Source organism: Sorex araneus, chromosome 5 (assembly GCF_027595985.1).
Source record: "Sorex araneus isolate mSorAra2 chromosome 5, mSorAra2.pri, whole genome shotgun sequence".
NCBI lineage: Eukaryota > Metazoa > Chordata > Mammalia > Eulipotyphla > Soricidae > Sorex > Sorex araneus.
In genome coordinates, this window is record NC_073306.1 from 152,893,377 (window position 1) to 152,956,101 (window position 62,725).

Consider the following 62,725-nt stretch of genomic DNA (forward strand, 5'->3'; position numbering starts at 1 on the left):
TCATTTTCTAGTGGCTGGAGGACATTGTAATAATCTAAGCTATTGCTTCTGCTGGTGATGGTGGTGGTGGTGGTGGTGGGGTGTGTGTGTGTGTGTGTGTGTGTGGTCCTCTGTGAACTGGGCTTTTGAGTTGCTGCTAGGTTTAGAAAGCATCTACTTTATTTTTTTTTTTTTTTGAACCTGACTTTCCACTTCGGTGAATAAAGTAAACAAGAGTCATACAGGGGAGGCAAGGCAGGAGCAGAGCGAGCAGGGAGAGAAAGGGGAGAGGGGCAGCAGCGGTCTCCAGCGCTGGAGGTTACTTATCGATCTTGGTTTGAGTCAGAGCGAGCAGAGGCCCCCGGAGGGGAAGGAAAATGAGCCAGATTCCACGAGCTGGTTTCCCAGCACCGGTTCCTCGCCTGCAGCCAACGCCTGCCCCCTTGTGGCGTTCCCCAAACTGTTTGTATTTTCACAATGGCCAGAGAACTGGGAAAGCTCAGCTTGAGACAGTACTTAAGCTTTCAGAGGCTTCCTGTTGACTGCAAGATAAAACATTCCCAGACAAAGACCCTTCCTGACCGGGCCTCCTGAGAACCAGGAGAACTTTGCATTCCCCACCAACACCCTGTGGTCTTCCATAGTCCCCTAGTAACGGCGTTGGTGAGAATCACTTTGAGGGGCTCAGAGAACAGTAAGCAAGAGGGCGTTTGCCTTGTACACAGCCGACCAGGGTTTGACTCCCCAGTGCTCCATATGGCCCCCCGAGCACCGCCAGGAATAATTCCTGAGTGCAGGGCCAGGAGTAACCACTTAGCACCTCTGGGTGTGAACAAAAAGACAAAAAAAAAAATCAATTTGAGGGTTAGTGAGACAGACGTGGACCCCCTGGGCTCGATCCCCAGGACCCGTATGCCTGCCAGAAGTAACCCCTGAGCTCAGAGCCGGGAGGAAGCCCTGAGCCCTGCCAAGGTGTGGCTCCAAGAGGAAAAATAAAGAAACCAATTCTGAGAATCCAGCGAGAATTTAAAACCCTGTTTCCCCTAGTCCCTAGTTACGTGACTGGAAGTTTCCCGACATCTCTACGCGTGTTCTTCTAGACCAGGATAAGCACGTTAGCCCCAGCCCTGGGGCGGTCACGAGGTCAGAGGAGTAAGCCATGGAAGGGTTAGGGTAAGGAGTAAGCCATGGAAGGAGTCCTCCAAGGGAATTACCCCCAGTTTCATTCAGCTGCTATTTGTGAACATTTCCAAGTCATCTTCGAAGCTCTCCCTTTCACCAGCACCTGACTTGAACCCTGATTCAGAATCTGGTGTTTCGTGGGGCTCTCGACATCAGAGTCTGGGGAGGGAAAGGCAGACGTGAAAGGGGCTTAGGACACGGCAGCGGGGCCTCACCGCTTCCTGGCTCACCCCAGAAGAGAAGCAAAGCAATCGCTGAAACTCGGGCACGGGGGCCTAGGCCTGACTTCACTGCTCACGGCTAATGTCTGCAGAGACACCAAACCTATGGAACTCCCAGTTACACTGGTTTCCAAGCTGAGAACTCTGGGGTCTTCTAGGGGTGGGGGTGGGCAGCCACGCTCAGATCCCACAGAAGCCGCAATGGGAACAACTAATCTCGGGAGATGCCAAGCTGGTACACAGCAGGTGTACGCCCAGCTGATGCAACTCCCGGGCACGCCGGTCTTGGGGGACCTGGGGGGGAGAGGGACAGCCTGAGAGTCACTCCAGTTCTACAGATCCGGCAGCTCCTGGGGAATGAGGCGCCTCCAAACTCAGCATCACGACAGCCCCAGAGGAGCACAGCAAATCAGACGGGACACTGGCATGGAAGGCCAGGAAGCTCAGTAAACAAAAACAACAGCAGCAAAACCCACAGAAGGTTCAACTAGCAGCAAACAGCTCAGCAAACCCTCAGACAATGACTTTAATAACCCCTGGGTGAGGCAGAACAATTTCACAAATTTTCTTTTATTGAAGTGTTTTTCAGTAATTAAGTCCATTGGCCACTTAGTTGTAATGAGCAATATAAAATAAATTATTTTATCATTGCATTGGGCTGGAGCAATAGCACAGCGGGTAGGGCGTTCACCTTGCATGCGGCCTATCCAGGTTTGATTCCTCCATCCCTCTCAGAGAGCCCGGCAAGTTACCGAGAGTATCTCGCCCGCACGGCAGAGCCTGGCAAGATCCCCGTGGCATATTCTATATGCCAAAAACAATCACAACAAGTCTCACAATGGAGACGTTACTGGTGCCCACTCAAGCAAATCGATGAGCAACGGGATGACAGTGACAGTGAAGGAAAAGGGACTGTGTGTCCACTCTCTGTGAATACCCACAAATGGAAACTTGCTGGGCCCCACGTTCCCACGTTGAGAATCAGACCGTTTGCCCAGGGCCCATCCAGAGCCCGGCCAGCGATGGGCAGAGCGCTCACCCCCACCCCCAGCCCTGACTGAGCAGGATAGGAGAGCGAGCCACACGGCCTGGGAAGAGGCCGAGCACCCCGCTTCCCGTTGGCCCTTCAAGCACAGACACAGGAAAGGAGGCGAGAGCCTGTGTTTTCCCACAGGGAAGATGGGGCCAACCTGGAGAGGGAAGTGGCTGCAAAGGAGAAACCAAGTGTGCGGTTGCTGGCCTGGGACTGTGTTCAGAAGACACCAGCAGGGCCCCGAGAGATGGCACGGCAGGGAGGGCACTGGCCTTGCACGAGGCAGACCAGGGCTCAACCCAGCATCCCATATGGTCCCCTGAGTGATTCCTGACGTCCCTGGAATGATTCCTGATTGCAGAGCACTGCCAGGTATGGTGAAAGAAAGGGAGAGAGGGAGGAAAGGAAGGAGATAGGAAGGAAAGAAGGAAGGAGGAAGGAAGGAGGACGGAAGGAGGGGGGAAGGAAGGAAGGAAGGAAGGAAGGAAGGAAGGAAGGAAGGAAGGAAGGAAGGAAGGAAGGAAGGAAGGAAGGAAGGAAGGAAGGAAGGAAGGGAGGGAGGGAGGGAGGGAGGGAGGGAGGAAGGGAGGGAGGGAGGGAGGGAGGGAGGAAGGGAGGGAGGGAGGGAAGGGGAGAGGGAGGAAGGGAGGGAGGGAAGGGGAGAGGGAGGAAGGGAGGGAGAGAAGGGGAGAGGGAGGAAGGGAGGGAGGGAAGGGGAGGGAGGGAGGGAGGAAGGAAAAGAAGAGCCAAACCTCTGAGCCAAACCAGAATCTTCATGGTGGAAACTTATCGGTCTCCTGTGCGATGGCTTCTGCGGCCCCAGGCAACCCCTCAGGGCGACCTATCCGAGGAATGCAGCCCCCTTGACCTCCGCTGATCTCTCGTGGGAGACCCTGAGCCAGAACTCCCACTCAGACACTCCCAAATTCCTGAGCCTGTAAGCTGTTGTTTCAACCATGCAGCTGAGGGGCAGGGGGTGGTGACTTTATACACTGCAATGACAATTAATAATGGCTCGACCCCACCACCTGCTGAGTCAGAAATGGCTCTTCCCCACCTGTGATATGCGCCCTAAGTGAAGCTTCTGATGAATGATAGAGACAGAGGAGTAAGAGTTCTGGAGAGTTTGGTACTCTCCTGGTTGTGAATCTAGTGATGATTATGCCAGCCACTGTCTCCATTTTCTGGGGGTTGTTTTTATTCTAATAGAGTTGGCATTTAACACTGTGCAAAATGCAGTGTATATATATATATATGTGTGTGTGTGTGTGTGTGTGTGTGTGTGTGTGTGTGTGTATGTATAGCAATGTGAGCCAATATACATATTCACGCCAGTATATATATATAGCAATGTGAGTCCACCTACCAGACCACGTAAGATTCGTTTGCTTTTTGTGCTGAGAACATTTAAGATCTATTCTCCTCGGGACATTAGAAATGCATGAAACAGCATAGTTGACCATAATCATTATGCTGTGCATTGCATCCCCAGAAGTCACTCTAGTTCCAAATTGTTTCGTTCTAACCCGCGGGTCGGTGTTGTAAAGGAGCCGGGAAGTGGCTTCTACTTCCAACAGACCCTGGAAACAGCGCTGGTAACAGCTTGCTGCCAAGCAACTCCGCCGCGCTTCCAGGCGGGCTGACAGCGCCACCACGCGGACGTCTTTTAAATATCTGCATTTTTCTTCTTTCCTACACTCGGGCGTTTACCAACTACTGACACACCTGAGCTGCAGACCCTCCCAAAAGTCAATGCGAGTCTGCCTTGGATAATCAGACAGCAAAACTGTGAGGACGGAAAAATGAATTCTGGGCAATGCAGCTTGCACACTATTTTTTTTAAAAAAAAGCAATATTGGAATGATAGAACAATGGGCAGGGAGTGTTCCTTGCACATGGCCAGCCCAGGTTCAACCCCTGGCACTGCATACAGTCCCCTGAGCACACAGCCAGGAGTAAGCCCTGAGCACTGCTGGGTGTGGCCCACAAACAAAAGAGAAATATTGGAAAAGCACTTTCACAATGTTGTCTTCTTCCTTAGAAAATAAAATCAGGGCTGGAGCAATAGTACAGCAGACAGGGTGTTTGCCCTGCATGCGGCCAACCTGGGTTCGATTCCCAGCATCACATATGGTCCTCTGAGCACCGCCAGGGGTGATTCCTGAGTGCAGAGCCAGGAGTAACCCTGGTGCATTGCCAGGTGTGAACCCCCCCCCTCAAAAAAGAAAAGAAAATCAGTTCATTTAAGAAAGAAAGAAAGAAAGAAAGAAAGAAAGAAAGAAAGAAAGAAAGAAAGAAAGAAGAGAGAGAGAGAGAGAGAGAGAGAAAGAAAGAAAGAAAGAAAGAAAGAAAGAAAGAAAGAAAGAAAGAAAGAAAGAAAGAAAGAAAGAAAGAAAGAAAGAAAGAGAGAGAGAAAGAGAGAAAGAAAGAAGGAAGAAAAGAAATAAGGAGAGAGAAAGAGAGAAAGAAAGAAAGAAAGAAAGAAAGAAAGAAAGAAAGAAAGAAAGAAAGAAAGAAAGAAAGAAAGAAAGAAAGAGGAAAGAAAGAAAGAAAGAAAGGAAGGAAGAAAGAAGGAAGGAAGGAAGGAAGGAAGGAAGGAAGGAAGGAAGGAAGGAAGGAAGGAAGGAAGGAAGGAAGGAAGGAAGGAAGGAAGGAAGGAAGGAAGAAAAGAAAAAGCATGCTGGGTCAGAGCAATAGAACAGTGGGTGGGACATTTGCCTTGCACGTGGTCAGCACAGGTTCCTGCAGATTCTCATACTGTCCCCCAGTCCAGCCAAGTGCAATTCCTGAGCATATATACCCAGGAGAAAGCCCTGAGCACTGCCAGATGTGGCCCAAAAAAGCAAAAATTATTTAATTTAATTAAAGCATTCTGCTGAATATTTTAAACCAAAAACTAATAATTTATCTCCACAACAGTTGTATTTTACAGCTGTTTAAATAAACAAATAACACAAATGGACCAAAGATCCAGCTGACGTCTCACCCAAGAAGCTGGGTGAGATGGAGCAGATCCAAGCTCCGTCTCGAGCTAATGCAAATCATAAACCGGGAGTTCCGCTCTGGGCAGAACAAGTGTTTGGGGTGATACATTCACTCCAGCACCAAACCAAGAGTTATTGCCAAGACCAGACCAAAAAACATACTCAAAGTTCCTGGCACCCAGTAGCTATAAACCATAGCTGGGATTGGGGCTTGGGTTTCTTGTTGATTTTTGTTTTGTTTCGTTCCCGTTTCTCTCCCAACGGTATGGCTGTCTACATAACGCTCTTACTCACCATGTCACACCCAAAGCATAGCACAAACCTGTAGTTTGGTTCGTTAAGTGTGTCATCTCGGTGTATGGGCTTTTTTGGTTGTTTTTTTGCTTTTGGGGGGTCACAATGCACAGGGGTTACTCCTGGCTCTGCACTCAGGAACTACCCCTGGCAGTGCTCAGGGGACCATATGGGATGCTGGGAATTGAACCCGGGTTGGCCGCGTACAAGGCAAGCGCCCTACCTGCTATGCCATTGCTCCAGCCCCTCGGTGTATGTTTTTAACCTATCTGTGCCCCGACATATTTGACCCCGAGATGCTCAGTGATATCTCGGTCCCGGTCCCTGGCTTTACTATTGAAGTCAGCTGGTCTTGGAAAGCACCTTGTTGGCCTGAAGAAGAGTGAGAATGTCAAGGTCGTGCTTACCCAGGGGCAGATCTTGTTAAAATCCCCAGCAGCACGTCTGATCCACCAAGAACCACCAGGGGGCGCGCCGAGCACAGAGTCAGGAACAGCCTCATGAGCATCGCAGCATATAGTGCAAAAAAACCAAGGAACAAAGCAAGCCCAGGGTGGATGGGGAGATAGCTGAAGGACCCCTGGAACCCGGGCCCGCGCAACATCTCACACCCTCTACACCGCTGATGTACCAGGAGTAACACACCACATCAGATGGGTGTAAAGGCAACCAATCTCGTTTAAAAATATATTAGCAGGAAAATATATATATATATATATATATATATATATATATATATGTATATATTATCAGGGCGAGAGAGATAGGATCACGGGGAAGGCGTTTGCCTTGCACGCAGCCAGCCCGGGTTCCATCCCTGGCATCTCAGATGGTCCCCCAAGCACCGCCAGGAGTGATTTCTGAGTTCAGAGCCAGGAGGAAACCCCTGAGCATCATCAGGTGTGATAAAAATCAAATTAATAAAACTATATTAGCACGCAAGTTTCAACCTGTAACCACATGCTATAATCTCTTATACAAGGTCTTAATGGCGCCAGGGTGAGATACAACAATATTCACGCACTTTCTTCTAAGGAAACTTTTTTTGGATAATTTTTAGCGAATTACACATAACACTAGCACTGTAGCACTGTCGTCCTGTTGTTCATCGATTTGCTCGAGTGTGCACCAGTAACGTCTCCACTGTGAGACTTGTTACTGCTTTTGGCATATTGAATACACCACGGGTAGCTTGCCAGATTCTGCCATGTGGGCGAGATACTCTCGGTAGCTTGCCAGTCTCTCCAAGAGGGACGAAGGAATCGAACCCGGGTCGGCCGCATGCAAGGCAAACGCCCTACCTGCTGTGCTATCTATCCCTCCAGCCCCTTCCTAAGGTTTTCAGGGTTTTTCCTCCCGTTTTGAACCAACTCCGGCGATGCTCAGAAGCGACCCCCAGCTCTGTACTCAGAATTCGCTCCTGGTGGTGCTCGGGGCCCAGGAAGTGAGGTTTTCCCAGCACCACCTGTTAAAAAGGCTTTCCTTGCTCCACTACGTATTTCTTGCTCCCTAGTCAAAGACTAAATGATTATATATTTGAGGTTATTTTAGGATATTCAACTACTCCGTTGGTCTGGGAGTCTGTCTTTATGCCAATCCCATGCTGTTTTAATTACTACTGCTTTGTAATAGTTTGAAGTTGGGGAAGATAATGCCTCCCATCTTCTTTTTCCCAAGGATTGCTTTAGCTACTCATGGGGCTTTATTGTTTCACAAGAATTTCAGGAGTGCTTGATCAACTTCTTTGAAAAACATCGTGGGTATTCTTATAGGGACCATATTGAAGCTTTTTAAAAAAATTTTTATTAGAGAATCACTGTGATGTAGTTACAAACTTATGAACTTTTGTGTTTGCATTTCACTCATACAGTGATCGTTTACCCATCCCTCCACCAGTGCCCACTCACCTCCACCAATGATCCCAGCATCCCTCTCACCACCCCCACCCCATCCCCCACCACCCCACCCTGCCTCTGTGGCAGGGCATTCCCTTTTGTTCTCTCTCCTTTTGGGTGTAGTTTGCAATAGAGGTACTGAGTGGCCACCATGTTCGGTCTATAGTCTACTTTCAGCTCGCATCTTCCAACCCGAGTGGGTCCTCCCAACATCCCCTACTTGGGGGACCGTACTGAATCTTTATAATACTCTGGGGAGTGTTGCCATTTTGACATTGTTGATTCTCCCAATCCATAAGCAGGGGATGTGTCTCCATTTCCTCATGTCCTCTTTCATTTCTTGAAGTAACGTTTCATAGTTTTCTTTGTATAGGTTCTTTCCCTCCCTAGTTAAGCTGATTGGGCACTTATCTCAAGGATTTTTATGCAAAATGAAATTTAGCTGGTAACCCCTCCTGCCACTAGGGACAATCTCTAGTCTTGGATCTTTGTCTCAAGCCACTTCCTGTCCCAGACATGTACGTAAGTGGCTGTTGACTGCACACTTGGCATGAACAATGGCTTCTTCAATGAGTGGCTGGAGAGGACAGTCCCCCCTTCTGGCCTGCCTCTGATATTCTTACCCTCCCAGGCTGGGCAGGGAAGGAGACACTAGATCATCGATTCTGAGGTCTGGCTCGTAAGTGGGAGGACAGCGAGCAGCTCTCCTGGAATTAACGGTGTTCTCAGTAAGTCGCCTGACCTCAGAGTGAGGATTAATGCCACCGGCCTCAGAGATGAGCTGGCAGGTGCATGAGCTGTAACTCTGACTGCTAGCAGCCATGCCGCATTACTCAGCTGTTCCTGCAGCTCTAACACAACAGCCCTGAGGCTGGAGCAAGAGTCCAGTGAGTAGGACACTTACTTGCCTTACACGTGACTCACTGGGTTGATCCCTGGCTCAGCCTACCAGGGCAGAGCTGGAAGTAAGCCCTGCACAGCGCTGGGTGTAGCCCCCAGAACAAAATTTTTATTTATTTATTTATTTATTTTTGCTTTTTGGGTCACACTCAGCGATGCTCAGGGGTTACTCCTGGCTTTGCACTCAGGAATTGCTCCTGGCAGTGCTTGGGGGACCATATGGGATGCTGGGAATCGAACCCAGGTCGGCCGCGTGCAAGGCAAACGCCCTACCCGCTGTGCTATCGCTCCGGCCCCCAAAACAAATTTTTTTAAAAACCTGCTTTCTCACAGCTCTGGAGGCTGGGCCGTGCAAGATCAGGGTGCAGGCACAGCTGTCTCTTCTAAATGTCACTCTATTTTTCACTTTGAAAGAATTCTAGGGGCCGATAGTACAGTGGGTAGGGGTTTGCCTTGCACGCAACCGGCCCTGGTTGAATCCCCGGCATCCCATATGGTTCCACCCAAGCCCACCAGAACACAGAACAAGAATAAAACTCTGAGCACCACTGGTGGGAGTCCCCTGCCCCCCCATAAGTTTATTCTAGGGTTGGGGTGTGGCAGCATCCGGGACTCAGAAAGGGGGGAGGCAAGGAGACGCCGCCGTAAGGGAAGTACATTTATTGGATGAAAAAGACTTGGCAACGGCACAGTGAGAGACGCCAGAGCCCAGGGCACGAGCTCACACCACCCAGGGGGACTTAAGGCAGCTCAGTCGGGGCCACAGAAACTAGTCTAAGACAAACATTCCAAACCACGTGTCCCGATGCCAGGTCAGGGGGACGCCACCCCGGAGGCTGGCACGGGCACATGTGCGTTATTCCACACGGACACACGAGACGCAGGACGAGCAGAGAGGTCTGGCACCACAGACAGGACAATGGGAGGCCCAGATGCGCCCACATGAGCCACTGACGACTCTTCCCTCGGGGCCATCGCTGGGCACGGGGCTTAGAAGTATGCGGGGGTCAGCTCCGTCTTCCCCTCCGTGGTGACCACCTGGATTAGGCTTCCCGAACTGGGTCGGTTTTTCTCTGTGATCCAGTCATGGAAGGTTCTAGAATGAAGAAGAGACGCTTATCATTTTGAAAGCAAAATGTGGGACACGTGTTTACCGATAGCCCGACCTCTGGCTTGGGGGCGGAGGGGCTGGGGGGCGGTGCGCAGCTGTGAGGTGGGACCATCACACAGGTGCCGGGGACTCGGGGTCCTTCTAGTCTCTGCGCCACAGGATTTGCCAAGAATGTTTCATTCCTGTATTCTCTGCATTGCCGGCGTCCTTCATAACCGTGGCCTGACTTCAAGTGCTCACAAAAGGTTTAATTTGTTTATTCACTGAGCGAGAGCCTTGCACAGCACACTTTATACTTTGCTCTTACTGCCCCAGAAATTTAAGAGAAGGGGAGGAAACTTCCCCCCAGGGATACACTTACAGAGCACCAAGGCCTCTCAAGCAACAGAAAGACGATACAAAGAAACAGAATTACAACAAAATATGGGAAGTGCAGAAGCAAGGGTCCCCCTGACCTGTAGAGACACCCCCCCAGAACACCCCAGTGAATGGGGTGAATTCACCAGGTGTCCCAGGTGGCTCCTAACCCTAAAAACACAACATCTGTGTTCGAGGACACCCAATGCTTTCCCCTGGGATTCTGGACCTGCAGTTGGAAAAGGCTCAGGGTTTCTGGCTAGTCCCTTCGTGCCCCTGGTTCCAGAACCTTCCAGACCAGGGTCGAGTGTCAAACAAGCCAAGAAAAGTGCTCTACACCCAAAGCACTCAGACAATTTCCTACATACACCCATAATAGTATGCGGGGGATGTATGTAATACAGATCCGTAATATGTATTCTTTTTTTTTTTTTTTTGGCTTTTTGGGTCACACCCAGTAATGCACCTGGGTTACCTCCTGGCTTTGCACTCAGGAATTACTCCTGCAGTGCTCAGGGGACCATATGGGATGCTGGAAATCGAACCAGGGTCGGCGGCATGCAAGGTAAACGCCCTATCCGCTGTGCTATTGCTCCAGCATCCCAGAACTGTAATATGTAATGTGAGATGTAAGGTGCCACATGAAATAGGTGAGCACCATTCACAACAGCCAGAATCTGGAAATAACCCATGTGCCCAAGAACAGATGACTGGTTAAAGAAACTATGGCACATCTACACAATGGAATATTACTCGGCTGTTAGGGAAAACGAAGTGATGAAATTCACTTATAAATGGATGGACATGGAGAGTATCATGCTGAGTGAAATTAGTCAGAAGAAGAGGGACAGACATAGAAGGACTGCACTCATTTGTGGGACATCAAAAATAAAACAACCCATAATGAGACCAACACCCCAGGACATTAGAAACAAGTGTCAGGGGGAATTGGCCCATGTTGGGAGCCTGCCTCAAGGGCTGGGGGAGAAGGCAGTTGGGACAGAGAAGGGACCGCTATGACAAACAGCTGGGAATGATCACTCTGGATAGGAACCGCGTGCTGAAAGGAGCAAAGGAACAACCATGATGTCCTCTCCATACCTGGACTGCAGACCACAGTGCCAGAGGGAGAAGGCAGGGGAGAGGCGGGGAGAATAGATGTTTGAAAACAGCAGGGCGGGGCCAAGGCACACATTCGCATGAGTCGAATCACACTTGGTTTAGAAGATCAGGGCGGGAAGTATGGTTCATGGGGTCCTTAACACCTGGAAAGCCCCCTTGGTAGGGGTCCTGCCACGGCTGCTAAGTCCTCCACCGCTCCCAGTGAAGATGGCTTCAGAGACCTCTACACCTCCCCCTGCTGTCCCCTCTGACCCGGGACCGTTCCTACCGCTGAGAGCAGCGTGAACAGACAAATGCCTGTAGCTGTTCGCCGTGCTCTGATGCTGGGCGGTGTGAGGCAGTAAACAAGCAGGAGACGGAGACGGGGCGACCATGCTCTCCTCTCTCGTCCTCTTAACCCCGAGGCACCCCTACTTCAGACGCGTTCCCCAGGGACTGGTCCCCGGCACGCCCCCCCCCAGGCTGTGGCCGGCCCCAGTGCAGACCTGCCAGCCCCCTCGAGCCACCCGGAACCCAGGTCCCGAGGCCAAAGTCTCCCTCAGCGCCGCGCAGAGACGCCGGCAGGGCTCAAAGGGTCCGGCTTCTTGCACAACTTCAGCGCTTTCTCTTGCAGAGCCAGCGTGACGGCTAGCGCTTGGCATGAGCAGAAGCGGTGCCCGCTTAGAACACGGGTGACCGCCTGGCTCCTGGGTCAGGTCCTGGCTCTGCCGGGTGACCCTGGACAAGTCGCCCAGACCCGCCCCCCCCTCTCCTGTTCTCAAGCCTTTGATTTTGTGATGACCGCACTTTTCTCGGACTTTCCATGAGAAAAAAATACGCAGCTTCATTCTACAGGGAAGTGCCAGGTTGAAAGCTTGTTCCACACACAATCCCAGGCCTTCCCGCCAAACACGAGCTGTGACCTCCCAGAAGCACCTGCAAACCCGGACACAGCCCGGGGGCCGGAGAGACAGACAGCAGCGGCTGTCTCAGGCATTTGCCCTGCGCACGGCCAAGCCGGGTTCGATCCCTGGCACCCCAATGGTGCCCTGAGCTTGGCCAGGAGTGACCTCTGGGTGCACAGCCAGGAGGAGCCCTAAACACCATCAAGCTTGGCCACGAAACAGAAACCTAAACTTGTGTTAAGAGGCCAGCACTGAGGGGCGAGGTCGCCATCTGCTGGGGTGGGCAGGGACTGCATCGTATTCATCGCGTCCCACACTGGGGCTGGGTGTGTGCTTCCCCTGCAGATCTGGGGACCTGAAGCACAAATTCAAACCAGCGGATAGCTGAAGTTCTCCTTGATCAGGCCCCGGTACCGCCCGCCCCTGCCTGCCGCGTGGCTGTTCCTCATTAAAGAGAGATGAAAACATTAGCAGGGGCTGAGACTGATTCAGAGCTGTAGACCTGGGGCACTGCACCAGCTGCCCGGCACCACGGACTGTATCACTCCGCACGGTGACACGCAACGCTGAGGCTGAGGGTAGAGATGTGCTTAGGGGAGGGGTGCCGGGAAGGGGCTGATCCCCGACACCTTCTCTGCCATGCACGCCTGCTGGCTAACATTGGTTTGTCCTCTCTTCCCCCATCACAAGGAGCTCAGGTTACTGGGTCACACCCATCACAGTGCTCCGGAGGCACTCCCGTTCCTGTGTGTAACTTCTCTGTGCTCTGCTTCCCCTATCTGTTAGTCACCTATATCCCCAAATCGGGCCCTGTGACTTATAAGGTCCGATCCTTCTAAGGACTCTGGATTTTGTATTTTTAAGTAAAATATCACTTTTCTCTTTCCTTTATGTCCTTTGCATACTTTAGAGCAATGTCCTTTTTGCACAGACACAGGAAGACAGCTAATGCTATGCTTTCATAATTTGGGAGTTAAGGGACTCCATTTATTTTTACATTTTATTTTATATTTTATATTTACTCCTGGAGTAAATGTCATAGTTACTCAACTTAAGCCTCAGTTACTCAGACACCCCAAAAGGAGGGTCCTGGCAAGGGACTCGGTGGACCCAGGGCAAGCCATAAGCTACCCTGGACTTGAAAAGGGACAGGCCAAGCGCCATAAAACAAAAAGAAGTAAGTGGATAAGGACCGTGCTGGGGTGAGGAGCGACCAAGCTGGCCTGACGACTCTAGTCTGGGATATACAGCGAGATGGCCCACATATGAAACCTTTAAGTTTAATGTATCTCTTACTGTGTCCACACAAAATGCCTAGATATAGAGCAAGTAAATTTAAGATGACTGTTTAAATGGATTCTGGCTAAGGAAAGGGGAAAGTAATACACCTTAAATGGAATTCGGCCCCTGGGCAGACCTCCGATGGGATAAGATTGTCCTAGAAGTCTCCCCTGAAGGAAGGGCTTGGCATCTGTGACTGTCAACCACACCTCCGGGTAATTGCTACCCGCAACCCTCCCGAGTCCCAGCTGAGCATCTCTGTATCTAACGCTGTGCGACGGGAATAAAGGGCGACTGAGGACCAACCAGCCTGGCAGCCCGGGTCCCTGCCACCGTGGGTGGGAGACGCCCCTGGCCACCGAATGCATGAGCCGCATGCCCACACTCTGCACTACACATGCCCACCTCACACCTCCTGTGACACTCATTCAGCCCAGGGATCAAGGCTGGTCCTTAAGCGTGTGGGGGGAGGGGGAGCGGGTGGAGCTAAGGGGGGCAGGAAGCAGCTGTTGCCCGATACTCACTCCACTAGGAACTCCAAGGGGGTCCAGGAGCTGAAGTCAGCCTCAGGCATGGACTTCCGGTTCATCGGGGTGTCCAGGGTAACCCTGCGGGGTGGAAACAGCAGCTGGTCAGGCGGGGACAATGGCACAAGCAAAGCCCCCAAGGGTGACCCACTTCCATGGTTCTGGAGGTACAGAGACCCCAGAGAGCCCGCCTGCAGCTCACCCAGCATCTGACAGAACAAAGAGTCACCTTTGTCTTCTCAAATGGTCCTTTGGGGATGGGGGGGTTAGGTGAGGACTGAGCCTGTGCCCTGACCACTGCTAACAACCCCCCGACAGTGAGCTGGGAGGAGCCCCAGAAAACCAGCAGGTATGGCCAAAAGAAAGAAAGAAAAACCAAAAGCCTCGGGCTGGAGCGAGCTCAGCAGGCGGGTTGTGCCTTACTCGCAGCTGACCCCCGTCTGGTCCCCAGCACCACACAGGGTCCCCCGGGGTATATCCCAGACTCACAATCTGAGCATGGCCCAAGAAAAGAAAAAAGAGAGAGAAATTCCTTCTCACCCCTCAAAAATAATTAAAACTTACCACCCAGGCCCCAAAGCACCGCCCCCCCCCCCCCCCGCCACCCTAAGGACAACTGTGATGGAGTGAGTGGTGCCCGCTGCATTTAACTCCCTTAGGACGGAGCAGTCGGTGCCCAGGAGCGTTCAAGGGTGATAATAACATTCCTTTAAACATAGGAGGAAGCCGCCCCCGCCTCTGGTCTGAGGCTGTTTCCCAGAATTCTGGAATATCCAGGGCACGACTCTAGACGGCTGTGAAACCAGGGGCAGTGGCGGGAGGAAGGGAGGGACGGCCCTGGACGAGGACTCCGCCCCGAGTGGCTGCTCCTGAGGCTGCCCCAGGGCCCCCTGTCTCCCCACAGCCCCCCGTGCCCGCCCACGGCTGAGACACATCACCTACTCTCAGGAGGCTTCGTGGGGCGGGCTGGGGTAGGTACCCTTCGTGCACTCGGCTGGGCGGGCCCCATCCTGGAAACCCTACCTGGTGCCAAGCCCCGCCAGGTGTGCCCACCCTCAAAATCTAAGGGGGCAGTTGGGGGGGGGGTGGAGGGAGGGAAAGAAAGTGATGAAGGGGAGGCGGAAGCGGAGGCCAGGACAGCTGGCACCGGTCTGGATGGGGGGTGGGGGGAGTTAAAGGCAGCTGGCACCGGTCTGGGTCCCTCGGGGCGCCACTCACGGGAGCAAGGCGATGGCAGCCGAGCCCGCGGGCATGCCGCTGTTCTTCCCCGCCAGGCTCTGGCAGAGCTGGTGCACCGCGCCCTTGGCCATGCCGTAGCCGATCATCCCTGGCGGAGGCAAAGAACACGGGTCAGCAGGTGCGCCCCACAGGGCACGCCCAGGGGGCAGGAGCGGAGGCGGGGGTCCCGTAGCCGGGCTGGCCAGGGCGTAGGGGCTGGAAGGCCAGGCGGAGCCATGTCCTGAGCGATGCCCGGGACGGTGGGTGCGGAGCCCGCCCCATGCCTGGTCCCCGGCCCTCAAGGAGTGACCCGGAGCACAGAGGCAGAAGGAAGCCCTGACAGGAGACCCCTGAGCGTCACCCAAACAAAAGTAAATAAATTTAAAGATACACACACATAATTTTGCTTCACAAAACAAACCCCACAACCAGCCTATTCTCGGCTGGCAGGTAGCGCAGTGGGCAAGGTGCTTGCTCTGCACGCAGCACACCCCTGGTCTCCAGACCCCGACACAGCTGCGGTGGCCCAAGCACACCTACTCTTGCCTGACCTTCCCACTGTCTCGGAGAGCCACTCCCCCTACCACCACCAGGCTTGCAGGAAGGAGGGGCCCCCTCTCCCTGCCCGCCCCCCAGGGCAGCACCCACAGAGCCTGGAAAGGCTCCTCCCAAAAGCCTGGCCTGCAGCCACAGAAATGAAGAGCCTGCCCTCCGCCAGCACCTGCCCCCACCCCTGCCCCACCCCTGCCCCCACCCCAGCCCCCAGGCCAGCCCCCACCCCAGTTACACTTTAAACCTGGGAAGGGCCGGGCAGGGCGGGGGCAGGGAGGGGCAGGTCCAGCCCCAGGTGCTCAGCCGCTCCAGCTGCAACCTTGGGTTGCAAAAGGGGTCAATGTCCCCGCGGTGCTGAGAAGAGGATGTCCTCATCACAGGGGGGCAGGCCAGGGCCATCAAAGAAACAAGGAAACAAACAGGTGGCTGAGGGGGGGGGTGAATTTTACTCCATCCAAACAGAGCAGGAATCTGAGGAAGCTGAAACCCAGCCACCTATCTGGGCTCTAGAACTCTCCCTTACAGATCACTAGATCACTGGATCACTGTCATCCCGTTGCTCATTGATTTGTAGATAGGAGAAGAAAAACAATTCCTGGAAAGCCGTGGGGGAGATCACTGACAAAGCCCACCCTGGAAATAAAAGGGGCAGCAGCAGGGGTCCCCGGATTTTACCAAGTGGGAAAAAAATGTTCATTTGGAACAAACTTTCTCAGTTGTGAGGCGTAAATAAGCCTGTCTGTGATACACTTTCACTTCACACACAATAGATTTTTCTGGGATCTAAACCCAAAGTTAAAAGATCACAACCAGAGCCACAGCACAGCCAGGAGGCATTTGCCTCGCAAGCAGCCAACCCGGTTCCATCCCCAGGACCCCCTATATCCCCCCAGCACCACCGGGATAATTCCTGAGTGCAGAGCCAGGAGTGACCTTTGAGCATCTGAGCATCGCCAGGTGTGGCCCCAAAGCAAAATAAATAAAATAAACACCACATGCCTTGGGTTTAGGAGCCTCAAACTCAAGGTTTCAGGCGGAAAGTAAGAGCAGAAGCAGGAGGAGCTGCACACAGCCTGCAGCAGGGCAGGAGCAGTTCCACCTCACTGTGGACCCCAGGCCACTCTCAGGCTGCTGGTCTCCACTGTGAAAGGGAGCGCTAACCCCTCTCACAGGTGGCAACACTGAGACTGAGAGGTTCCTAATTTGCAAAGCATCAAGCAGCAGGAATGGGGCAAAGTCACAGCTGAAAAGCATCTATCTGCTTCTGTCCTAGCGGGGCCACCCGGGTCTGTGACCCAGCTCCCTCCCCGGGCGGCACTAGGACCCGCCAACCTCTCGCCCAAGAGATGGCCCCAGAGATGCAGAGAATCCTCCCACGGGAAAGGCCCTTCCCAGCTGGACGTGTGGTCTTACCGGGGGTCCCGTCCAGGGCCGCCTTGGCCCCCGCCAAGGTCAGGAGGCCTCCGTCCTTGAGGTGCTTGGTGGCCAGGTGGCTGGAGATGGTGGACGTCCAGATGCTCTGCTTCCACATCATGTCGCAGTTCTTAAAGAGAGCTGGCGGGGCGGCAGAGGGAACAGGGGGTAAGGCTGGATTTAGTGTCCGTCCGTCCGTCCGTCCCCCAAATCCCCAACACCACTGGGTGTGGCTCAAAAGCAAAAAAATAGAAAGAAAAGAAAGAAAACAATTCCCCCGGGGCCTCACACGCAGGGCCCAGGCCCCAAGGCCTGGTTCCGCCAGGCGCACAGTTCAGCAGGAGGCCCAGTGCGGGCAGCGGCCAGCCAGGTTGGGGACTGGCCTGTGAGCGGGTCCTCTCACATGCAGGGCGTGCAGGCCCGGCCCGGCTCTCCCCAGGTGACAGCATCGTAGGTCTCCCACAGAGCCCCCCCCCCAGGGAGCCCAGGGGGTCGCAGGACTCGGACCCAGGACTCGGGAAAGGACTCACACTTGGACTTGGCATTGCCGCCGGCCCACCCTCCGGCCACGCACAGGATGGCGTCCACCTTCTCCTCCCCCAGGAGCTTGCCCACCTCTGCGGTCACCTGGAACGGAAGGGACAGAGATGCACGTGACCCGGCGCCATCTCCCCGGTTTGGAAAGAGGCTCGGCAGGGTCTGGAACTCGGCTGGGAAATGGGAGGCGGGCGAGGAGCACCTGGGAACACGTCGCTGGGGTTAAGGCCAAGATGTCTCCAGTCGCCTCGGGGACACTCGGGGACACGAGCATGCTTAAACCAATCAAGTAGGAAAACACAAACTCGAGCTGTGGACCACAGGTTCTTGCTGTGTTCTTGGTGCTCAGGGGACCATCGGGGGTCTCAGGGATCGATGAGACAAGCGGCCTGCCCGCTGTCCTGGGCTCGGCCAGGGTACGGACTCTGGCACTGGCCTTCAGAGCCCCGGGGCACGGCTCCTCTGAACTTCAAGTCCCCTCCAAAACACTTCTGTAACTTTTACAGAGCAATGACGAGCTGGAGACACAGTCCAGCCAGGAGGGCGCTAGCCTGTTCCATCCGGGACGCCATCAGGAGTGATCTCTGTGCCCAGAGCAAACAGGGCACGTGGTCCTCAGACAGCCGGCTGGCAGTCCCCACGACAGGGAGCCCCGGGAAGGACGGCGGCTCGCAAGGCCGCTTCCCTGCGGCCAGGTCTCCTCCCGGCCAGGTCTCCTCCCGGCCAGGTCTCCTCCCGGCCAGGTCTCCTCCCGGCCCTGAGCGACACGCCTGCTCAGCAGGGGAGAACACAGCTCAGTCAGCAGGCTCAGACCTGCCTGACCTTGAGTGAGGGTCTAGGCCAGGCTTCCTCTTCTCACGCGCCCCTTGTACAGAGAAGGGGGCTGCACTCGGGGGGTGTCTCAGAGACGAACCAGCGGAAGGGGTGAGCGTGCGGCAGCTGCAGCTGGGCACCTGGCCGGCTGTGCGCTCCAGAAACGCCTACGAGACTGAATTGGGCCCCCTCCCGGAACTAGGGTCAGTCCCCAAACGGCCTTTCCTCCACTCCCCCCAGCGCCAATGCCAACCCCAGGGCTCGCCATCGGAGACCCCCAGGCAGTGCCGGGCTCCCTTCCCCGGGCGCAGCTGGAAACCTGCCTGCCTTTCCCTCCCCACCGCCTCCATCCGGACAAACTCAATCGGGCCCTTGCTCCTGCTCATCTGGCTGCTGCTAATTAGATCACTCAACAGCCAGAGAACCCTGAGGACTGGAAAATTTTCCTTCCTCCCCCAACAGGTAAAAGAAAATTGCTGGGCCGGGAGGACAGCGGGAGGGTGCGGGCCCTGCACACCGCTGACCTGGGTTCCATCCTCGGCACCACACATGCAGGAGCAGCAGCAATGAGCATGGGGTGCAGGCCCAGGACTAAGCCCTCAGCACTAGCGGGCTAGGCCCAAACACCAAAAGCATCATTTTTTAAAAAAGAGAAAATTGCTGGGCTGGAGAGTGGGGTGTTTGCCTTGCACGTGGCTGACCTGGGTTCAGTCCCTGGCACCTCATGTGGTCCCCTGAGCACCACCGGGGCGAACCCCGAGTTCAGAGCCAGGAGTAAGCCCTGAGTACTACCGGGCCCGGGCGCAACTTCTGAGTACTGTCAAGCGTGGCCCAAAAACAAAGAGAAAGAAAAACACTAACCCAATGGAGGCAGAAAGCAAGAAACATCCGGAGGGTCTGGGCACTCGGTGGAGGTAAGGGGACAGGGCTGTGTGGCTTGAAAGCATAAACGTCACCGCACTGACACGCTATCTTAACTAAGGTACACCTTCGTTTCAGTGAAAGTCTGGTCAATCCATAAAATAAAAAACAACATGTCAACACGGGTCCGGTTATTTGTTGACACCTGCAGTGCTCAGGAGCCAGTGGTGCCCAGGACAGGACACAGAGCTCCACACTGAGCCTGCCCTCGGCCCCGCCAGTGACAGTTTCAGTTCCGAGAGGTGGGGCGAGGAGCTGGTCAGCACCTCAACCTGTGAAGTAGCGAGCACAGTTTGCAGAGCAAAGTCAAGAAAGAAAATGGGCCCGGGACAGACAGCAGCAAACCAAAAATGGGTTATGGGCTCCCTTCGGTTTTTCGGGCTTTGGGGTTTTGTTTGTTTCATTTTTTCCAAACTCCCTCAGTGGGCACAGGCGCTCCGTGGGCACCTACTGAGAGAAGTGATTCCTGAAGGCAAGGAGGGGCGCGTGAGCCAGGGAGACCCCCGGGCACGGGGGTGTTCGAGTCACCTGCTCGGCCTGCTCCGTGAAGGAGTCCGTCATCTTCACCACCACGCTGGCACTGGCCTCTTCGTTCTCCACCACATCGATGCTGGCCACCCACTGGGGAGAAGGGAGAGCACTGTGGGTCCAGAGGCAGGACGCTGCAGACCCGTGCCCCGGGGAGAGTGCAGTGGGCGCTGCCTTGTCCCCGGCTGACCCAGGTTTAGTCCCCAGCATCCCGGGGGTCCACAAGCACCGCCAGGAGTGACCCCGAGCTCAGAGCCAGGAGAGAGCCTGAACACCGCCATGCGTGGCCCCAAAACCAAATATATATATATTTTTAAAAAGTATAAATAAATAAGGATCTACACCCAGAAATGAGACAGAGAGGGAAACTGGACGAACGTGGCTGGGCCCAGTGAGTATCCTGGCCTCCACTGGCCTGGACCCCTGAACCCTGCGCTCCAGCGAGCAGCAGTGAGGACTGGGCGCGTCACACTCACTGCACTGAGGTAGGAACCAAACACATGTTCGAGTCTTTCCACAGCACAGCACATTCTTCTCTTTTCGAGGGGGGTGGTGCTCAGGGCGTATCCTGACTGAGCTCGGGAGTACACCCCGGTGGGACTCGGGAGACCCGAGGGGGGTGCCTGGGGTCACACCTGGGTCACCCGCAAAAGGCCAATGCCCTCCCACGATGCTAGACGCTACAGGGAGTCCCGGGGAGTCCCGTAACAATGCCTCCTTCCTTAGGCTGCTCTTCAGCCACTTGAAAATGGAAAAACCGATCCTGAGTCTAAGCTCCCTAAGCTCCCGCAGGGCAGGTGTTTCCGGACCCCAGCCCTGGACCGCAGAGTGGCGGCTTTGGTTCAAGGTTCAGACACTGGCAGCTGGAGAGTGCAGCAGGGAGGGCGCTTACCTTGCACACAACCCACCGTGTGCAATCCCTGGCACCCCAGATGGTCCCCCAAACCCCACCAGGAGTGATCCCTGAGCACAGAGCACCTCCGCCCAAAACCCAAAAGGGGGAGAAAAAAAACCTGAAATTGGGGTTCGAATCTTGGCTCTGCCACAAAGCAGGCGCTTGGCAGATGTATCCTGGGCTGCCACCGGGGGTGTGACCGTGAACAGGTTTGTGGGAGAATTAAGAGAGATGGCAGACAGGCCGCACTTCCCGGGAAGCCCCAGAGAGAAGCATCTCTCTGGGACCTTTGGAGAACCCCGCATCCCTGCCAACTCTCCCTGGGCCACGCAGGGCTGGGGTCAGTCCCTGGCACCGCTGGGTGTGACCCAAAACAATAAGTGAAAACACAAGACAAAGAACAGTGCTGCCTGCCTACCCCCTGGGGGACACATGACAGAGAGCAGGCAGCTCCCAGCTTCCCGGGGGAGGGAGCCCGAAAGACAGTCAAAGGTCAGTCCGCCCGCAAGATCCTGCCAAGTCAGACCTGACCCCAAGGGGCCCTGGGGGTGCCTTCCGATCCGTCACAGTGGGCACCCACAGGCCCACTGGAGTCAAGCTGAGGAGCACTGGGCTCCAGGTTCACAGAGTTAATAAATGGCCCCAGGAGAGGCCCTGGCAACCAGTCAAGTTACTGGCCAAAATAAAAAATTTTATAAGACCCGTAACTGGTTACCAGTAGGGAAGAACGGAGGTGAGGGGTGCAGGGTGCAAATAAGGAAAAAGGGTTCATTAGTCCATTGTCTGGTGAGATAAACTAAACTTCGGGGTCCAGAGCAATGGTACAGCGGGTAGGGCGCTCGCCTTGCCCAGAGTGACCCGGGTTCAATCCCCAGCACCACACAGGGTCCCCTGAGCCCCACCAGGAGTGATCCCTGAGTGCAGAGTGGGAGTGAGCCCTGAGCGCTGCTGGGTGTGGGCCAAAACATAACAACAAAGATATATAGGGCTTTCGCTGGTGCCCGTATAACGAAGTTCATCAGGCACTGACTAATAATGAAGCACTGGAAAGTAGATACTGTTACAGTGCAAAGTTCTCCACTTTAGAAACAAAAAAACCCAAAACTCACTTAAAACATAAAATGCATCAGAGTGGGTAGGGAGGGCCTTTCTGTGCAGGCAAGAGCCCCCAGACCGGCATGAAGAAAGGGGGTCCGAGATCCTGACCCCAAGTGAGACCCTGTCCCTCACCCCCTCGCACTAACGCCAAGGGAGGGGCCTTGGAGACGCTGCAGGCAGAAGGCCCTGGGCGGGCGTGTCTCCGGGTCAGGGTCCCTGGCCTGCTCTGGCTGGCCTCCAGCTCAGGTGCAGAGGCCCAGGCCGGCTCTGCGAAACAAAGCCAGCCGCCGGGCTCCCCTTCAAAGTCCCGGTGCACCCCGGGCCGGCCCATGCCAGGCCTTGCAAAATCGACCGGCCCGGTTCGACCCCTGCAGCGCCCAGGACGCCCAGAGCGCCTCCAGGGGCAATGCCTGCGCCCTGCCGGGTGTCACCCCAAAACCAAAGAGGAATTCCCAGGTCCCAAGACGGCCGACGGAGAGGGAGGGGACGCTAGCACAAGACCCCACGACACCCGGGACACGGGCCCGAGCGCCCAGCTCGTCTCCCCCGGGCCGGCGGGAACCCCGTCTCGGGGGGCGTCTGGCCCGGATGCTCCGCCCCGTCCCGGGAAACTCCGCGACCGACCCCGCGCGAGCGGAGGACGCGGGAGAAACAGCCCCGACCCCGTAGCCCTGCAGGCCCCGAGTCCCGCCGCGGGGGCCGCCGGGGCCGCCGGGCGCGAGCATCGCCCCGTCTGCGGGGGCCCGACCCCGGCCCCGGCCCCGACCCCGACCCGGCCCCGCGACGCGCGCTCACCCAGCTGCGCGCCCGGAACGCCTGCACGCAGCGCGAGCCCAGCGCGCCCCGGCCGCCGTACACCAGCACCCGGCGCGCCTCGCCCGCGCCCGCCGCCATCCTGCCGCCACCGCCACCGGCCCGACTGCCCGGCCCGCGCCCCGCCCGGCCCGCGCCGCCCCGCGCCGCCCCGCCCCGCCCCGCCCAGGCCCCGCCCAGGCCCCGTCCCGCCCGACCTCACCCCGCCCCGCCCTCTCCGCCCCGCCCAGGTCCCGCCCCACCGAGCCGCCTAAGAGGTACACGCGCCTCGGCGCCCAGGCCCCGCCCCGCTGTGGCACCGCCCCTCGCCGCCCAGGCTCCGCCCCTCCCCGCCGAGCCGCTTAAGAGGTACCCGCTTCGTGCGCGCTGTTGCCCCCTAGCGGCGGCTCGCCCCAGCGCGCCCGCACCCAGGACTGCGCAGCCCGCCGCCCAACTAAGGCGGGTCTCTGGTCAGTCTCTGGTGCGGGGCAGCAGGCTGAGGGCGAGAAAGGATGGAGGGGAGGACCCGAGAGGAAGGACAGCAGGGCGCAAGGCGCAGGCCTGGCACGCAGCCCTCTTGGGTTTGATCCCCCGCACCTTACATGGTCCCCAGAGCATCACCAGGAGTGACCCCGAAGCAACATCTCCCACACACACCCACACACCGTGTGGCCCAAATCAGGGAGGGAGGGAGGGAGGGAGGAAGGAAGGAAGGAAAGAAGGAAGGAAGGAAGGAAGGAAGGAAGGAAGGAAGGAAGGAAGGAAGGAAGGAAGGAAGGAAGGAAGGAAGGAAGGAAGGAAGGAAGGAAGGAAGGAAGGAAGGAAGGAAGGAAGGAAGGAAGGAAGGAAGGAAGGAAGGAAGGAAGGAAAAAGGAGGGAGGGAGGAAGGAAGGTGCGTGCTTGCCTTGCATTTTCACATGGCAGTCCTGGGCTCCATCCCTGAAACCCACTGTGGGCCCCTGAGCCTGCCTGGAGCGATCCCTGAGCTCAGAGCTAGGAGTAAGTCCTGAGCACCGCTGAGTGTGACCCCCCAACCAAAATAACAGTAATTGTAACAGTAGGGCTGGAAAGATAGTGCAGAGGGTAGAGCACTTGCCCACAGTGGCCCAGAGTTAGTCCTGGGCACTGCAAGGAGTGATCCCTGAACACAAACCAAAAATAAACAAATTTGGAGCGACACACAACATCCTGACTCTGAGCCAGGCCGTCTTCACCGAGGTACCTCAGAGGGGGGCCGGTTGAGTTTCCCTCCCGACCCAAGCAAAATCCCAGCAGCCAAAGGCCTCCAGAACCTCCAGTGCCCAAGGCCACTCTCCACAAGCTCAGATGAGCCTCACCTATAAGGGAACCTGCAGAAAAACCCAGGTATGCGGAACCTGTGACTGAGATCTCCAGGCTCACTCGGAACAGGGCTGGGCCTCCTCCCCCAGCTCCCCAGTTTTCCAGTAACTTGGCCGTCATTCCCACAAACTGCCCCCAGTGCCATGTAATCTCATCAACAGCCAAGATCCAGAGACTCAGAAATAAAGCTCCCGGAAGAGAGCAACACAGAACGTCCTGGAGCAAATGTAGCCACGTGACCTCTTGTACTCTAGCCCACTGATATACCCAAAGTAGCACACAATTGTTTGGGTTTAACAAACATGTTCGTGATCTCTTATACAAGGACATAAATGGTTCCAAGGATGAAATACAGCAATCTTCACACACTTTCCTCTTATGGTGGTAGGAAGGTGCGTGGTGGTGAGATGGGTGTTTGAATATTATCTGTAATGAATCATTGTGAGCAACTTTATAAAAATAAAATACAATCACTGTATCACTGTCACTGTCATCCCATTGCTCATCAATTTGCTCAAGTGGGCACCAGTAACATCTCCATTGTGAGACTTGATACTGTTTGGGGCATATTGAATACACGGGTAGCTTGCCAGGCTCTTCCATGCAGGCGAGATACTCTTGGTAGCTTGCTGGGCTCTCCGAGAGGGGCAGAGGAATAGAACCCAGGTAGGTGGTGTACAAGGCAAACGCCCTACTTGCTGTGCTATCGCTCCAGTTCCATAAAAATAAAATACAATAAGTTTAAAAAATAAATAAACAAATTAAAATTAAAAGCTAAATAGTGTAGATTGTGTGTACCTGGAGCACTGGAAGCAAGTGGCCTGCTAGGGAAAGGACGGAAGTTTACAAGTCTCGTCCTCGTGGCCGCTGTGGCCCCTCCAAGACACGTATGGTCCACAAGGCCACATTGAAACTCAGCAAAGAGCACAACGTCCCCACGGAGCCTGGCCGTGCCCGTGTGGTGTGCCCATGGCCTGTGTCTCATCCGAGGACCTCAACTCGGAAGCGCGGGTTGGGCGGAGATGGAGGGGGCAGGCGGGGCGGGGGGGGCTCAGCTGCTGGGGTGTTGACTGGCCTCTGGCCTGAACCTCCAGGAGGTCAGAAGCAGCGTCCCCCACCCCACCCCGCTCCAGGGGTCCCTGGCCAAAATATGCCCAGATATCCCCGAATCTTGCCCGCCCATCTGCCCGGCTGCTGCTGTGACCCCCACGTAGCTGTGTTGTACTGCAAAGAAAAATCCCCTGAACTTAGCCAGGCCTCTGCTCTGGGCGACCGCTGCAGACGCCGGGAGAAGGCAACACGGAGAGGAAAGGAGACAGCAACAACCCAGCGCTGCGGAGCCACCGTGCTCCACCCCGGCCAGCTCCCCTCTGCCAGGCTGCCCGTTCCTGGAGGAAGGTGCCCCAGGTAGGCCCGCAGCGGCCCCACAGAGCACATCCTTGCTTGCCCCAGCAGGTGACACTTGGCTCAGCGAATTGGAGCTTTCTCTTCTCTCCCCTCCTCTTCCTCGAACCCCGTGTCTCCTGCGCTCTCTGCCAGAGGAACCATCTCTGTTGTCAGAAGCACCGTGCACAAAGTACCTAAGGCTCAGACCCAAACTTGGGTGGCCAGCTTTCGAAGAGAGCCGCCCCGAGGTCAGAGCTTGCTCTGAATGATCTCACTTAAGCTTCCATCAGTAGCAGGCCCCCGTCTTGCGCCTCTCCACAGGATACAGCAAATAGCAGGCGCGTGCTGACTCACCGTGGGCCGCAGATGCCACTCACTCTGGTATGCTTGTGGGGCTTGTGACCATCAGCGGTGATGTTGTTAGAAGTCCAGAGACAGGGGCTGGAGAGACAGCACAGCGGGGTAGGGCATTTGTCTTGCACGCGGCCGACCCGGGTTCGATTCCCAGCATCCCATATGGTCCCCTGAGCATGGGCAGGGGTAATTCCTGAGTTCAGAGCCAGGAGTGACCCCTAAGCATCACTGGGTGGGACCCAAAAAGAAAAACAAAAAAGTACAGAGAGAACAGCGCTGACTCCGTGCCCGGCGTGCCACGCTGCTCTTTGTCCTGGTGCATTTTCCTTTGACCCACAATCGTAGGACAGACGCTGAACTGTGGTATGCGGGGCTCAGTCCCTTACCCAGGAGCTTCCGAATGTGGAGGAGGGTCTTTGGGGTTTTTTGAGGGGCGGGGTAGGAGTCTCACAAGTGGTGTTCAGTGCTCAGGAGTCTGGGGTCACTCCAGGCCAAAGGTTCAGTGAAGCCGTGCTGTTGGTGCCCTGCAGTGCTCGGGGGCCTCCAAGCCCCCACACAGGGGCTCAGGGACCCCTAGGGCCATGCCCAGCAAAACTTTGTAGACTGTGTGGTGCCAGGCATGGAACCCTGTCCCTGCGCCTTAACCGCTGTGTTCCCCCCAGCCCAACAGTTGAAACTTGAATCCAGGCCCTCCAAAGAGTTCTGGCCGAGTAAGGGCTCTTTAAAAACCAGTTTTGTGATTTTTTTGTTATTTTTTCTCACCAAAGTGCTCTAAAATTAACTGCTTAGTTCCCCAACACCAAAACTTAACACAGTTTTATCATTTGGGGCAGAAATATGCTTCCAGGGGCTAGAATGATAGCATAACTGGGAAGGCTTTTGTCTTGCATACGCAGAGTTTGCAAGGGGAAAAGGCCCATCTTCACTATTAGAAGAGGTTGAGTACCTCAGCCAGGCAACTATTTGCCAACCCGTTTAAAAAAAAAAAAAAAACACTCTTTTGTCCTATTTTGCAGGACACAGACAGCAGGGCAGGAGGTCTGGGCTGTGTGGTCCAGGCTGCCCCACCAGCCATGGGCACTCCTGTTGCCGACTGATCCGGAGGCAAATCCGGGCCAAATCATAACGTTATTTCCACATTTAAATGAGAAGCCAACAGAGGCCACGCATTGGCATGAATGACCATCCTGATGATTCTGACGGCAGTGACAGTTCGAGAAAAGAAATGTGTGGCACGGTGAAGAGACAGGACATCTGATACCCTGCACTGCTGGCCAGTCAAGGGTCCAGCAGCCCGTTTCTGTCCTCACCCCACCAGGGGCGTTTGGGGAGCTGGGCTGGCATTAGGTCTACCTGGTTTTGCCTGTCCCCAGCCAGGGCCATTAAAACGCTTGAACGGAGGAACAATTAAGCGCCCGCTGAAACCCTAGTGCAGCAGGGAGCTAGGGTTACCGCCTCCAGTGACACCCTCCCGCACAGCCGTGCCCAGACGGCCTCGGCGCAGACTTCCGGGCGTGGCTGGAGTAGTAAACACAGCAGCAGAGGACCTGGCCGCGTGTGCTGGCCACCGGGAACAGGAGAATTGGGAACCGCTGCACATCTGGAAGATGACAAGCACCCCCTGCTGCCGCCTGCGCCCCCAGGGGGTGACCTGCACCCACTAGGATGCCGGGATGGTTCAAGAAGACGTGGTACGGGCTGGCGTCCCTCCTCAGCTTCTCCTCCTTCGTCCTGATCGTCGTGGCCCTGGCCGTGCCCCACTGGCTGCGCGGGAAGATCCTCTGTCAGACGGGGGTGGACCTGGTCAACGCCACCGACCCCGAGCTGGTGAAATTCATCGGAGACATTTACTACGGGCTCTTCCGAGGGTGCAAGGTGCGACAGTGCGGCCTGGGGGGCCGCGAGTCCCAGTTCACGAGTGAGTATATGGGGGGCGCGGGGGGTCATGCTTGAGAGCATTAGGTTTATGCACGTGTCCGTGCGGAGTTCCTGCCCGCACGGTCTAACGCACAGACCAATGTCTGCAGTGACTGGGGGGTTCTCCTGCGCCCTCGAGAGCCTTCCTGACCCCACAGGGGCTGGGAGAAGCGTCTGAGACAGGGATTCCTTCAGCTCCGCTGTGCCCCTCCACCCAGCGTGACAGACAGGCCAGGCGCTTTACAACCTGTCGAGCCTCCTAAGCCGTTCCTAAAGAAGCACGGTCCCTTTGTGCAGGGGACTACACCGAGGCTTGGAGTGACCTTGGCCGAGGCCCCCCAGCCAGGAAGCCTCGGAGTCTTGGCCCTGATCTGTTCCGGGGCGTCCTGGGGCAGACTAGCGGGCTTCCTTCCCCACCTCTGCACTTCAAAGTTCCAGACTCTGAGGGGAAACCAGGGGCTCTTGTCTGGGCTCCAGGCTTGAGACCAAATTTGGGTTTTGGTGCTCTTTTACTTTTTACTTTTTTATTTTGGTTGTTGTTTTCTGATGGGTTGCGGGGCACACCTGGTCGTGCTCAGGGCGTACTCCCAGTTCCATGCTCAGAGATGACTCCTGGCAGGGCTCAGAGAACCATACAGGGTGCCGGAGATTGAACCCAGGTCGACAGCATCTATGACAGGTAGACAACTGCCTCACCCGCTGTACTACCTCTCTGACCCCACGAAGCCCAGGTTTGGGCGTCGGCTGGCAGGGAGAGCTGGGCCGGGGCCCTGGCCTGGCCTCCGGAACGTGAGCTGCTGGCTCTGGGCACCGCCCGAGCTGGGAAGCGAGCCGAGCCCTGCCGCTGTTCCCTGAGAACCTGGAGAGAAAGTGCCTGGGAGGCCGTCACCGCAGCATGAAGGCAGGGGAGCAGAAACTCTATCCATCCTTTTATTTCCATCCTCGAGAACTGGGCTTTAGAAACCTGGCCCTCGTAAGCTTTTAGTAAATACACGAAGGCAGAAAGCTGCAAGGTCGACAGATGTAATCACACCAATTGGCATCCTGGGTCTAGGTGAAGAGGCACATACTTGTGTATGCTCAAGAAAAGGAGGTTCCTTAGACATCCCTAGGGATATTGGCAAAAAGTAGCTGTATGGAAAACATAAAAATACACATATCAGGGGCTGGAGTGATAGCACAGCGAATAGGGTGTTTGCCCTGCAAGCAGCTGACCCGGGTTCGATTCCCAGCATCCCATATGGTCCCCTGAGCACCGCCAGGGGTAATTCCTGAGTGCAGAGCCAAGAGTAACCCCTGTGCATCGCCAGGTGTAACCCAAAAAGCAAAAAAAAAAAAAAAAAAAAAAAACCACATATCAGGGGCTGGAGTGATAGCACAGCGGGTAGGGTGTTTGCCTTGCATGCAGCTGACCTGGGTTTGATTCCCAGCATCCCATATGGTCCCCTCAGCACCACCAGGGGTAAGGTAATTCCTGAGTGCAGAGCCCGGAGTAAGCCCTGTGTAACACCAGGTGTGACCCAAAAAGAAAACAAACAAACAAAAAAAAACACACATCAATCTACTGTTGATTCATGTTTGATTTTATTCTGTGAATTTCTGTGGCTATAAGGACGATCCAGTAGAGGACAGTTTTTGTGAATGCCTTTCCTACAAATGGTTTTAAAGCATGTTGTCCAATTGCTTGATAAGGAGGTATCACTGTCATCCCATTGCTCATCGATTTGCTGGAGCAGGCACCAGTAATGTCTCCATTGTGAGATTTGTTGTTACTGTTTTTGGCATGTCGAATATGCCACGGGTAGCATGCCAGGCTCTGCTATGCAGGTAAGATACTCTTGGTAGCTTGCCAGGCTCTCCAAGAGGGGCAGAGGAATTGAACCCAGGGTCAGCCGCATGCAAGGCAAATGCCCTACCCACTGTGCTATCACCCCAGCCTTGTATTAATTAATTTCCCAATTAGAATAAGCAAGAGGTGGGGGGGATATTAAAATCAGTGGTAACAGGTTATTGATTTTCTTCCTGTTTTGTTTTGGGGCCATACCTGTTCTTAGGGCTTATTCCTGGCTCTCTGCTCAGGGGTCACTCCCGGTGGTACTCACGTGGTGGAGCGTAATGGATACGGGGGATTGTACCCCCGGTTGGCTGCCTGCACTGCAAGCATCTACCCACTGTGCTATCTCCATATTCAAAACAGGCCAATGAAAGAGGAAACGCAAAGTTTGAAAAGCAAAGCCTGGGGGACTGTGGGATGGAAGGGAAGCAAAGGGAAGAGAGATCAAGAGAGAAGAACCCTTTGGCGAGGATCCCTTTCCAGGGTAAAGTTTCTGATGCCGGTGAGATAACTAGGCGGAGGTAAATACAACTGGAAAGCACAGGACTGGGAGGGAGATCAGAAGGAAGGACGTAAGCAAAGGTGCTGAGTGTGGAAACTTCTCAGTGGGAAGGACAGCTTAGAGGGAGGTGGCCAGAGACTCTAGTTAGCAGCTTCGAAAGGCATCAGCCTTCTGTGACTGCAGGGAGGAGCCAGCAGGAAGAGGGCTCAGGAGTGTGTGGGGCGGGAAAGCGCTGGGTCCTGGCTCCCGGGAAGGGAACAAGGAGGACGTCATTGACCATCAAGTGGCCACACAGAAGGCTTGGACCCAGAACTCAGCAGCTCAGAAGATGGACCCAGGCTTGACCAGGAGGAGTTCGCAGGGAGAAATTCGGCACAGAAGCAGAGGAAAGGGGTCTCCGGGGGATCATTAGTTTCTCCCCATTTAAAACTCTCCATTTAGGAGCTGGAGAAATAGTACAGCAGGTCGGGCACTTCCCTTGCAATTTGCATGTGGTGGGCCCGGGTTGGATTGCTGGCACCCCAGAGGGTCCCCTGAGCACCTCCAGGAGTGACTCCTGAGCACAAAGCCAGGAGCAAGCCTTGAGCACAGCCAGGTGTGGCCCAAACACCAAAAATAATGAAAGAAAAGGAAACAAAACTTTCCATTTAGAGCCAGGAAGACAGAACAAATGTTAAAGTGCTTCCTGGCTTCCTGCCAAACGTGCGAGAATCCCCAGCACTATATACGGTCCCCTCCAAGCACTGCCAGGGGCCAGGGGTCACTCCTGGGCACAGAACCAGGACTACATCTGTGGGGCCATACCCTAAACAGCACAGAATGTGGCCCCAAAGCCCCCCAAATTTATGAATGGTGGAACTTAATTTATGCCTACCATAAGCAGTGCTCTAAACTCCATACACAGATGACTTATTGGGCGATGTTTGATAAAATTCAGCATCACTTTGCCCAGAGATAAGGCACTGAGAGTCTCTGTGTCCACCATTAATACCCATGTCACATCTTTGTCACAAGAATTAAATAAAATGACGATGTGACCAACGTGGCCCGTGACTGTGACACAGTGAGGGCTGACAGCCCTCAGTTCATGTGCTGCTCATTCATATTCCCACGATGAGAAAACAGATTTTGAGAAGTCATGTGACTTTTCTCAATGAGAATGAAAGTCCTACCAGCAACAACCACATCAGTTACTTTGGAAAACTGACCCTTTCCCAGGCAATATTGACAGTATTCTACTGACTTAGACCATTTCATCTTCAGAACCAGTAGCTGGTGACAAATATAGATAAAACAATTACAGACATTTCAAAAACTCTGCTGCCATATGAATACAGCAAATGAACAGTTCAGAAAAATATGTGCCACGTGTAAGGGTGCCTCGTGCCTTAGGAAAACTATTTCTACCTTGCTGAATCGCTAAGAGGCACTCAAGATGATGTTTCCCCTTTGGCATTACTTCCTGCTAAGTGATTGCACTTATAATCCCTACAAGCTTAATTTGATTCACTCAACAATCTTATTAATGGGGAGGGGAGACAAGACTGAGAAGGTCCTGTTTGATAGTCGTGGCGAATGAGCAAAGCTAGGAGGTGAATCCGGGTCTTTGGGTAGCAGAGCCAGGCTCTGTTCTGCTCGGCCTTCCTGTGCAATGCAGAGCTCAGCCCCAGATCTACACCTCTGGTTTAGTGAAGACAACTCTCCCGCCCGAATTAAAGCTTGGCAATCAGCCTTCCTTGCCCGCTCTCTTCCCTGTCTCCTTTACACACCTCTGTGGCGTATGGCCATCAAGTCAGCCTAGATTTAGAGCTATGAGATAACGTAGCTTTGTTTTGCTCCTGTTCTGGGCCATACCCAATTGTCCTCAGGTCTTACTTCTAGCTTTGTGCCCAGGGCTCACTGCTCATGTGCTCAGGGGACCATATGTGGTGCTGGGATTCCAACCAGGTTGGCCACTTGCCAAGCAAGCACCTAACCTCTGTACCACCCCTCTGGGTCCAAGATAATGGGACTTAAAATGCCAACTTGGATACATTTCAATTTGCAATGATATCTGGGGTTCGTGAATTCATCTTGGAGGGTCTCCTGCTGAAATCCTGGCACTGTCGCTTGGTCTTTGTGTCCCTGTGTGAACGCCTTCACGGGGAGCCGAGTCATTAGTCTTCATGAGTCTGAGCCGAGCCCCGGTGCTGAAGCGTTGCGGGGTCTTCTTTCCCCAGTCTTCCCGAACCTGGTGAAGGAGTTGAACACAAGCCTTCACGTGACGATCCTGCTGCTCCTCTTCTTGGCCCTGGCCCTGGCTCTGGTCAGCACGGGCTTCGCCATCCTCAACATGATCCAGGTTCCCTATAGCGCGGTCAATGGCCCTGGGGGCATCTGCCTCTGGAACGTTCTTGCAGGTAAGGGTGGCTCCCGGGGTGGGAAATCCATGCTCACACCATCACCAAGTAAATACCAAGGATTGGGGGTGGAAGCAAAGAGGGAACAAACATTTCCTACCGCAGCCTTCACGTCCTTGATCTACGACATTTATTGATGGGCATAAATGTCCTCTACTAAAATGCTGCAGAATATCTGTCAAAATAAAGAATAAAGGGGCTAAAGAGTTAGTATGACAAGCAGGTCACTCGCTTTACCCTGCATGCAGTTAGCCTAGGTTAAAACCCCAGCAACACACATGGTCCCCTGAGCCCTGCAGGAATGATCCCTGAGCACAGAGCCAAGAGTAAGTCCCTGAGCACAACTGGCTGTGGGCCGAAAACTAGATAGATAATAGACGTCTAGATAAATAGATAGAGATTTTAATGTGCGTGGATGTGTTGGTTTGACTGTATTGATACTCAGAAATTAATTCCAAACAATGTTTTCAAAATCTAAGAAATAAATCAATTCCCAAAATTGGTACTAAAAAGAATCATCTGTCATAAAAACAGCAAACTCCTAAGAAGTGAGGGTGCTTCAGCAGACACAGATCCACTGGCCGATACCCTTGTCAATAACCCCTTGCTTTCCACAGCCTGCACAGGTAGCCACAAAGTCTAAGACCAGGCAAGGCTGTTCTAGAATGTGTTCTAATGTAATGTGAATAATAAATTCCCGTGGATAGTGTGGACAATAAGCTATCTTGGGCATGTCATAGTTGCAGCCTGCAGCACTCCCAGAGAATCACTTAGATATGTGATTTTGTTGCAGGAGTCTTGCTTATGTCCCGTAAATCCTCAGAGTGTCGGCATATAAAAAGTGCTCAGGGGCCAGAGAGATCGCACACAGTCAAGGTACTTGCTTTGCATGCAGACAACCCCAGACAAGTGCTGGCACTGTGCTAAGTACAGAGCCTGGGGTAACCCCAGAGCACAATTGCGTATGCCTCGTGGGCTTCTCCACCAAAGAGGAAAAAATAGAATACTCAATGGAGATTTTTTTAATTAATAGTACTACTGTCGATTTCCTTCCTTACAGAGGCAATACTTTCTAGTCTTACTGATGAAATGATAAATGATTTAAATGATTTTTTTTTTTGCTCTTTGGGTCACACCCGGCGATGCACAGGGGTTACTCCTGGCTCTGCACTCAGGAATTACTCCTGGTGGTGCTCAGGGGACCATATGGGATGCTGGGAATCGAACCTGGGTCGTCCTCATGCAAGGCAAATGCCCTACCTGCTGTGCTATTGCTCTAGCCCTGATTTAAATGATTTTTAAAAATCATTGGAATGATTTTTTTAAATGCCATTTTGGGCTGGAGATATAGTACAGGGTTAAGGCACTTTCTTTGCATGTGGTCTATTCAGGTTTAATCTCCTGAGCACCCCTGGCAGAAATCCTGCACACAGCCCCCCCAAAAAAGAATGGAAGATTAAAAAAAGAAAAAGGAAAGAAAGAAAGAGAGAAAAAAGAAAGAAAGAAAGAGAGAGAGAGAGAAAGAAAGGGAGAAAGAAAGAAAGGGAGAAAGAAAGAGAGAAAGAAAGAAAGAAAGAAAGAAAGAAAGAAAGAAAGAAAGAAAGAAAGAAAGAAAGAAAGAAAGAAAGAAAGAAAGAAAGAAAGAAAGAAAGAAAGAAAAAGGAAGGAAGGAAGGAAGGAAGGAAGGAAGGAAGGAAGGAAGAAAGAAAGAAAGAAAGAAAGAAAGAAAGAAAGAAAGAAAGAAAGAAAGAAAGAAAGAAAGAAAGAAAGAAAGAAAGAAGGAAAGGAAGAAAGAGGGAGGGAGGAAGGAAGGAAGGAAAGAAGGAAGGAAGGTAGGAAGGAACAAAGGGAGGAAGGAAGGAAGGAAGGGAGGGAGGGAGGGAAGAAGGGAGGGAGGGAAAAGAAGAGGCAATTTGACAAAACCTTAGTGTAAAAGTCATCAAAATATTATTTTTATCTAATTATAGAATTCCAAATAGGGGTTTATGATAAAGAAATAATTGGGAAAGGCCTAATTTTTTAAGTGCATAACAAGTGCTTAATAGCAGCACATTATAGCATAAAAAGATTGGAGGCACTCTAAGTATCTAGAAACAAGGTCACAGTTAAACTTAAATTGTATCACTAGGATCTGTCTCCTGCACCCATTCAAAGCTATGCAGGGGCACGATATCCAGCAAAATTCAAACAAGCAGGCACAGGGAAATCAAGTCTAAAATGGGAAGAACACCCTAATACTAATTTTGTTCAAAAGAATGAACAGTAAAGAAATCTCCTAAACTATTAAAAGTTTGCAAGCACCTCTGGGGTGACTCCTGAGCACCACCAGGTGTGACCCCTAAAAATAATAAAATTTTCACCTTTATTATATGTTTTTGCTGTCCAAATGTTCCCCAATAGACATTTTTTAAAGCACAGAATGATTTTTTTGTTTGAGAAGTTGACAAAGATAGTTTGGTTTTCTTTTGTGGGGTCCTCTCTCCACTGTGCTGGGGACAGTTAAGATCATCCAGGCAGCGGTGTTCTGAAGACGCGTTGCCGGGTATTCACCCAGGGCCTCTCGGACACCTGACACAGGCTCCAGCCCCCAGAGCTGCCCCCACGGCCCCAAGAGCAGGAACGGTTTTCAAATATTAATTAAAATCAAATTAGAAAAGGAGAGAGAACCGGAAGTCAAGGTCTGAAGCGATAGGTCAGGAAAGGCAGCTGCACTGGCGCCCTTCCCTGGCCCTGGACACGTCCCTTCTCCTGCCTTCCAAGGGCAGGAGGGTCAGTAATGCAAGGGCCCGGCGACAGTGCCACACACCGGTGAAATACTGATCTGCGGGGCCAAGCGACAGTACAGTGGGCAGGGCGCTTGCCTTGAACGCAGCCAACCCGGGTCCCATCCCCAGCATCCCATATGGTCCCCTGCACCACCAGGAGTGATTCCTGAGTGCAGAGCCAGGAGTAACCCCTGTGCATCACCGGGTGTGACTCAAAAAGAAAAAAATATATACTGACCTGCATAGAGAGTCTGACGCCTTCCCTTAGGGTCTACATGGACCCTAAAACAGTAGAGGCTGGGCTCACCCGAGTGGACCCCTGTGAAAAGGTGGCGCTGCGGAAGGGAAGGACGTTGCGACCTGGAGCTTCCCAGCGCGGAAGGTAGGAAGCAAACGCTTCTGCCACGCCTCTGGCCCCTGCCGCTCTGCAGCCCGCCGGGAAACCCGTCTCCAGAAGGAGAGCTGCCCCCGCCCTGGGTTCCTGTGCCCCCCAAGCCCCCTCACCTACCGTGCCCCAGCGCACAGACACGAGCTGAGAGGGGGCGCGCCTGACCTTCTGGGCTTCCAGGTGGCACCGTGGCCCTGGCCGTGGGCAGCTTCACGGCCGCGGTGAAGTTCCACGAGCTGACCGCGCGCATCGCCAACTTCCAGGAGACGCTTTTCCGCCTGGTGGTGGTGGAGGAGGAGTACCAGGAGTCCTTCTGGATCTGCGTGGCCAGCGCCTCCGCCCACGCCGTCACCTTGGTGGCCGTGGCCATCAGCCAGATCCCCCTCCCCGAGATCCAGACCAAAGTGGAGGAGGCCACGGTCACGGCCGAGGACATCTTGTACTGACCGCTCCTGCCCCGTGAGCCGTGGGCAGCAGAGCGCGCCCTGGGCGCCGGCCGCGCTGTCCAGGACGTCGGGGCGACTGGGCAGGATGGAGGGAGGGGAGGGGGGAGGCGGGGTGGTGAGCTGGCCGCAGAGGGAGGCTCTCGGGGGCTCCCGGCACCCTGCCCCTCTCTCTCGCCCACCCCGGCCCGGCTGGAGTGCGCACCAGCCCTCGCTAGCCGTGTGTGACGGTGGGTGGGTGGCGGGCTTCATGCCTGCAGAGCTGCTCCTCCGCAGAGAGCAGGCGCCGGAGGGACCTTCAGTGCCCGATGGGCCGAGCAGGTCAGCAGTCACAGCCCTCTGTGTGCGGGGCTGCCCTCCACGCGTCAGGTGTGTGCACCTCAATAAACGTCTCTACACCCTGAGTCCAGTTCTCAGCTTTGTCATTTGTGGCTTGTGACCCCACATGGGGTGATGTGACTGAATGTGGGGCACGGGGCGGGAAGGGGGGTGATCACAAGTGATTGGGCAACAGGCAAACATTTCTGAACATACAACAACCAAAGATGAATTCAAAGTCCACGTCACAGTGAATCCGGGGTGTGCCGGGCGGCGCTCACCCATGTTGCATTTCTCAGGTGAGAAGGGCGTCCCCAGGGGGAAATGTGAACAAGTCCTGGTGTTGTGCCGAGTTTCAGACCCCCAATTGCGGAGAGATCCAGTCCACACACGATAATGCAAAAGCAAAAGAACTTTATTACTAGCCAGCGCCTGCCCAAGCTGGGGTTCGAGTCTCATCCAACGCAGTGGAGTCGACAAGGACCCCGACTCCTAATCACAAGCGGTTTGTATAGGGTTAGGAGTTAAGAGGCAATTTACAGACTGGTCTGTTTTTAGCATCGGCCCTATCACAAAGGTGGTCAGCAATGAGGCAATGGTTAGCAACAGTTTCTAAGGAGGGTGCAGTGACCCCTCGTGACCAGCCAGACTCAACTGTCCAATTCCTTATTACTTGACTGGGAGTCTACCAGGAACTGCGAGTCCTGCTCCAGGGAACAGAGACAGGCCTAGCTGAGATGTGATATTCACTGCAATCTGTCATGTTTCACCCTCACATTGAGCCTTTGGGGGGACCCGAAAACGTCCGTCCCTCCAGAAACACTCCCTCTTTCCCCTGGGCACAGGAACTGGGGAGCAGCAGTGAGACCAAGAGAGGAAAGAACTGCTTTTCCCAGAGTGATCACTGCATGCAATTCTACGTTCCACGTTTTAATTCACACGGTTCTCAAATAATCCGTACTCCTTTGCCTTCATTTTATAGAAGAAGAAACCGAAGCGTTGAGGGGTTGGGTATTAGCTGCTTTACATCTCGGAAACCTGATGTTTTATCTTTTCAATCACTGGCTTATCCTTCCGTGACGCACAAGCAACAGGGCGAACGTGTCCTGTGCCATGATGGTCCGTGCGGAGAGGACTGAGGGAATCCACGCTCGGGATGCGCCGTGGAATGGAGGAGGTGACATCCGATCCGAGCTCGGAAAGGGGAGCATGCTTTTTCCAGTCGCCACTGGAGAAGCGTGTTCAGATAGACCCAGCTCCGAGCCTGGGGTGGGTGCCGGGAGGGAAGCAGTGGGCCCCAGGGGCTGTAGCATTGCTCTGAAGCCGGCTGCTCCGGGGTGGGTTTTCCTAGGAGGTCTGGGCTGGTGAATTCTGTGCATCAGCTTGGCTGGGGGAGGCCCCCGATAACCAGGAAACACCCCCTCATTGTTGTTGTGAAGGTTGTTTAGGTTGGAACTGAGGTCTGGTTGGGTTTTGCACGGTGCTCCCAAGCAGTGCTCACAGGACCAGAGGGCCACTTCTGGCAACATCGGACCCGGTAATGAGGGCTGGGTGGCTCAATGCGCTGACCCAGGGATGCGGGGCTGCACGTGGTGGTATTTGCCTTGTACACGGTTGACCTGGGTTCAGTCCCCCGCAGTGAGCTCTTGGGGGCCAGACATGCTCCAACCTCTGAGCCTCCCCCGGAGCCCTTGAACTGACGCTGAAATTCATGGACTCGGAAGGAAGCTGAGTGTTTTCCGTACAGCGGGGGGCCTCACCTACTCTGGCCCTGCCTGAGGGGGAGGAAATTGTGTCCCCCCCAGACACACCCCCAGGACTCACACTGCAGCTCTGCCCTGTCAGGCTGCCCTGCACGCTGATTTCGGTGACCCCAGCTGTATGAATCGCTTCATTCATCTGTTTATGTTGGGGGGCACCTCCTGCAGGGCTCAGGGGCTGCTCCTGGCTCTGCCGTCAGGAGCGACCCTTGGTGGAGCTCAGGGCACCATATTTCCTGCTGGAGCTTCAAACCAGCATCAGCCACATGCAAGCAAGCGTCTGACCTCCTGCACTCCCTCTCTGGCCCTCCTATTTATTTCTGTACTTTTGGTTTGGGGACACACCTGAGAGTGCCCAGGACTTATTCCAGGCTCTGTGCTCACTGCTGGCAGGGCTCGGGCACCATCCGGGGTACTGGAATCAACTTGGATCAGTTGCCTGCAAGGCAAACATCCTACCCACTATACTACTACTCCAGCCCTTAAATTTGAAAAAAAAAAAACTTAAGGAAGATGAGAAAATGTTTTTTAAATTTAGACATTGTGATTTACATGATTATTTACAATAGGTTTTCAGCCTTCAATGTTTTCAACTCCAAGCCCATCCCCCACCCAGCCCCCGGCTGACCCAGAGGGCCCCTTCCAGCCCCTCTCCTGACTTCTCAACACGCACAGGTTTAATTGTTGTATTTGGGTCCCGTGCTCATAGAGGAGACGGGCATAGTGGGTTAGCTATATCCAGGTACTGTCTCTTTGGAGCATTGGACTTACCCTACCTTCAGTCATGCCCAGCCTCTGGAAGTTTCTAAGACATCTCTTTGTCCTAATTGTGTTTCAGTGCCCTTCAATTCCCTCTTTGAAAAGAAAAACATAAATACATATATATAGCATACAAATACTGCACACAACTCAACTACACATCATGCACATGTATACCATGCAATACATCACACACACATTCACACACACACACACACACTCACATACACACATGCTGTTTCTGTTTCTCTGGGGAACCCTCACATTATAGGTCACAGCTCTGTTCTTGCCCAGCGATGCCGCTGAAATGAATCCTTCCCCAGGCCTCCAAGGAAAAAATTTCCTGATCCCCCGAGTTGACACCATCTACACCGACCCCAGTGTTTGACTCACTCTGCCTTCAGCATGCTCAGCCTCCGGAAGCTTCCATGATGTCTCTTTGTTCAAACTATGTCCGATTCCCTGCAAGGTTCATGTGCTCCTTCCAGCCGGACAGAGGGGAGAACACTTCCAAGGATGGATGTCCCTCACCAGTGGGCAGCTGGCTGGGGTTGGAATTAACTTGGCAGAGGTGAATCCAGGGCCTGGGCGATAGTACAGTGGGTGGACATCTGCCTTGTACATGGCTAACCTGGGTTCAATCCCCTGCATCCCATATGGTCCCCTGAGCAACACCAGGAGTAATTCCTGTGTGCAGAGCCAGGAAGAACCCTTGAGCATCACCAGGTGTGACCCAAAAAACAAGCGAGAAAGAGAGAGCGAGAGAGTGCTGGATCGAAAGATGGTAGCCAACTTTAGTGCTGTCTTGGAAACAAGTGTGAATTCCAGTGTTCGGTCAAGTTTCAGGGAATCTAGCTGATGGTTGGATTGATCAATCAATCAATAACATATGTACAGAATGGTCTGCATTCTGTGACCTGACAGCTTAGTCAACTGTTTATTCGACAGGAATGGGAGCTGATTTGGGCCCAAGCACCGAGGAATCCCGCAGATCTCTGGAGAGTCCCCCTCCCTGCAGGTGGGTGTGTCAGCTGCTCACCTGCCCTTCAGGTGTGCGCGGGACAGTGGATGGGCAGACCTTATCATGATGGTAACCTTGGCAGGGAACGCTGCACGCCAAGGAGGCAAGGGACAGGCCTCTGTTCGGGTGTGTGTCTGCTCGGGGCAGGAGTCCAAAGTCTCCAGGGGCTCCAGAGGTTTCTATGACACCTTGAGAGGTTCCAGCCTGCACCCCTGAGGGAGCAGCTGTCATGTCACTGGGTGCGGCCATGTTCAGACCATCTATTTCCCGGGACGCTGGGAGACACTCCTGCTTGGAACTGAGCAGGGAGGGTGGGGGTAGGAGGGAGAATAAATGACTGGGAGAACAATAAAGGGAGGATAACTAAAAGGGAGATTAGATAAAAGGGAGAATGATTGAAGGGAGAATAAATTCTCCAATTCGCTCACATCGTCCCACCAGCATCGAGAGGAAATGTAGATTATTTTTCATGGCAGAGGCATGCCCAGGAGGACTCACAGGGCTGCTCGCACCTCTGTGCTAAGGCGGCCCTGCCCCGCCCTGCAGTGCTCAGGCGGTCATGTCCTATCCTACAGTGCTCAGGAGGCCATGCCCCATCCTGCAGTGCTAAGGCAACCCTGCCCATCCTGCAGTACTCAGGCGGCCATATCCCACCCTACAGTGCTCAGGCAACTGTGCCCTGTCCTGCAGTGCTCAGGCAGCCATGCCCCACCCTGCTTGCTCAGGCGGCCATGGCCCGAGGAACTGAACCCTGGCCTCCTGCTGCCTGAAATGAGCTCCATACACCGAGAGGGTCCCGGCCCCTCTCCTGTGCTCCCACTGGAGCGAGTGGGGTCGTTCTATCAGGAAGAGGTCAGCACTGTTCTTTAAAGAAATAACAAATGCAGATTTTTTTTATTTCTTTAATTGAAAGATACACAGTTACAAAGTTGTTCAGGACTGTCCCATGATCCAACACCCGCCCCTTCACCAGTATGTCATTTCCCAGAACCAATCCCCAGTTTCCTTCCCACCCCCCTTCCTCTGTGGCGGGCACTTTTCCTCTCTCTGTCTCTCTGTCTCTGTCTATTTCTCTCCCTCTCTCTTTCTCCTCTCTCTGTCTCTCCCCCCTGCCCCGCTTTTGGGCATTATGGTTCTCCGTACAGATACGGTTATCATGTCTATCCCTTTATCTCCTTCCAACGCTCCCTTCTTATCCAGAGTGGTCACTGCCCACTCTCACTGTCACCCGGCTCTTCTCTCCCTGCTGCCCTTCGCCCGCACACACCCGTGGCCAGCTTCCAGAGCTCATCGTCTTAAAGTGCCCACATCCTAGGGCTGCTTATACTGCTGGCTCTATTGATCCCTGGGACTGTTCCCTAGGCTCCCTGAGCACTGCTGGGAGCACCCCACCAGTAATATAATGAAATAGTTGGGGCTGGAGTGATAGCACAGCGGGTAGGGCATTTGCCTTGCACGAGGCCGACCCGGGTTCGAATCCCAGCATCCCATATGGTCCCCTGAGCACCGCCAGGGGTGATTCTTGAGTGCAGAGCCAGGAGTAACCCCTGTGCATCACCGAGTGTGACTCAAAAAGAAAAAAAAAGAAATAGTTGATGAGACTTTTCTGGATAGCAAAAGTTGTTCCCGTCAAATCGTTACTGAACCTCTGCTCTGAGTCAGAAGGGGGACCCTCTACTGTAGCTTGTGGGGGGCCAAAGCTGCCCGGGTCCCCCCTGATCTTGTGGGCAATGTTGAGGACCAAACTCAAGGACTCACACTCGCAAGCCAGGTGCCTCTCGCAGCTATGTCACCCCCCCCAGGTCATATATATATGTACATATATGTGTGTGTGTGTCTGTCTGCCTGTCTGTATATGTACATATATACACACACATACATATATATGTGTATATATATATATATATTCACATTTTTCTTTTTGAATTTCTTTCTGGCAGGGGAAGGTCTCCCAAGCCATGCCCAGGACCTGTTCTCAGCCAGGTCAGAGGGTTCAATATGGACCCAATGGTAGGTGCTCCTCAGGCCCCACGCTGAGGGCCACCAAAGCAGCCATGGGGGAGCTTGGCACCCTCCAGGGGGGTCTTCTAGGAGGGCCATGCATTGCTGGTGCTCAAAGTCGGGTTCTCACCCCGGCACGCCCCGGACACTTCACTACCTCCCTGGATCCTCCAACCAATATTTTTGTTTTGCTTCTTTTGAATAGTTTTCATTTTGTTTTGTTTGGGGGGGGGCACACCTGGTGCTCGGGGTTTCCCCCTCTTATCCCCAAGCCCTGATATGTGTATAGCCTTATTGTGGTGCTCCATGCGTCTCAGACGTCAGTGTGCCGAGTGTACGGCTCAAGCCAGGGAGATGGCAGGGTGGGGACGGTACGTGCCGTGCATGCCGCTGATCAGGGTTCAGTCCTCCATCAGGTCTGCCTAGCCCGACCCCCTACCAGGAGTCCTGAGCACCACCAAGTGTGGCCCCAATTTAAAGAAATTAAATAAAAAATAAAATGATGGGGCTGGAGCGATATCACAGCAGGTAGGGCATTGCCTTGCACGAGGCCGATTCCCAGCATCCCACGTGGTCCCCAGGAGTAATTCCTGAGTCAGAGCCAGGAGTAAGCCATGTGCATCGCCGGGTGTGACCCAAAAAGCAAAAATAATAATAATTATTATTATTAAGTAAAAACTAAATCCTGAGTGCAGAGCCAGGAGTAACTCCTGAGCATCACTGGGTGTGACCCAAAAAGCAAAAGAAAAAAGGTAATAAAGTACATGACGCAATGGTTCGAGTGGACAGAGAGTAGCGCGCCAGGGTGGGCAGGAGTTCACGTCTTAAAACCCTGAAAGGAAGGCCCTTAGCTGTCCCTCTCTGTTCCCCTCCAAGCCCAGCCCTAAACCACCCCAGGCCCCCCTGTCCCATGGGGTAGCCTGATCTGAACATCCCGCGTCTGGGGACCCAAACACCACACGGCCCCCGGGGCCTGGTGTCACAGCACGCGCAGGGATGTACAAGGTGGCAGGAATGGAACTGGGGTCAGCCCCTCGCCAGGCAGGGATCTTCACCCAGTCCTGTCCCTCCGCCCCGGGAACGGTTCATCCGCGGAACCTCATGTTCTCCCAGGCCCAGCAAGGGACGGGTGGTCGCCCCGAAGCCCGCCCATCTTCATTCTGCTTTCTCCACTCGGAATCCCGGGACTGATCCTCTTTTCACTTTATGAAAGGACCGTGGCTTCCACAGGTAGCTGAGTTTTAGACACTCTGTGTTCCAGCAGGAACCCACCAACCGTGTTCCCGAGTTCCTTCCTTCACAGGCACAATTTTTTTTTTTAATTGAATCACTGTGAGCTACAGTTACAAGGTTTCATGGTTGAGTTTCAGTCATACAATGACCAAACACCCACCCCTCCACCAGTGCACATTCCCCACCACCAATGTCCCCAGTATACACCCCTTTCCCACCCTCCCCCTGCCTCCACGGCAGACAATTCCCCCCATGCTGTCTCTCTGCTTTGGGCATTATGGTTTGCAATACAGATACTGAGAGGCCATCACGTTTGGTCCTTTATCTACTTTCAGCACATATTTCCCATCCTGAACAATCCCTCCAGCCATCATTTTCTTAGTAATCCCTCCTCTGTCCCAGCCGCCCTCGCCACCAGCTCATGAGACAGGCTCCCAACTATGGGGCGATATTCCACAGGTACATTTTAAAGTTTCCTCATCGCCGTCTGCCCCTCCCGCATCCAGCGGTGATGACTGGTTGGATGTGCAGTTCTCCTGCTCCCCCACACTCCGAGGGACCGAGGCCTCTTACACTCCCCCCTCCCTCCCTTTCTCACTCCACTTCTCTCCATCTCTGCCCTCCCTAGACTCTGGGGTCAAGGGTGATCTAGGCACATCCCCTTTATTACATCGCATTTCTTAGTCAAGTCCTTTTTTGCTTGTTTTTATTTCGGGGGCCCACACCCAACAAGTCTCGGGGCTTACTCCTGACTCTGCGCGCAGGAATCGCTATTGGCTGGGCTCGGAGGAGTCTCTGGGGTGCCAGGGCTCAAACCCGGGGTGGCTGCATGCAAGGCAAGCGCCCTAGCCACTCAGTGATGGCTCCAGATCCTCGTCCAGTTACTCTACATGCCACAGGTACATGAGACTATTTTAAACCCTCAGCCCGCACGGTGGTGCCAGCACAGCATCTCAGGAACCCCCCCTCTCCCGCCCCACATGCTCCCCCAGGCCCTCTGAGCCCCCCGTAGGAGCGGTTGTGAACTGTAGGAGCGGCTGTGAACTAGTCATGCCAGTAACCAACCCCGACGCTGAGCCCTGGCCACCCCCACTCCCTCCTCATGCGCTTCCTAAGCAAAGGGGGTCTTTCTCCTCTGCTTCTTCTTGTTGCTGGAGAAACGTCTCAGGCTCTTTACGGGCCACCTTCCTATCGCCCGGAGAGAACCAACTTCGGGCTGTTGGTTCTTCACGGAGACCTTCCCCTCTGTGTACAGGAGCGGCTTCTCTCTGCAAATATTTCCAGGCAGTCCCGCACGGTGTCCCTGCTATCTGGTTCCTTTTTCAGCCCCTAATGTTTGGGGCGCACTGAGTGCCGAGAAACCCCGCATGAATAGGACATTGTCTGGGACGTTGGCAGACCACGGAGGAGAAGCACAAACATTCTGTTGGGCTGTCACATGTGGTGGGGTGACAGACACGGCCTCCCGCGGGGAGGGGCGGGCTCTGTGAATAACACCATTAACCCAGGTAGGGGGAGGGGACGGGTCCCTAAGGCTGCCACAACACGAGTGCCAGCCCAATTTCCCTTCTTTTTTTATTTTTTTTTTAAGATTTTATTTGAGGCACCCACCCTGGTTTCCAAGGCTGTTCCTGGTAGAGCTTCGTACATCACGTACCCCAGCAACAAGGCCATACAAGGCACTTGCCTTGCATGCGGCAGCAGACCCAGGTTCGATCCCCGGCGTCCCATGTGGGTCCCCAAGTCCCACCAGGAGTGGTCTTGGAGCAGAGAGCCAGCAGGAAGCCCTGAGCACAGACGAGTGCAGCCCAGAAGACATAATACAATGTGTATCATATTATACGTTATCTATCCACCAGAGGTGAACGGGGCTTTCTGTCCGGAAGGGGCTTCTCAGCACTTCTCAGGTGGCATTCAGCCCACAGGACCGGGCGGCCCAATGCCAGGGCCCCAGGGAGTGGCACTGCTCAGGCCTGTTGGAGCCAGAGGCATCAGGGTTACACCCAGCAGGGCTGCGGGTGCCCGTGCACGCTAAGGATTGCACTTGGGGCCTTGCATGTGCCCCTAAGCCCTGAGTCACCTCCCAGTCCCCTCACTCAGCGACTCATAGTGAAGAAGGACAGGGTTCGGGGATGGTGCTCCAGAGGAAATTAAGCTGCAAAGGGTCCCTGGGCCCAGATCTAGTCCAAGCTCCTTATTTCCTCCCTGTCAGAGGAGATAGGCTCGAGAGACGTGGTTCTTTTCTGGGAATATATCCCGAGGATGCAAAAGAGCACAGTAGAAATGACATCTGTACCTATATGTTCATCACAGCACTGTTCACAATAGCCAAAATCTGGAAACAACCCAAGTGCCCTAGAACAGATGACTGGTTAAAGAAACTTTGGTACATCTACCAATGGAATACTATGCAGCTGTTAGGAGAGATGAAGTCATGAAACTTGCTTATAAATGGATAGACATGGAGAGTATCATGCTAAGTGAAATGAGTCAGAAAGAGAGGGACAGACATAGAGGGACTGCACTCATTTGTGGAGTGTAGGGTAGCATCACATGAGGCTGATACCCAAGGACAGTAGATACAAGGGTCAGGGGGATTGCCCCATAGCTGGAAGCCTGCTTCATGAGCGGAGGGGAGAAGGCAGATGGAATAGAGAAGGGATCACTAAGAAAATGATGGCTGGAGGAACCAGCTGGGATGGGAGATGCATGCGAAAGTAGATAATGGACCAAACATGATGGCCTCTCAGTGTCTGTGTTGCAAGCCATAATGCCCCAAAGTAGAGAGAGATTATGGGGAATATTGTCTGCCATGGAGGCAGGGGGAGGGTGGGAAAGGGGGATATACCAGGGATATTGGTGGTGGGGAATGTGCACTGGTGGAGGGATGGGTGTTTGATCATTGTGAGATTGTAACCCAAACATGAAAGCTTGTAACCATCTCACAGTGATTCAATAAAATTTAAAGAGAGAGAGAGAGAGAGAGAGAGAGAGAGAGAGAGAGAGAGAGAGGTGGTTCCTCGGGCTGAGGGTGAGGGAAATCCCCAGATCCAATCCCCAAAAGTTTATGGTCCTCTGAGCACCACTGGGAGGAACCCCCACCACTCCAGCACTGAGTACAAGCACCGAGTCAGAGCACTGAGAGCGAGCACCCAAGAGCAAGAGGAAGAGGAAGAGGAGGAGATACAGGCAGTGAGGGAAGACCAGACAGGACGGCAGAGCTGGACAGTACCACGAGCTGAGCTCCCTCCCCGGGCTGCACTTCAGCCGCAGAGCCACTTCTAGGCTTAACACCAGCGCCCACCCCGCCCGGCTGGGACTCTGGGAGCACAGTGCTAAGGGGCGTGGCCAGGCGAGGGCCTGGGAAGCAGCAAGGCCTCTGATTGGAGGGCTTCAGGGGGACGGAGCACTGATGAGCCCCCAGGGCTGTGCGGGGAGGAGCCGAGGGAAGGCGGAGGGGGCAGAACCACCCAACCCGCAGGAGAAGGAGCGGGGGATGAGAGCCCCCGGCCAGACGTCCGCGTGTCCGTGCCCCGTGGAAAACGGCAGGGGCCAGAAGCAGCTCTCAGAGAACGGGCGGACCCTGTTCCGGTCACGTCCGAGCCTCAGGCCCCTCCCCAGATGAGAGGGGGGGCGGTGACAGTGCCATGCTGGGGTGCTCAGCTCCACTCACCCCTGGAAGCGAGAAGTCAGCGAAAGTCACGTGGGACCTGCATGTGCTGCAAACAGCGCAGACACAGAGCTAGACATTTGATCGCTACTTTTCAAAACCATTGATTTGGGGCTGGAGCGATAGCACCCCGGGTAGGGTGTTTGTCTTGCACGCGGCCGACCCGGGTTCGAATCCCAGCATCCCAATGTCCCCTGAGCACCGCCAGGAGTAATTCCTGAGTGCATGAGCCAGGAGTGACCCCTGTGCATCACCGGGTGTGACCCAAAAAGCAAAAAAACAAAAAAACAAACAAAAAAACATTGATTTGACAGGGGTTTGCAATATACCACAGCCGTGTCCGGAGCATTATCTCACCCTCCCGGTGTGCTAAGCCGCACCACACCCACCGTCAAATCTCTAGTGCTTCCACTTCCTTCCATTCTGGTACTCGTAATTTTTGCAGAGTTTAAGATTCTTTTTTGTTGTTGGAAAGAAGATTTTTATTTTATGTTTTTGACTTTTGGGGTCACACCCGGATGCTCAGGCGTTACTCCTGGCTCTGCGCTCAGGAATGACTCCTTGCAATGCTTGGGGGACCATCTGGGATGCCAGGGATCGAACCCAGGACAGCCCGAGAAACTGCCAGGAGTAATTCCCAAGCATCACCAGGTACCCAAAAAGCAATTAAAAGGAAAGCATGCTTGTAAAAGAAAAGTTTTAATTGGGAGCTGGAGTGATAGCACAGCGGGTAGGGCATTTGCCTTGCACGCGGCTGACCCGGGTTCGATTCCCAGCATCCCATATGGTCCCCTGAGCACCGCCAGGAGTAATTCCTGAGTGCAGAGCCAGGAGTAACCCCTGAGCATCGTTGGGTGTGACCCAAAAAGCAAAAAAAAAAAAGTTTTAATTATATACTTTTAATATATGTATATATTTACTTATATATTTTTATGTTTATTTGTATAATTTTTATATAGTTATATATTTCTGAGCACAAAAGAGTGACTCAGAAGCTTTGCTGAGATCATTGAAATTCTTAGAGCATTCTCCCTCAAAATGACAAGCTTCTTTGGGGGCAAAAAAAAAAATGTTTACTAAATGCTGAACCTGGTGGTAAACTGTGCCCAGCCCCTTTCTTTTATCTTCCTTCTGATTGTCACCCAAACTTACAGCCATTTGCCCTTTCAGAATCTTGAAAACTCTGGTTTATATCTTTGTATAGTATGATAAAGGCTGATGACAACTGAGAACCCCTTGGTGTAGCCCTAAAAATTTAAGAACATATATAATTTAGTATATCACAAGGCAGAGATTGTAATAACCGTAATCAAAGCAATACATGTTACAAAATTGTACAGGACCGTGAAAGTTTCCTTTGGAAAATCAGATGCTGTGTCCACATTTCACCACTAGGAGGAGCAGCTCCACTATCAATGAACCCCGTGTTTGCGTGTGGGCCACGTGGCAGCTGGACTTGGGCTCTTGCAGCAAACGCCAAATTCTGACTTAAGCTCCGACCGAGAAGGAAAACTTTTTTTTTTCTTTCTTCTACCGTTGCTGGCACCGTTCCTCAGGGAGCTCGGCAGAATGTTGAAGGGAAGAAGCTACTAGAACTTGGGAGTCACACTTTGCATCCCACAAGCAGCTGCAAATGTTTTTACTCTGACCTTTGAGGGGGTGTGGGGGCAGAGCAGAGGGTGTTTAAAAAATAGTTAACTCATAAGGTAACTCATAACTCATAACTATCAGATGGGCCGGACATGTAATGCGATTCAGAGCCGACCGCTGGACTAGAGCTGTTACTGACTGGATTCCATGGGACGTCAAAAGACCGCGTGGCCGCCCACCAACGAGATGGTCAGACTTCTTCGTCAAAACCCTGAATGAACGGTTTGAGGCTCTTCCTGTTCCGGGAGCGAGCAGATATCATTGGGCTACACTAGCACGCAATAGGGACAAATGGAAACATTTCTGAGGCCCGCTCGAGCAAATTGAAGATCAATGGGAAGACAAGTGATACAAGTGGTAACTCATAAGTCATCAAATATGAAATAGAACATAGGTGGGGTTTCCCAGACCGGATGAGTGCTTTTATCCAACAAAGTTCAATTTTTCCTTTTTTAAAAAAAAACTTTTTCATTGAAACACTGTGAGATAGACCCTTACAAAGCTGTTCACGATTTAATTTTGGCATTCCAACACCCTTCCCTCCACCAGTGTACATTTCCCCAGAACTAGTGTCCCCAAGGCTCATTCTTTAAAAAAAAAAAATTATTGAATAACTGAGATACAGAGTTACAAAACTGTTCGTGGTCCAGTTTTAGTCACACAATGTTCCAACACCCGGGGCCGGAGCGATAGCACAGCGGGTAGGGCGTTTGCCTTGCACGCGGCCGACCCGGGTTCGATCCCCGGCATCCCATATGGTCCCCCAAGCACCGCCAGGAGTAATTCCTGAGTGCAAAGCCAGGAGTAACCCCTGAGCATTGCTGGGTGTGACCAAAAAAGCAAAAAAAAAAAAAAAATAAAATTTAAAATGTTCCAACACCCATTCCTCCACCACGGTACATTTCCCACTGCCAATGTGGCCAGTTTCCTTCCCATCACACCCAACCTCCCTGCCTGTCTCTATGGCAGGCACTTTCCTTCTCTCTCTCTCTCTCTCTCTCTCTCTCTCTCTCTCTCTCTCTCTCTCTCTCTCTCTCTCTCTCTCTGCTTTAGGCATTATAATTGACAATGCAGATACAGAGAGGTCATCATGTTTGTTTCTTTACCTATTTTCAGCACGTAGTTTTTATCCAGAGTGATCATTCCCAATTATCGTTATCCAAGTTCATTCCTTAGAAGTTCTCAATTACACGGCCTGGAGAGTTAGGACAGGGTAGCAGGCCTCGCTCCAGTTCCATCTTAGCACCCTAGAGGGGCCCCCGAACCTCGCAGCACTGACCCCCAAGTGCAGAGCCAGGAGTGAGCCTGACCCACTGCTGAGTCCCCCAAACCATGAATAAATCAATAAATGTTTTGCTAGTGAGACTGTGGGCGGCAATCCCCAGAGGCCTCACCTGCTCCAACAAGCCATTTGTTAAAGCCGCTGGTGTTTCACCGAGAAAGGCGTCAGCCGTGCTCAGAGGTCAGCCCGACTCTGGCATGATGTCGAGATGAACAAGTGGGAGTCCTCCCTCGCCAAAGACCTCCCAGACCCAACCAGAGAGGAACAATTCCCCCGATTTCCCAGGCCTGCCCCTCGCTTGACAAGGGGAGATTGTTCTCCACCGAGATGAGAGTGAGAGCAGAACATTCCAGCTTTTCTCTTAGTTCCTGGAGGCAGAAGAACGCAGAGATACTCTCAGAGAGATAAGTGGGCACGTGCGCAGAGGGCGGGCTAGGGGAGGAGGGTCTTTGCAGTAAGCACAAACGGATTCCCTGCAGAGCGGGGGGGGGGGGGGGAAGCTCCTCAGAATGCAGGCGGCAGTACCATGGGCAGGGCGCTTGCCTTGCATGACGCAGACCCCGGTGGGATTCCTGGCACCACAGAGGGCCCCTGGAGCTCTGCCAGGAGTGATCCCTGAGTGCAGAGCCAGGAATAACCCCCCAAAACAGAACAAAACAGACAGGAGGTGTCTGGCAGCATTTCGGTGATCTGAGAGCCGAGACAGACCCTGGAAAAGAGCAGCAAGAAGGCCATCGAGACACCAGGAGGCTCCAGGGATGTTCCGAGATCTTGGCGACCGTCTGCAGTGGACAAACCAGAATTTCAGCTCTCCGGGAGAGAGCCGGGTCCAGCAGGGTTGAAGAGTCACGGCTGAGTGATCCAGAAGGGAGAGATCTGAGTGACCGTCATGCGGCCAGTCAGGCGCCCAGGTCAGGAGCCGGGCCGAGAGTCCCTCCAAGGCTGCGCTCAAGTGTGTGTACCCCCCCCCCCCACAACCGCCCATTGTCTCTGCCAACGTCCAGCCCAGAGACCCAGACGCATGGAAGTTCCCTCTTGGGGTACAAAATGCGCCAGAGCTCCCTGAACAAGCCGGCCAGGCTGCCACGCCATCTGGGACCAGCGAGTATTGTCACCAAGGTCACCACGATGTGGAATCCCAGGCCCCTCCTGAGACTCACTGGACAGGAAGCTGCGCCCCCAGGCCAGACCCCCCAGCCGAGGCTGGTGCCCCGGAGCCCAGCCGGCCACGGGGAGGGCGGGAACCAGGAGCCAGCAAGGCAGGCTTGTGAAGGTGGCCCGAGGATTCAGATCCGGCTGAATCTGGCTGAGAATCAGAAAGGTAAAGTTCATGCTTTAGAAGTTATCAAATGACAGGGCTGGGGAGATGGACAGGGCCACACGAGACTCACTCCAGTTCCATCTCAGTGCCCCAGGGGGTCCCCCGAGCCCTGCCAGGACTGAGAACTTCTTTCTTTCTTTCTTTCTTTCTTTCTTTCTTTCTTTCTTTCTTTCTTTCTTTCTTTCTTTCTTTCTTTCTTTCTTTCTTTCTTTCTTTCTTTCTTTCTTTCTTTCTTTTTTTTAGCTAGCATATATTTTGGTTGTTTATTTTACATACATCTGAGGCTGATCAAGTAAACTGCTTAAGACAGTACTCATTCAAATTTAGGTTTCTCTTCTATTATTTTAATCAAAATGGAGACAATGTTTTTGGTTTTTTTTGAAAAATCTTTTTTATTTTTTTAAATTTATTTATTTTTAATTAGTGAGTCATAGTGAAGGTACAGTTACAGATTCACATATTTTTGTGCTTGTTTTTCCCTCATGCAATGTTTAAGAGCCCATCCTTGCACGAGTGTCCATTGAGAACTTATTTCTGAAGGGGGGGCAAGGGAAGAGACACCCCATGTTCTCCCTTCCTCCAGTGCCCCAATCTCCTGCCAAGATCTCATGGACCCGTTGACCTGCCTGCCCCATGGGTCACCCCAGGTGGGAGTTAAAGAGTCTCAGAGTCTCAGCCCACAGGGTGAGCGGACTCGGAGCTACGTCTGTATTCACGGGGAAGGTGGGACAAGCCGAGTCAGTGACCTCTTTCCCCGGGCGAAGCTAAGTGCTTCCTCAGCGCGGGCAAGATTGTGGCTCTGGGCTGCTCAGCCTCTCTCCACCGGCCTGGTTCTGTCCTCACAACCTGTACTCTCCACCAGGTGCTGGATGTGGCGTTTCTGACCCTGGACTCAGATTCTGTGGGACTCAGAAATAAGCATCTCAAACTTAGCCTCACCCAGAAAACGTTTTAGAAACTCCAACTAGAGCCAAGGAGTTAGTGCAAGGGTTAAGCCACGGCTTTGCTGAGCTGAGGCCTGGGTTCAAGCCCCGTACCACCTGGTGCCCTCAGCAGCAAGCAGGAAGCAGTTCCCTGAGCACCACTGGATGTGGTCCAGAACCATCAACACAGCCACAAAATTCCACACTTCCAGTTGTGACTCCCGGGGTGCTGATTCAGAGAGGGTGGGGGAGACCAGAGTCCGCACTGGGTGTGGGTACCCCGTGAATCTCTCACCGTCACCCCTCTCTGAGAAACCTGGGCGCCAGCTGGTTAGTGAACTTTTTGTTCGTGAATGCAGACCGCATCCCACGGAATGACGTTCATTAGAACACTCAGGTCTGCGCTGGGTTTACAAGCGCTTCTGTCGCACCAGTGATGCCCATGAAACCCAGCCGAGCTTGCAGAACTGGGAGGAAATTGCCTGGTGAACCACAGCCAAGGAAGACACATCTCGGGCGTGGGTATGTGAGTGGGTGAGGCTGAGACTTGAACTTGAGCTTCTCACAGGACCACCCACCTGGAAATGACGACGGTGAGAAGTGCATTTTAACTGTAAGAGAAACACAAGCTCCTAAGGTTAAGTCTAAAAAAGATGGGGGGCGGGGGGCAGAGCAATAGTACAGGGCTCAGGGCATTTGCTTTGCACACGGCTGACCCGGGTTCAATCCCCGGCATCCCATGTGATCCCCCGAGCACTGCCAGGAGTAATTCCTGAGTGCAGAGCCAGGAGTAACCCCTGAGCATCATCGATGTAACCCAAAAAGCCAAAAAAAAAAAAAGATTGGGGAGTTTGTCTTCTCCAGGGATTGCGTGCAGCTGTAGGAAAACTTTCCCCACCGGTCCCATGAACACAAAATCATTTCTCTCACAGAGACATGCAGGAAGTATTTCCCTGACACCACTGGATGTGGCCCCAAATCAACAACGTCAACAACAAAATGTCCACACTTTCAGCTGAGACTCCTGGGGTGCTGATTCAGAGAGGGTAGGGGGAGACCAGAGACCGCACTGTGTGTGTACCCCGTGAATCTCTCACCGACACCCCTCTTTGTGAGACCTAGGCCGGCTGGATAATGAACAGCTGTGTCCAGTGCAGTGCTATGCACAATAGTTAAGTGCTGGGAGCAACACAAATAGCAATGGCAGGGGGTGGATGAAGAAATTGTGTACGTACACAATGGTATGCACAATGTCATCCATATGGTATGCTACTCAGCTACAAGAAAAGATGAAGTCTTGCCTTGTGCTGCTTGCCTTGGACACGAATGGAGCTAGACAATGCTGTGTTGGGCGGAGTGATTGCGCCAGAGGGAGAAGGAAAGTTCTGGATGGTCTACCTCATCTGTGGTCTGGAAAGAAGCGGTGCAAGGCAACATTGAATGACAGCAAAGCCTTGGCTTGGTTTCTAGAACTGAGGTTGCCAAGTGAGATGGAAGGAGACTTGCGGCATGAAGAAAGAGGTGGGACGGAGGTACCACACGGTCGTGGGGCGGGGGGCTGGGCACTGTGGTGATGGAGGTGCAGTGACTCAGCGCCCTGAAATACCACTACCTCAGCCATGCGACTGCAACTACATTACAAAAGTCACAGAAAGGAAAGGAAAAGGGTCCCAATGCAGTGTTGGTAACGGAAGCGCGTCATGCAGCCATAGATGCTGGTTTTATTTAATAAAATAAAGGAATGTATTCTAAAGGGGGATTAAAAGCATCAAAGCTAGTGGGGGAAGGAGACTTCAGCCAGGACACCGCAGGAGTTGGTGACTGAGCGGAACTCCTCTCCGCGACGAAGGAAGACGTGTCCTACCTAGCTGCCTTGCACGAGCACACACTTACACACTTAGACACACAGGTGTCCAGGGCTGTTGGTCACCAGGAAATGTGCTGACTCGCATGTCAGGGACAGTAAGGATCCACTCTGAGGACAAGCACACAAGTACCCACTTCTTTTTTTTTCCTGATACCTTTTTTATTTTTATTTATTTATTTACTTATTTTTCACTTTATTTCTTTTTTAATTAGTAAATTACCGTGAGGGTACAGTTACAGATTTACACATTTTCATGCTTGTATTTCCCTCATACGTTTGAGAATCCATCCCTCCAACAGTGCCCATTCTCCACCACCAATGAACCCAGTGTCCCTCCCAACCCCCAATCCCGTCCCCCCCACCCCACCCTGCCTCTGTGGCAGGTTATTTCCTCCTGTTCTCTCTCTCTCCTTTTGGGTGTTGTGATTTGCAAAAGGGGTATTGAGCAGCCTCATGTTCAATTCCTAGACTACTTTCAGCACACATCTCCCCTCCCGAACAGGTTCTCCAGCCACATTTTACTTGGTGTTCCCTTCTCTATCTGAGCTGCCTTTCCCCCAGCATGTGAGGCCAGCTTCCAAGCCATGGAGCCAACCTCATGACAAGTACCCACTTCTTGACAGCAAGCTTTCACCTTTGTTTGAGAATGCAAAGCACACAGGATAACCACCCCTTGGTTCATCTGCTTTGACTGACTTGATGGGCTCCCTGGGAGGGGGATGACTGTTGTTGCCATTCTACGAGGAGGAACGGAGGCAGAGAAGCAATCCTGAGCCCGGCGTGACCTGCCAGGGAGTTGCAGGAAGTCTGGCTCTCCGTCTCTGTCACTGGTGTGGTGTCTCGCCACTCCTGATGGCAGGGATCTCTGCTCGCCCCATGCCAGCCTCTTGGCTTTCCTGATGTCATTTTCGTGAAAGGGAGTCCTGCAGCCCAGATCTCTTCATTTCAATGTAATTGAGTCCATTCATCTTTCTGGTTTTAGTTGTTTTTTTCTTTTCTTTTAGCCAATCATTGACTCCCTCCTACTACTCTCTCTCTCTGCTCAGTTTCTCCTACCCATTCATCCATTGGGAGACATTTTTGTTTGCTTTTGATCACATGCAGCTGTGCACAAGGCTGACTCCTGGCTCTGTGCCTAGGGATCACTCCTGGTGGACTCCAAGGATCACTTCCTGGTACCATATAGGGTACCAGGAAGCTAACTTGAATCAGGTGCAGCCTCCTACCCACCGTATCCAACTGACTCTAACCCCTGAGTTAGCGTCCCTATCTGAACAGTTATAAGAGTGACACTGCAGAGCCCTGGACATCGAAGAGTCTTTTAATGAATTTAAGTCCCTTGATCTCAACAAACGAAGTAGGTGAGTTGCTTTTCACACAGAAAAAATTGAATTTTGGGGCCGCATCAATAGTACAGCAGGTAGGGCGTTTGCCTTGCACTTGGCCGACCCGGGTTTCATCCCAGGCATCCCATATGGCCCCCCAAGTACCGCCAGGAATAATTCTTGAGTTAAGAGCCAAGAGTAAGCCCTGAGCATCGCCAGGTGTGACCCAAAAAACTAAAAATTAAAAATTGAATTTTAAGGGACTGGAGCAATAGTACAGAGGGTAAGGCACCTGCTTTGCTTCCAAGTGACCTGGCTTCAGCCCAGGGGTCCAGCACCCCCGAGAGCCCCCACCCTTGCCAGGAGTGATCCCTGAGCAGGGACCAGAAGTAACCTCTGAACACTGCTGGGCTTGGCCCCCAAACAAAATAAAATAAATTCTGACCCCAACATCATATCAAACACAAAAAAATCTTTTAAGTAAATGGAAAAAATAAAACTTATAGGAAATAACATGGTGACTATTCCAATGAACTTGGAGTAGGCCAAGGATTTAGAACAAGGATTCTAAAAAATGGTATCAGAACACTACTGAGAATAGGAAAGTCTCATCCTTACAGTGTGGCATTAACAGACAATGGTAGAATAAATAAGTAAAATCCGCCTCTGCTCAATGATCACAAGTGCTATGAAGAAACATAAAGTAGGAATGAGAGATGGTGCTTGGGTGCAAGCAAACGTGATTTAAATAGCTTGTGAGGTATTATAGAGAGGTAATACTCGAGTGGGAGGAAGCCAGGAGTGCATTTGTGAGAAATCAAGGAGCCTCATCTGAAAGGACCATAGAGAAAATGCAAAGGCCCTGGGGCAGGATCCTCTGAGGTTTTTCAAGAAAACAGCAAGGGGGGAGCATGCCAGGATCCCAGAGAGAGTGGTTGGAGGTAACTGGCCCCTTCCCATCGCCAAGTCAGGGCTAACCTCCACTTTGCAGAACCCTCTGGACTTTTGTCGGCCTGACTTTTGCTGATTGAACTCTCCGTAGCACTTGAATCTGCTGACCACTCTGTTCTCTGTGTGTCTTTATTATCTAAGTCTTGGGCAGCTCCTCAGTTTCTCCTCCTCTACCTGCTGCATAAGCATTGGACGTCCTCAAGATCATACACGTGACCGGCGTATCAGTCAGCACAAGTGTTCTTAGAAACCCTTCACCCCGGCTCTATGCTGGTGCTGGCAACACCAGTATCACTAGGCAGGGTGACTCGCCCAGTCCGCTGTCTGTGCAGATTTCCCCTGGACTTCTCAAAGCCCTTGAACTCAGCACACAGAGCATGGAACTGTCTTCCCTGCCAACCCTTCCCTTAACCCTCTCCAGGCCTGTCTCCCCTCCTGTGCTCTCCATCTCAGTTAAAATCAGGACATCTATCCGGTTGCTGAGCACTAAGATCTAGAGCAGTGTTTCTCTACCTTTTCCCAGTCGTGACCGCTTCCAACCTTCCGACCTCTTATATTTCCTGTGCCCCCAGCCTACCTTGGCCCCCGAGTCTCTTCCATGGACCCTTAATTTACATTCTTCATTGTGCCCCACCCCCATCCATCTTCCTGCAACAATCTCACTCATTGAAAGGGTAAGTCCTCTTAGTGGCGTCTCAGCCTCTGCTCCCTTGGGTTTGGGGTCAGTTATGGTGAGTCAAGTTCAGAGATGTACAGTAGCTGCCCATGTTCTCAGAGCCAGGAATTTGAATCTTGACCTGCTGTACTTGCAACTTTTATATCTGACAGAAGGTCTTGGGGGATGGGGAACTCGAGGCAAAGAAATCCTTCGTAAGTTGTGGTGACATTAATACAGCACATAGAACTTTGCACTTGGTATGAGTAACATGCAAATACTTATTGAGATACCGTGATCCACTCATATTTTTTTTCCTTCCTGTGTAATTTGATCTCATGGTTGCTCTGTCAGGAGTAAAGAGGGTGATTCTCAAAATAACCCTATCACAAGCTAGTTATTTTATGACTCCTTAGAATCTAGAATGGGATCTTGCTGTGTTTATTCATTTAGTCAGCACCTATTATTTATTGGCTGTCCACTTAGTGTCGGGGGCAATTCTAGCTGTTAGGGGATACACAGGTAAGAGTGTTCTGAGTTACATGAGCCCCCAGAAACTTCCAGTTTGTTCACCCAAACATTCAATAAATCTTTTTGAGGCTTTGTAATATGGTTGGTAAGGTCGGCTCTGAAAGACAGAATAATTAAGAGACACAATCTGCCTTCACCCCCACCTCATGCAGTGAGGGAGAAAGACTTTTCTCAGGGGTTGGAGCGATAGCACAGTAGGTAGGGTGTTTGCCTTGCTCACGGCCGACCCAAGTTCGATTCCCAGCATCCCATCTGGTCCCCTGAGCACCGCCAGGGGTAATTCCTGAGTGCAGAGCCAGGAATGACCCCTGAGCATTGCCGGGTGTGACCCAAAAAGCAAAAAAAAAAAAAAAAAGAAAGACTTTTCTCAGCCTGATTTTGCCAATGATATCTGATGAGTGGGCTTGTGCTAGGGGAAGGACAGGATGCTTCCAGCATGGAGACGGCTGTGTTGCCCTAGGTCGGGAAAGTTCTCCCCTCTGACTTGGAGAACCATCCTCTTTCCTCCTGACAGACACGTGGATGCTGGACCAGTAGCGCGGGACTGTGTGGTGAGGAGAGAGGAGGTGGCGAAGGGCAGGAGTGTGTGGCCGATTGATCCAGGGACGTAAGGAAAGTTGAGTGCCTGCATTGCAGGTAGTGAGAGGAGATGGAGCTGAACAGCTAAGCAGGGGCCAGTGGTTGGAGACCTCGTGGGACATTGTGAAGAGCTGGTGGGGGTCGTTCCTACGAGGCGCTTGAAACAAAGCCAAGAAGGGGACACTTACTTTTCTCTTCAAGAGAGAAACAAGAAGGTGCAGTGATGGATGAAATGGGAAATTAGAGAAAGTGAAGGTTGAAAAATGACTCTACGGCTGGAGCGATAGCACAGCGGGTAGGGGGATTGCCTTGCATGAGGCCAACCCAGGTTCAACTCCCTGCATCCCATATGGTCCCTGGAGCACCACCAGGAGTACTTCCTGAATGCAGAGTCAGCAGTAACCCCTGCGCATCACCGGATGTGGCTCAAAAAGAAAAAGAAAAAAGGAAAGGAAAGGAAAATGGCTCTCTAGATCAGCGTTTCTCAACGGAGTGGGTATATTGCCCTCTGGGGACCCCCAGGATATGCCAAGGGGGATACATGGGTAAAAATAGCATAAATAAGGGGTCACTGCACCAACACTCCAGTTCATGGGTTGATGCAGGGGCCTGAACTGTTGGGGTTTGAGTCCTTTCTGGGGCTAACACGCCAAGTAGTAGAGGTCTTTCCTTCGTGAACTTATTTACTCACTTAACAAGTTTTATTGTGTGCCAACATCCAGGGCAGGCTTGGGAGGTCCCTGTCTGTGGGCACTGGAAACCCCTCAGGCCTTAGTCGGTGAGCAGGAACACAACCCCTGTAACTGCACAGCACAAGAGGTTCTTGTGGTTCAGGGAACGCCACCCCAAAAAGTGCTCCTTTGAAGTAAAGGTGCTTAAAAAGCAGCACGCACAAGGAAAGCCACTTTAGGCTTCCCTGAAAGCGGACAATAAATATCATATTAAAGGAAAGATCCTTTTCACCAGAGGCTAAGGAAGAGCTGTAAATAAAGATCTGTGGAAGGAGAATGTGAGGTGGGCGGGGTGAGGAGAGGACGGGGCCTGCAGGGAGTGGACTGGAGAGTGGTAGGGGACAGGTCAGGAATCTAGGACACTTGGAGGCTTAGAGGCGAGTAACTATGGACATGAAACCCCCGAGAGCCAACACTGCTGTGAGCATATGACTCAAACTATAATAAGGAAACTTTTAAAAACTGAGTCTGCTATGGGGGAGGGGTGGGGAGGAGGGGGCCTGGGGTCACTGGTGGAGGGACGCTAACTCTGGCCATGGCTTTGGAGTTGAAACCCTGAATGCCCAAAACTCCCGCCAGCAGAAGCTTTGTAAAAGCACCGTGCCTCCCTAAGAGAAACCAAGCAAACACAAAGCCTTGCGAATTCCCTTTCTCCTCGGTCTCCCACAGTGAACCTCCCTAAGGGAAACCCTTTTGCCTCCTTCCATTGTCCTAATTTGCTCCCCTTTGTCTGGCCCAGCAAACACAAGAGCTCAATCCCAGCTGCTTCTCCGCCTCTTCACTTTCCCTGCCAAGGCTTCATTGCATATGTAAAAATTACTTTAAAATGGGGCCAGAGACATGACATTAAGGCACTTGCCATGCGTGTGACTGGTTTCCTACCTGACACTGCATAGGGTCCCCCGAGCACCACCAGGAGTGATCCCTGAGCACAGAGTCAGGGATACGCCCTGAGAACCAACAGGTGTGGCCCCTTCTCACCCCAACTCAAGCCCCGTCACCACCAAATTACTAAGACACATGCACCTCCTTCCGTTCTTCTCTCTTACATCCATTTAACGTTAAGGCCTAGTAGCTAGGGACCACCAAGGACAGAAGAGAAATGCTACCCACGGAGCATGGTAAGGCGCGTAGACAAGGAGCACCTGATCTGGGCACTGAGTGTTTCTTTGGAGGCTGGAGAGATCATACAGGAGGTAAGGCCTTTGCCTCGCATGCAGCTGATGCTGGTTAGATCCCAACACTGAGTATAGTCCCCCAAACACTCCCTGGCGTCACTCCTGAGCAACCAGCAATAGCCCCTGAGCACTGCCAGGTGTAGCCCCCAAATAAACAAACCAACAAAAGGAATGGCTTTGGCCAATAAAGTTTAAGCACTCACCTGAGAGATAGGCAGCCATTACTGTGTGGTTGGAGACTGCTTATTGTCCAAGTGATACTCAGTCTCCCCAGGACAGTTTTAGGAGTCAGGTTTGATCCAGGTATCAGCCCTGTTGACAGCTGGAATGGAAGCCGCCATTGTTGAACGGAGCATCCAAAGCATCCTGTACAAGCAGCAAGAAGCAAGGAGGGAGCTGTGACTTCTCTCCTCACCCTTTGGAAAGAGGATTTTCCCTGGTCAGTTGTCAGGAGATGCTCCATCGAGAACCACACTAGCTTTCCAACCTAGCAGTGTCGTTTTTCCCAATAAAATTCTTCTTTTCTCTTCAGTTGTTCCTGGGATTAGGGGCCAACAATGGGTCAATTATTAGTATGAGATGAACAAGTGAGTGGGTGGATGGATGGATGGATGGATGGATGGATGGATGGATGGATGGATGGATACTAAAGCTCACATCCTCCTGGATAGCAGACTTCTAGTTGGGAATATTGATGAATACCACATCCATATCTCTGCCCTGCCCCACCTGCCTGCTTTGCCCATCTAAACTAGGTAAGATAGCGACTGTTGCATTCTTTGTTGCTATGAGTAGTGAGTAGTGAGTAGGCGTGTGACACAGTCTGACCAATGAGAAATCAGTGAGAGTACACCAGGGATCAAGTGTTTGTTCACCAGACAGAGGGAGACACTGGAGACAGCTCTTCCCCTTCCTACAGCTTCTGTGTGGGTCTGAGGCCTGGACTCACACATGCACATGCAAAGAAGCAGAACAGCAGAGGCAACCCTGAGCGGCTGAAGGAGCACCCGGAAAACCCTATTTCTGGAGTGGTTGCAGCACAAGAAAAACAAATCATGCCGCCGAGATGTTACCTGGGTGGCCACATGTTTGTGCAGCCGCTCTGCTGCTGATAGACCATGATCCGGAGGCCAGCTAGACTACTTTTGGTAGCAGCAACTGCTTGCAGCAATGTCTCTAAACTGTGAACTAAGCCATAGCCCCATGCTGCCCCAGGAAGGGAAATGATGCAATTTCTAACATAAATCTCCCTCAACTTAGTTACTAAAGTACTAAAATCCAGAACTCCCTAACCACGTGGCTGCTATCACGGCCGCGCAACTTCATATCTCTTCATTCTCAGCAATGGAAAACTAATTATCAAATGCTTCCTTGTCAGTAGGGCTTCTTTTTTGGGGGGAAACTCCAACAACAATAATGAGTGTTGTGTTAAAATATGGAATGTAATCAAGGTAAAGAGAAAGTGAAGTGAAAGTTATCAGCTACGCAGGGGGTGGTGGAGGGGTGGGGGGTGGGAGGTATACTGGGGTTTTTGGTGGTGGAATATGTGCACTGGTGAAGGGACGGGTGTTCGAGCATTGTATAACTGAGACATAAGCCTGAAAGCTGTGTAACTTTCCAAATGGTGATTCAATAAAATAAATTAATTAAATTAAAAAAAGAAAAGAAAAACAAATCATGTATCGATGGTGTTGTTTGTCAAATATTTCACTGTTTGCGACTGAGTGTATTTTTAGTTTAAGCAGCCAAGTTACAAACCGAGGTAGGCACCATCAGGGAGAGGTGAGTGAAGAGCCCCCTTCTTGACAAGTAAAATGAAAGACTCTCTGCCACTGTGCTCCATCTCGAGGAAAGTGAAACTCTTGAGCACTCGGTCTGTCATCATACTCCTTCCTCCTGTGACTTTTGTCATATGTTGTTATGAAGCTGAGCACAGTGACCAGCGCCAAAGCTACCGAAGGGGGCTATGCAGGCAGGAAGCTCTTGCCACGTCGCTCTTTAGTATAGGCACAGGCCAGTGTTGTCTACTGCCTGACCACACACGTCACCACACCTAGAAACCCCTTGCATAAGTTAAAACTTTGTGGAAACCATTTTGCAATTCTGAATTATTTCGGGGGGCTTTGCAGGGCTCTTTGTTTTGTTTTGGGGGCCACCTCCAGCAGTACTCAGAGATTCCTCCTGGCTCTGTGTTCATGGATCACTCCTGGGCCCTTCTTGATGCCAGGAATCAGATCTGGGTTGACCATTCACAAAACAAGCGCCTTACCCACTCTATTATCTCTCCGGTTCAATTCTAAATAATTCTGAACAAGTTCCATGTTTTCATCCTGAACTTTCCCTGAAATTATTATGTAGCCAGATCTAGTAAGGGACTCTAAAACTTTAGAATAAATATGATGTGTTGTATAAAAATAAAAAGAAAAGAAAGGGCGCGCAGGCGGCGAGGCAGGTGAAGGAAGGAAGAAGTCCAAACTGGTTGCTCGATCGGTTTATTTCATGTCCATCTCCATTCTCCTCTGATTCTCCTTCTGCTTCTTTCTCCCCCATCCTACTTCATTCTCTCTCTCTCTGCCTCTCTCCCGGTTCTCGGTCTCTCTCTCGATCTGTGGATCTGGCTGGCCCCCGTGGATCTCGCTCCCATGGATCTGGCCCCGGTGGATCTGGCCCGATGGATCTGGCTCTGGCCCCCAACCCACTCTTACAGCCTAGTTAAATCTCCACAGCATCAGGGGGTTGGGGCATACACATAGGTGTGGTCAGCAATAGGGTAAGGTTCTTTTCCCTCAGGGGATGCTTCTCCTAGGACTTAATTCTCTTTCAGCAGGAGGATCCACCCAAGGGCAGAGTCCCATGAATGTGTTTCTCTTCTCCTCAGCCAGCAAACATATAAGAATTCATAATATTAATCATTTTGTATGGATACAATAAGAGATGCATTAAAGCTTATAGAATTGCTCTCCTGGGGCCATCTCAATCTCAGACTACAGTGCTCAGGCCAAATCAGTCTTTCCTAGCCCTGGCAGGGTCCCAGTCTCATAATTACTATTGGATCATGACAGCATTTGTCTATGATCAAGCTCTTAACTTATAGTTAAGAATTA

At 52.8% G+C, this 62,725-nt stretch overlaps 2 protein-coding genes across 2 annotated transcripts; one reads left to right on the forward strand and one right to left on the reverse strand.

Annotated features, from left to right (window-relative positions):
- Positions 1-9,133: 9,133 nt before the first annotated feature.
- QDPR (quinoid dihydropteridine reductase) lies at positions 9,134-22,684 on the reverse strand. The gene is made up of 7 exons (XM_055140273.1): positions 22,541-22,684; positions 19,753-19,845; positions 17,484-17,580; positions 16,954-17,094; positions 14,989-15,097; positions 13,768-13,851; positions 9,134-9,584 (listed from the first exon to the last, which is right to left on the reverse strand). The coding sequence occupies exons 1-7, from the start codon at positions 22,637-22,639 to the stop codon at positions 9,479-9,481; spliced, it is 729 nt and encodes a 242-aa protein (XP_054996248.1). The 5' UTR covers positions 22,640-22,684; the 3' UTR covers positions 9,134-9,478.
- A 4,599-nt stretch (positions 22,685-27,283) lies between these two features.
- Positions 27,284-35,869, forward strand: CLRN2 (clarin 2). The gene is made up of 3 exons (XM_004616536.2): positions 27,284-27,536; positions 32,091-32,270; positions 35,604-35,869. Exons 1-3 carry the CDS (start codon positions 27,284-27,286, stop codon positions 35,867-35,869), a joined length of 699 nt encoding a protein of 232 aa, XP_004616593.1.
- The last annotated feature ends 26,856 nt before the right edge of the window (positions 35,870-62,725 follow it).

Coding starts and splice junctions, on each gene's coding strand:
- CLRN2 (XM_004616536.2), top strand. CDS start 27,284: ATGCCGGGATGGTTCAAGAAGACGTGGTACGGGCTGGCGTCCCTCCTC. Junction 27,537..32,090: donor CCGCGAGTCCCAGTTCACGA/GTGAGTATATGG, acceptor TTCTTTCCCCAG/TCTTCCCGAACCTGGTGAAG. Junction 32,271..35,603: donor CCTCTGGAACGTTCTTGCAG/GTAAGGGTGGCT, acceptor CTGGGCTTCCAG/GTGGCACCGTGGCCCTGGCC.
- QDPR (XM_055140273.1), bottom strand. CDS start 22,639: ATGGCGGCGGGCGCGGGCGAGGCGCGCCGGGTGCTGGTGTACGGCGGC. Junction 17,581..19,752: donor TCACGGAGCAGGCCGAGCAG/GTGACTCGAACA, acceptor CTTCCGTTCCAG/GTGACCGCAGAGGTGGGCAA. Junction 13,852..14,988: donor GCTGCCATCGCCTTGCTCCC/GTGAGTGGCGCC, acceptor TCCACCCCGCAG/GGTTACCCTGGACACCCCGA.